Source organism: Pantherophis guttatus, chromosome 8 (genome assembly GCF_059756535.1).
Source record: "Pantherophis guttatus breed Tessera chromosome 8, ASM5975653v1, whole genome shotgun sequence".
NCBI lineage: Eukaryota > Metazoa > Chordata > Lepidosauria > Squamata > Colubridae > Pantherophis > Pantherophis guttatus.
In genome coordinates this window covers 40,774,415-40,846,503 of record NC_142070.1, presented here as the reverse complement: position 1 = coordinate 40,846,503, position 72,089 = coordinate 40,774,415, and positions in this window count along the sequence as shown.

Sequence of the window (72,089 nt, the reverse complement as noted above, 5' to 3'; positions counted from 1 at the left end):
AGTTAAAAATCTATCTGTTGCTTCTGTAATTTTAGGATTTTGATCTGCAAGCAAATTTTTAACATAAGTATTTCTTTCTGGTTTTGATTTTAAACTAGGCCAAGCAGCATCAGGCTAAAGATTTATAAAATTCTTAATACAATAAAATATGATCCACCGTTTCAAGATCAATAGCATTATAGGGTCAAAATCTTAGAGAGATGGGGATTTTTTAAAAAATGTACCCTGTAGCATATTGGATAGCATTTAATCTGCTGCTTGAAAAGGCTATTCTGTATTTACTTCAAATGATTAAAATATTTAATTTTTGTCAAGACCACATCAAACCCAAAATTACTGTAGATAATCTGTACAATATAGGCAGATTTTCCATATACATGGAAAATATCAAAGTTTCTAAGATTGCTAACTGCCTAAGAATCTGAAAGTGATGACAATTGCAAGAAATGTTGTGACTCTGAGCTGGCATGAAAATGAATAAGAAAGGCATTATTTGGTCAGCTTATCACATTATATAGAAATGATAGCAGTGAAGCTATTATTATAGACTATTTCTATTTCCTCTACTGGGGAGTGGTAAAATATTTCTTTTCACAACATTGATGGGAAAACTTTGTAGTGGGCAAGGATAAAAGTTGTAATGTAAGAGATATATGTGCTATTGGTTAGGCCGGAAAATGGTCTCTCCAAAGACCCATTCATACAATATCAAAGTTTGCTTATTCTGAAACAAATTATCGTTTACTTTTTCCCTTTCCTATCAATTCAAGGAATAATTGACCTGTTGCAATATTTTCAGGATCAGACTCAATAAGATTAGCAAGAGTTAAAGATTTAACTATATATTCTTTTATTTACAATAGGCATTCTATATTCACTGAATATTCACAGATAGAAGCAAGGGAAAGGGTGTAGGTAGCTCCTTATATATACAATGGGCGGAGCTATATGTGGGAGTGGTGAATTATGAATACATTAAGAAGTGAAGAATAAGTTAACCCCTGATACCCTGTTTGTACACTATTTACACATTAGAGAATAAGGCATTTACATCTGACAAATCCCCCTCTAAATGCCGATTCGTTATACAACACCAGTTACACTCAGATTCAGGACAATACAAAACATACAACTTAGAGGTTAAATATTTGTGCTGCTTAGAAGGTAAAGGCTTTGTCAATATATCGGCTAATTGTTCTGAAGTGTCGCAATGCACTGCTTTAATAAATCCATCCTGAGATAATTGTCTCACATGTTTAAATTTTATATCTATATGTCTGGACCTTTGTCCAATGGCATCAGATCTAGATATTTCAATGGCTGCTTTATTGTCTTCATGCATAACAAAAGGCAAAGCAGGTTTTTTCCAGACATCTGAAATTAAATCATTAAACCATACAAGGTTATTTGCGGCTTTGGATAAACAAACATATTCCGCTTCTGTCGTTGAAGTGGCCACTAGTTCTTGTTTACCAGTGTACCAGTAAACTGGACAGTCATTTAAGAGAAATACATAACCAGATGTACTTTTTCTGCATGAGATGTCTCCAGCCCAATCTGCATCTGCATAACACGTAAGCTTTGGTTCTTTATTATCATTAGGTTCTAACATTAAACAAAAGTCTAGTGTACTTTTTAGATATCTTAAAATTCTTTTAACAGCTTCCCAGTGATACATTGTTGGTTTGCTGACATGCCTGGATAATAAATTGAGTGGTAAAGCGATATCTGGTCTAGTCCAATTAGATATATAAAGGAGTGAACCTATGATTGATCTATAAAATGTGTTGTCCTTGAACTCGGGAGAAGATTCATCAGTATTTCTTAGAAAGTCAGTTTGCATAGGAGTATCACAAGGTTTGGCATTGTTTAAGTTGCATTTATTTAAAAGTTCTATGATCTTATCTCTCTGGGTAAGTTTGAATCCCCTTTTTGTCTTATTAATTTGGACACCAAGGTATTTGTTTACCTTGCCTAAAGATTTCAATGAGAAATGCTCATTTAATTTAGTTACAAAAGTTTCTCTTCTTTCTTTATGTTTTCCTATGTATAAAATGTCATCCACATAAATCAATACAAATTCAATGTAATCATCACCCCTCTTGACAAAGAAACAATTATCAGCAGTGGTAGCGTTGAAGTCCATGGTCTTAAGTACTTTTACTAAACAATCATACCACCGTTTACCAGATTGTTTTAGCCCGTATAAACTCTTGTTTAACAACCAAGTCTCATTTCTGTTTGTGTATTGGCTGTGAGGTGCTCTTACGTATATTTCTTTATCTAGTTTTGCGTGTAGGTACGCAGTCTGTATGTCATATTGGAATACATCAAGATTGAGTGCTGATGCTACCACTAGAGCTGTTTTGACACTCTCTGTTCTTACAGTGGGGGAATACGTGTCAGTATAGTCCTCCGGATATTTCTGTGCATAACCCTGTGCAACTAATCTAGCTTTGTATAGAGTATTTCCTCCCTCTAAATTCTTAATTTTATATATCCATCTGGTACCAATAATTGTCTTATCTTTAGGTGCAATTGTAGGTGTAAATACATTTAATCCTTGTAAACTTTCCATCTCTTTCTTCATTGCTAATTCCCATTTTTCTTTTTCTTCGCGAGGAAGTTTTAACACTTCCTCATATGTATTGGGTGTTTTTGGTTCACCATCCATGTGCATTACATAATCCTTGTATTTATTTGGCATTTGATTTCTGGTGTTTCTAATGATTTTTTCGGGTTTACTATCGTTATCATGCAAATATCTTGCTTCCTTTTTTGTTAGTGTGTCTGTCTTTATTTTGTGTTGGCTATTTGTCCAAGTCTTGGTTTTGTTTTTATATTTGTTGATATTTTGCTTTTCTATAGTCCCTTTCTCATGAGGTTTTGTATCTTCATATTTATTTGGGAATATTTCATTAAGATGTAATTTAGACCAGTTGGCTTGTTCATGGAACACAGCTGTTCTGGAGACTATAAATTTGTTGTTACTATCAATGAATCTGTATCCTTTAGTGCCAGTCTCATATCCCATAAATCTGAGTCTTCTGGACACATTTTCTCCCTTTCTTCTTAATTGTTTAGGTATGTGTACGTCTGCTGTGACTCCAAATATATGCATGTGTGCTAATTTTGGTTTTCTATTATACATCACTTCATATGGTGTCTTATTTACAATGCTGGACCATGTTCTATTTTGTGTGTAATTTGAATAATGTAAGGCTTCTGACCAGAATTGTTTGCTTAAGCCAGCATCTTCCAATGTGCATCTAATCATGGTTTGTAATGTGGAATTTTTTCTCTCTGCAATCCCGTTTTGGAACGCAGAAAATGGACTAGATGTGTAATGTAACATTCCTTTGTCTTTTAACCATTGGGAGAATTCTTTAGACATGAATTCGCATCCTCTGTCTGTCATAATTTGTTTTATTTTGATGTTGTGTTGAGTTTCTATGCGTTTGTAAAATTCTTTAAATTTTTGAAATGTTTCATCTTTGTGTTTTAATGTATAAACAAATCCATAGCGGCTATAATCGTCCACTATTGTCAGGAAGTAACGTTTTCTATAAGTGATTGATGGAGTTAATGGACCAACTAAGTCCATGTGTACTAAATCAAAAATTTTGTTAGTTGATCTAGTAGATTTTCTTGGCCTGGGACTAGTTTTTAGTTTTGTAGATTTACATACTGAGCATTCCAGATAATTTTCACAATTTTTTATTTTAACACCTTCTGCGTGTTCAGTCATTTTTTGTACTACAAGAAAACTGGCATGTCCTAACTTCCTATGTAAGATGTGAGCACACTCATCATGAATTGGTTTACCTATTTTTGGCTTCTTATCGTTGTGTGCATCTGTGTGATCATGAGATATTTTACATTCATCATTGTCACTGTTGCTAACATTCTCATCATCTATTTCAATACAATCTTCCATATTTGAATCAATGTTATGTAACCATTTTTCTTTTGTTATCAGATAAGGTAGGCCTCCTTTAATCACCACAGTGCCTACATTTATTTTATTCTTTTCCAAAGTTGCCTTTCCTTTTGAAAAGACAATGTTAATGTCAGAATCTCTGCTTAGTTTTATGGCACTTAATATGTTATGAGGTATTTCAGGTATTAGTAATACCCCCTCTATTTTTCCTAGACCAGGCAAGGTTACATTTCCTCTACCTAATACTTGAACCTTTTCTTGGTTAGCTACCTTAATTACAAATTTATCTTCTGCAAATGAAGACAATATACTTTTGTTATTGGTGGTGTGATTAGTTGCTCCAGAATCAATAAGCCAATTATTGTTCTCACTTTGCTGTGTGTTAGTGTTGTCTTGTTTATTTAATCCATTCAGTGAACCAGATTTTCTATCCTTTGAATTGTCTCTGCCCCCTCTATTCTCTCTGTGATTTGGTGGGCTCCTATATCTATGCCTTTCTATGGAAGGCTGTCTATAATCGTATTTGTTTCTGTATTCTGATCTATATCTTTCTTTTAAGAATTTTGGGCAATCTCTTCTATTGTGTTCCCTGGATCCACAATTATGACATTTAAATGTTCCACTATATTTTTCTTGGAAAGCTACTTTCCTATATGGTTTGTGTTCTGTGTGATTGTTAGAACGATTCCTTCTTGAATTATCTTCTGTTATCAATTTGTTGGATAGACTTTCTACGGATAAATATCCTAGATTGATTGTGTCTAAATGTGACATAAAATTGTCCCATGATGGATCAAGTGAGTTGATAATAACACTTTTCATTGTTTGGTCTGAAATCACCTCCCCCCTCAAATGCAGTTCAGCTCTTATCTTGTTCAAAGATATTAAATGTTCACTTATGGAAACCCCTGGTTTTACCCTAGACGAAAAGAAATCTTTAGATATCCTTGTGGTGGTAGCTACACTGTCACTGTGAAACAAATTAAACATGCATTGAATAATTTCTGAAACAGTCAAATTTGGCTTAATGCTGTGATACATTGCAGGAGATACACTAGATATTATTAAGAAAAAGGCTCTATGGTGTAAACAATCTATTTTTAGAGTCCAAGGTCTTTTTGGGGGACTAGTGATAAAAAACAGTAAGTTTTCCTTCATAAAGACAACCTGGAGTTGTTGATACCATTCTTGTAAATTAATGCCATCAACCCTTAGTTTTGGGAAGTCACTGGGTAAATTTCCGACATTATTGGGTCCATTACTTACAACCTGAGGTAGTCCGTGGTCTCGTAAATGCAGAAAATTGCAAAACGGCGTGGGGATGCTCGCTACGAGTCTGCATGGTCTTCTCTCCAGTTCATGTCTTCCCGGACCGTCAGCGTAGTTTCGCGCATGCGCGTTGTTCATTTCTTCTTCGGCGTCGTCGTGGAAGGTTCTCCCCATTGCGGCTTGCTCGCTCTGCTCCTCTTCAGACGAGTCGGTCTCTGGTTCGACTTTGGGAGTCCTGACGACGATGGCTGCTCTTCCTCTTCTATTGAGAGCGTTGGTGCTTGCTTCGGTCTGCGGCGTAGGGCGGTATCAGCAGGGCTCTCTGGGTTCGGGCGTCAGCGCTCTTGTAGTCAGGATGGGAGCGGGCAGGTCTTGAGGCATTGGCTTGCTCGCTCATTTCTTCGGTATCTTTTTAGTAATTTTCAGTTTTGGCCCAAATGCAGCAAAGAGCGTTTTCATTGCTGATTTTATTTGGTGTTTTGTTGGATCTTCCTCACTTTCTGGTTCTGATTCTTCTGAGGTGTTTGAATCTTCTTTTTCGTTTTCGTTGTCTGATAACATTTTTCGCGCCAGAAATTTTGAATTGAGTTTGCTGATTGGCTCTGCTTCGCTCATCTTGGAGGTCTGTTGAAACCAAGATGGCTGCCATTCAAATTTTCGCGCGGGATCATCGTTTTTCTTCTTTGTAATGATTTTCTCCGCAATCATATCACTCACTACTTTTGGGTCTTTAGGCTTTTCATTAGTGATGTTTTTCTCTCTCGCTGCTCCGCTGTTCTTCAGCATATCTTGGAGTTTCGCGATGAGGCTTTCATCATTCTTCTGGCTTTTTAATAGTTTTAATATCTCTGACCTGAGTTCGTTATTCTCTATTTCGATTTCCTCCTGGTCATCAATTATTTCTTCGTCTTCAGTGGTGTATTCTTCGGACTCTCTCGAAATTGCGTTTGTGGATTCGTTGATTATTTCTTGTTCCGTTTCCATTTCTTTGCTGTAGGCCCTGGTGTTGGGCCTATCTTTCTTAGACATTTTAAAGTTTTTTATTGAGTCAATTAACCATCCTCTGCTACCAGTTTGTTGCAATATTTTCAGGATCAGACTCAATAAGATTAGCAAGAGTTAAAGATTTAACTATATATTCTTTTATTTACAATAGGCATTCTATATTCACTGAATATTCACAGATAGAAGCAAGGGAAAGGGTGTAGGTAGCTCCTTATATATACAATGGGCGGAGCTATATGTGGGAGTGGTGAATTATGAATACATTAAGAAGTGAAGAATAAGTTAACCCCTGATACCCTGTTTGTACACTATTTACACATTAGAGAATAAGGCATTTACATCTGACATGACCTGTGATAATACCTATCTTCCATGGAAGTACTGTATATTGTCTTACAGGATCAAGGTACTCAGATGCTGCCAAACAACAAAAACAACAATAAGAACAACAACAACCAAAGGGATTTAATTCAGTTTTTCTAACCAGAAATCTTAATATAAGTTTCTACAGAAATTAAACTAGATTATAATTTCAGGAGAGAACCACTAAGAAACTAACAGCAGTGCTCTTAAAACTTTACATTAGACTACAACTATACAGCTTAAGTCACAGTATTGACAAACCTGTGTGCCATATAGCAGATGGCTAATTAATTTAGCTTTGATTTTTATTTTTACTGTGGCAAAAAAACAAGGTCACTGCTATTATCATGGTTGTCAAAGAGACAAGTGCATTGGAAAATAGATGGTCCTCAGCAGAGACATCTCTTTGCTTAGGATTCCATGTTGCTAAAGCTTGGATGGATGTGCCCAAATATTCATGGAGTGGTGTCGAAAGAGGGAATGCTGTGAAGAAATGAGCATCATGGCATCATGATACAATGCTTTCCCTTTTGTATATGCATTTTGTGTGTGCTTATCTAAAGGGTAGAGCTGGCATTGCAATGTCATCTTGTTCATTTCATTTTCCCGACATCACTATGAACACCTCCATAAATCTTTGAATACCTTAATTTGATTAATGCAAAAGCTGAACATTTTCCAGGAATGATTTTTTTTTGGTGGGGGGTGGGGAGGCAGTAAATGTGACTACTTTAGCTTCGTTAAAATGAAGGACAAACTGCTTCTAAATACAATAATTGGTAAAAGCAAGGTGGATCTCAAGCCCTCTTACTTTAGGGAGATGATTGCTGCATTGTCAGAGTATAAAAGAATGGAAACAGCTCAATAGTGTAACACAGAGAGGTGAAACTCAGATGTTTGTCAGAGTTGGAGCCAGCAAATTAATATGAAAATTAAAAGGCACAAAAATCCAACTTCTTTCACCTCTTTATAAGTATGAATTATAAAGTAAATGTTTCTTGGAAGGACAATAACAAAACTGCATTATATTGTTTCTGTGCAGTTTCATAATCAGCAGCAAAAGATGTCAGTCAAGAAAAGAAGTAGCCAATTTCTCCCAAAGTCTGTCTGGGGATCAAATCAAAGACTGCCTTTAAATCGATAAAGGCAACATAGAGAATCCCTTGCAGACTATCAGCATGGCTTTTTCCCTATTGTGGTGAAGAATAAGGCACTCAGCAAATAACCACAGCCCCTTTCCAGCAACTTCTTTAAATTATCCTGCACCATCCAGGCTGCAGGTTTTGCAGGTGATGCTTTACATAGAGCTTGCTTATTTTGTTTCAAAAGTTAGCTAGGGTCTTTCTGTGTCTTGCTTGCATATTTAATGAATCAATACCTAATTTTATAACATATCTATTAATTACATGCCTGCAGAATATTATTCATACTAGCTGGATGACTGTGCTTTGCTACAAAACTATGTGCTCGGGCTTCATAAATTGACACTTACAGCCCAAAACTTAATGTAGAATGTGTAACTCCATAGCATTAGAGTGTGTTAATATAATGAAACTGGCAGTTGGAACAGAAGGTGAGTGAGAGCAGAATGTCCCAGCCTGCAGCATCCATCGGTATTCATCTGGCTAGCATCCTGTCAGTGTGTAAGAGAGTTGAGGGGTGTTTGGAAACTCAAACAGTATTTGCTGTGTGAGCAAGACAGGAAGGAGGCTGGGCATGGCTTAGCTCAACTGTTCTGTAGTAAAGCCGCTTGCTGCTGTGAAAGTAAAACTGAAAGTGAAACTCCTCTCCTCTGCTTGTGTTTTGCATTTGGAACAGATTTCTTTTGAGGTGGGAGTGGGAGTAGAACTCCTTAGCATCAGAGTGTGTTAATAATAATATAGGAAATACTAATGCTTTGATGGTCATTTTAAAAAATCCTTTCTAAGTGAGCACCTACAAACCAAGAGGAACATACATGGCAAATTTCAAATTTGTAGGCTTTACAGTTCTGGAGATTTTGTGATTAATGTGTGAGTGGTTTTCACTTTTATATATATAGATTTATGCGGAATAAATGTAAAAATATATTTTGAGAAGATGGATGTTTTTGATTTTTAAATGGCAGCAATCTTCCAAATCTTCATTTTGACTAGGCAGGAAACATTTGACACTATTTAAGCAATGAAGTCTGGAAAGATACCCAGGAGGGTGAAATCACCATTGAATGTTATTTATAAACAAAAAACAAAACCCTATCCTTCCTGGATATCATTTTAGAAATTCAGATAAATTACAAAAGAAGTAGGCAATGGACTTTTTATCTAACTTACACATTGTTACATTTAAATTAATGATGGTTTTTCTTTAACTTATCTAAAAATAATGTTCCATGATTGATCAAAAAAGTGCTACCAGAAGCAATTCCAGAAATTTGTTTCTGCTATATTCATTCCAATGAATTTTATTTCCAAAATATATTCCAATTCTAAATAGGACATTAGTGCAGGGACACTTTCCTACTCTCCTACCAGCTGGCATGTAGAGATCTTCTACTCTAGAGATAATATACAAGGCTTTGAGTAGCACATCTTCTAGGCATATGTCAAATCTCTTTCAGATCTGTTCAGTTCTTTGACCATTATTTATCTTAGGGCAGTGACTTTCCATTTTGACATTTATTAAGTCTTCTCTTTGATCCATCTTGTATTTAATAGATTTCAGATTCATTTGATGGTTCTTGCTGCTAGAGAAGATAAAAAAATGTTCCCTATCAATTCTCTTTTGGGAACACCAGAGCATCTCCTTATCTTCAGGCAAAATTTGAACATAGAAAAGGAAGCAACAAGAGATACAGAACATAGCATACACCCTTTCTTTAATTATTCAGCCTATACATTGAATATATAGTATATTGAAGGAAGCTGCATTGGGAGAAGACAGGGATTAAAACTGAGGAAAAAAACATTAATACCCTGTACTAGGGTATTAATGTAAATAATCTAGAAGCTGAAGCAGAAGATCATAGTCAAAAATAGGTTGACAAAAAATATAAAGAAGACAACGCCAATGACAACAGATAGAGCAATCAGCCATAGAATGGTGGGTAGTTTCTGCTTTGTCAGCCATCAATAGTAAAAAACCCCCCAGCAATCAGGAAATATGTCACAAACTAGCAATTGGTTAAGTAGGAATAAAAGCTTTGGAAAAGATATTCAGATGTTGTGATGTGTTTTTATCTTCAAAAATCAGAATCATGCAGAAAAAAGTTTGTGTTATGATACCATGTGAAAGCAAAAATTGAACTTTGAAGCAGCAGCATAGAAAGAGCATTGATCATTTTGAAGTTTGGTATTAGAAAAGACTCCTAAGAATATAATAGATAATCAAGGAAACAAGCAAATGCATCATTGAACAAATCAACCCATAGCTCTTATTTAAGGCATAAATGATAAGGTTCAAATTAACGTAGAGTATTTGGGACATATTATGTGAAGATTTTCTTGAAAAGTTTATAATGCTGGGAAAGGCAGAAACAAGGCAAGAAGAGGACAACAAGCAGCAAGTTGGATGAATTCAATTATGGTGTGATGGGTGTACCATTGGAAGACCTGAATGACCAGGTTGGAGATGAATCATCCTGAAGAAGGCGCATTTATACTATTGCTATTACTTAAAACTGACTTGATGGTACTTGTACAATCAACCGTTTACCCATCCATTTTCTTGACACCTTGCATAATTTTATAAATATTAGGTTCCTACCTGTGTGCTTGCTTTTCCTAAGCTAAAAAGCTTCAAGCACTTTCCTTCATTTTGAAATGGTTTTTTGGTCATTTTGATAGCCTCTTTCTTTTTCTAATTCTATACCATCCTTCCAGATGCAATATCTAGAAGTCTATGTGATATTACAAATGTATTTTCACCAGCCTTTCAACCTAGGTGTTCTCCAGAATTGAAGACTTTAACACTAAAAGTTTCTCTGTCAGCCTAATGACTGTTGAAAATTCTGGAACTTGATTCACATATTTGAAAGACACTCAGCAGTTGAGGCTTTATCACAGACTTGCAAAAACATTATAGGATTATAGTTTAAATGTGGCTAAAAATCTATAAAATTTACTTTGTGTTTTACCCCACCAGAAACATCATAGTCTGTTTTCTTCAATCTCCCAACATGAACACAAGACCTCTTTCTTGATCTATTACCTCAATTTGGACTCCATCAAGTTACAATTCCTTGCATTCATGCATTACTTTGGGTTTCTTTTTATTGAGCTATCCTTGCTCTTTGAGAATCTATTCCACCAAATTTGCCAAAGTAAGTAGTAGCAGCTGGCTGCTTTGGCTGACGTGAAAAAAACTCTAAGCAGAATTGACATGATTACTATATGGATAGCTGGGAAATTTTAAAAAATTCTAGAATAAAGCAATGACAAACAACTTCCATACTGTTGTCAGGACAAAATAATGAATATTAAGACATCAAGAATGAAGACTTATACAAACTTTGCTTACTTTACGTATATTTTTCCATAATTTGCATATATCCTTTGGTGTGGTGGTGGTAACTTGTCTAAATATTTTATTTCAGCCCATTGCTCATCTCAATCTCCAGATTATATATGAATATGTAAGTATGTAAATACAGGTCTGAGAAATAGACTATATGAAGTAACTATCCCTGGTGGACAATTGGCCCTATAGTATAGTAATTATCAGATCTAGGTCAAAATGGCAAAGCACATCGTCATGAATTAATAAATCAGGAACTCACCATCTGATATCCCAAACAATATATTATATGTAGTGTATAGAAGCCACAGTATAGCTCCAAATGTTCTATTAATTTTTAATAGAAAATGAAAAATGCAGTTTATATGGTAAATTGACATATTAATTGCATTTAATTCAGGAAATAGTAATCCCCTTGAAGCAAACTCAGTTGAATTCCATTTTCACTGTTACCTGATTCTTCTCACTTCTTTAACTTGCCTGAACCCACTTTCTTCAGTGCAGTCCTTGACATGGCATTCAAAAATAGAGTGGTCACCATCTGGGCAAGAGTTGTTCTCTCTTTTGATAAATAATAACCCTGTTCATTGTCAAGGTGAATCTGTAGAAAAACAATTCTGAACGATAACAACAATCCATGACCTTACGGTGCCTAGAAAGTGAAACTAATAGTAGAATGCTGGGCAATCAAAAGTCTGCTTGCAGAAGAAGGCTTATGTATGCATTCCTGAATCAGATGGCAATTACTATATTGTCAATTCTTATAGTGGTAGTGCAGAACATGGAAAGGGAAATGTTCAGTGAAATAATCCACCACGCAGCACTGATTCCCCAATCAGAATGATTCCTTTCTATTTTATTATGTTATGTTATTGAAGGTGTCCCTCCTTTTTTTCTCTTCTAACCTTACATTTTTGGGGGGAGTTGCTTTCTCTGGAGCTAAATGCTAATGTAGCCTTTTGTTCAGTCCTTCAATTGATTTGAATGTGAAGGAATAGGGGAGGTGGGATATATTTTTACAGATATAACATCTCATATATAAAACTGACACATGTGCCCTGTACTAAGGGATGTAAATGTCACTCGAAATAGGTAAAGCTGCCGCAAGACATCCCGACTGTATTGGTGATGACCTAAATTTGTATGCAAACTGTTAACTTGCTTGGGGATTAACTGGATATGGTATACATTATGAATAATGTTTACTTCAATTATACTAATATATATTTAATAATTTTAATAGTTTAGGTAGAAAGAAAATATGAGCAGAGGTGGGTTTCAGCAGGTTCTGACCAGTTCTGGAGAACCAGTAGTGGAAATTTTGAGTAGTTTGGAGAACCGGTAGTAAAAATTCTGACTGGCCCCGCCCCCATCTATTCTCTGCCTCCCAAGTTCCAGCTGATCTGGAGAAAATGGGGATTTTGCAGTAACCTTCCCCTGGATTGGGGATGGAATGGAGATTTTACAGTATCCTTTCCCTGGAGTGGGCTGGGAATGGAGATTTTATAGTATCCTTCCCCTGCCACACTCACCATGCCACGCCCGCCAAGCCACACCCACAGAACCGGTAGTAAAAAGTTTTGAAACCTACCACTGAGCATTTCCAACAGAATGCAGCATTGTCATCGTCACCTATTTGATAGTGTATTTCAAGAGCAGAGTATTCCACATGAAATATCAAGCATTGTACAGTTGGCTTTATTATCTATCTATCTATCTATCTATCTATCTATCTATCTATCTATCTATCTATCTATCTATCTATCTATGAGATATTACCATTCCTAAGGCAGCAGAACTATTGATTTCTGGATAGAAAGTGTGTAAAAGAAAGTGTGTAAAAGAGAGTGTGTGAAATCTTGGTCATCTAATTTGGTCAAGGATTTGGAGATGTTTGAACTAAGATCTGCTCATGCTGTTAGAATTTAATTAGACAATGAAACAGTGAAGTAGGCAATCCTTCACTGTACTGCCAGGCTCTTCCTTCAAATATATAGCAGTTCCAGAAATTTATCAAATATACTTTTTGTCTGAATATGCATGGGGTATAACATGAAAACTTTGCTCTAGTAAAGATGCAGTTTACTCTTTTTAAAGTACTTAATATTTGCATCTAGCAGGACAAGCAATTGTTTATCAGTACAGAAATTTCAGTTCTAAAAGACATGCCCTTCCTCCATACTACAGTCTTAAACATATTCACCACGTTCATGGCTGCTGTGAAATTTTACCTTCACTCACCCCCAGCAAATAGAATGAGGAAACTTAATCATGGAATTCTGCATTGTACATTTAGGACCTGTTCAAATTAAAGATTAAATGAATCTCCTGTTGAGATACTGGAAGAGAATTCTGGGACATGAAGACCAGTACACATGGAAAGCTTTGATTTGTAGAATATCTATCTACCATATTATTACTTCATTAGTATTCTACTATATTCAGGTATTTATAAGTCATAAGTTTTATTTGTCAAGCATATATAAGATAACAGGTAAAAGTATAAACATAATTTGAATACATGAAAAGAGTAATTAAAAAGGAATATTAGGATAGGTAGGCATGCTGTTGCACTTACTCACACTCCTTACAGACCTCTTAGGAATGGGGTGAAGTCAACAGTAGACAGTTTAAGGTTAAAGTTTTGGGGGTTTGGGGAAGAAACTACAGAGTCAGGCAGTGCATTCCAGGCATTGACCACTCTGTTACTGAAATCATATTTTCTGCAATCGAGTTTGGAATGGTTTACCTTGAGTTTGTATCTATTCTTTGCTCATGTATTGTTGTGATTGAAGCTGAAGTAGTCATTGACAGGTAGGACATTGTGGCAGATAATTTTATTTACTTTACTACGCTTAGGTCAGACTGAAGTCGGCGCAGTTCTAAGTTATCTAAGCCCAAAATTTGGAATCTGGTGGCATAAGATACTTTATTGTGGGTAGAGGAATGGAGGACTCTTCTCATAAAATAAAAATAAATAAATAAATAAATAAATAAATAAATAACGAATAATTAAGAAAGTTGCCACTTTAAACACAGTATACAATTATGGATATCTTTTTTTCTCCTAAATTAATAAAACAATCATTGCTCTTGAACTCTATTGGCCTTAGTTGCATTGATAAATTTACAGAAATCTAAGTATGGCTATATATAATTTTGACTAGAGTTGGTTCAGATTTGGACAAGATAGTACAAAATATAATTTGGATTGGAAAAAATCAAAACAAAGATGGGACAGTAAAGCTTAAGGCAATTCCTTCTAAATTTGTCTTCTTCCTTAAGTTTCGGCCTTGATCTTTTGCTTCAAAATCTCAGCATGTTGCAAATGGTGGTACTTCTTTCCTTAGTGAGAAAACAATATCAACATTTATGGCTGATTGAAAACCCCTTATAGACTTTTTGCATAAATGTCAAAATTCACTTATGATTTGCTACTTTTGATTTAAAATGTATAATAGAAAAGAGTGGGCTTTTTTTGTAATCATAGAGTAAGATATAATTTTGTAACTGTACTCAGATTTGCTGCAATGAAATTAAAAGGTTCTTCTTTCTTTTTTTTTCTTCTTTTGAACTTTTGCAATATTTTTCTTTTCTGCTTTTTCTTTTTGTTAGTTCATGTTTTAGTTTTTATATTCTTTGTAAAACTTTAAATAAAATTTATTTTTAAAAATCCATGATGGGAAAGGGTGAAAGTGATTTATTTAGTGATGAAAAAAATGGCCATCAAATCAGAGGCACTCAAAATAATTTAGACAACAAAGCCTTACAGAAATTAAGCCAAGGAAAATTGCCTTTGCGATTCTTCTAATTCTATTTTAGCTCTGTTATTTTCAGCATTTTAAACTAGCTAAGATCTGTGGGACCTCTGGACCCACACTTAACACTGTTGTTTCAGCTCTCCCACAGCATTGCTGGCCAGAATACCACATTGCTGTCTTTCACTCAGCAAGCCCTCTTTCACCGCAAGCCCTCTTTGCCAACCTCCATTCTGGGATGTGGTCCAATTCCTGAAAAAGATCTTGTGCATCTTCTGCCAGTGGGATGAACTTTTGCACCTACTCATGGTGATTAGACTTGAAACCTTGGTTTAGAGACTTCAGATACAGAAATGGAAATATCTCGTGTGAAATTTGCATCCCAAGAAGAAAAATCATCTTGGACAAAAAGCTTATTAATGTATGTGTTAATAATTCCTGTTTCCAGTATGTACTTACTGTAGATATGATACAGTCCATAAATATTCCATTTTAAAATGTTATGGTAAGAAAAAACTAATTGATTGACATTTTTACAATAAGCCTCTATCAGCTATGAAAATCATTTTTTAAAAATATATAGTCTCTAGAAAGGAACATAAAAGATATATAGAAATGTTTTAAAATGTAGTATTATCATTTAATCAATATGCTTCTCTTTTCTGGATAAGTTATAAATCTCTAAAATAAAATGAAATAAACTTCCAAAACAAGTTAAATTCTCTGCCTGTTTTTATGGGCTGCTATCACTCATACAAAGGTCTCAATCTCACATATTATGGGAGGAAAATTAGAATTTATGTCATGAAAAATAAGAAGGAAAAGATTTTCACTGTATGTTTCTCTTATTAAATCCATCCAGAACTGCCTTGCTTTGTATTAAATTAGCTCACACAGCTAAAAACAACTCAAAAGTATAATAGGTCTTTCCTATTTCAATGTATAAAGACTTTTTCTACATCAGAAATGAAAAATCTTCAATGACAGCCTCGGGTTGTTGCTTCACAAGTCACTTAGGACAATCTTCTTCCTGTAGGCCTAGTAATTGTACAAGTGGATATTTTCTCAACTATCTTTAGTAAACATGGGGTCATCTTAACTGTGAACTTCATTTTTGTCTCAAGTATTTTTAATTTGTGAATTTATTATTTTAGTTATGATTTTTATAGTGATATCAGCAAGTACCTTTAATTGATGTATTATCTGGCCCCATTCTGCCTGATACTCAAGATAAAGTGGGTTAATGGCAAACTGGGATATCTGGAATTAGCATCATTGCAGATGTTCTGAGCTCAGACAAATGCCTTCTGTCAACTCAGTACTGCCACAATGGCTGCATGGGAAGATGTAGAAAAGCCATCAATAGCAGAGCCAGGAGATTAAAAAAAAGAAATGGGAAATCAGAGATAAAGAAAGAGAGAACAATTAATGTAGGTGCCATGTGGAATAAGAGGGGCACAAAACCCAGTTCTTTTAGATCTCAAACCGACTGGGGATCTGGGGCAACCTGTTTTAGTCAGGGGTGTTTATTTCTGTGGGCACATCTACAAAAATGACCCAGGCATCACTGAAAGTTATAGCTGGAGTTAAATAAGAAAAGTCTCACAAATTGTTATTTCACTATATCTTCAGAAACCTAGCTTTCTCAAGGGCCTTCTCTCCAGTGTGAATCCTAGTATACAGACAGCTTAGAAAATACAAGTTGCTCCTGGCTTTTGTCCAGGTAGCAAATGAAGAAAAGAAATACCTCTGAAAGGGAGGATATAGCCATAGGCATGTTATCCTTGCTCCTAAATTGAAGGAAAGCAGAATAACATTGATTTAGTAACACTGTATATGGTGATGGACAGGCAGTCTTTTGGCTCTCACATTAATGCGAACTTACACAATCTGAACTTCCCAATCAAATTCTCCGCAGACTGATGTAATTTCTCTTTCTCAACTTAATTCCTTCCATATGTTTTGAGTTATATTTCCAAGAATTCCTAGCCGGAATATCAAGTTGAAAAGACTGTTCAGCATAATTAAAGACACAGGTTTAGGGTTTTTCAGTTATTAAGGATTTAGTGAGTCCTTCCACAATGCACATTTATTTATTCCACAATGTACAAAAATATTGGGGCAGGAATGTTGAACCCCAATGCATCAGAATAAGGTCTGTTCATTCCAAGATCCCATTCACCAATGACAACTGCAGGGAAAGAGTAAAAATAGACAAGTTGACAATGGTGACATCATAATCAAGGTTTGCCCCTTTTGTATGTGTCTGCGGTACAAAGGAGTTCACATTTGATGCCATATCTTTCATCTTGTTTCTCACCACATGGTTGCTGCTGTTGCCCATTCCATGCTGGCACTCCAGCAGCAGAAAGAGCCTATCTACTTGGGAAAAGTGAGAAATGTGTAAAAGGTTTTCTTCATACATGGCGTGGATTCTCCAACTGTTTTCATTACATAGAAAAATGTTTCTCAGCCTCAGCAATTTAAAAAGGTGTGGACTTCAACTCCCAGAATTCCCCAGGCAGTAATATTGAGAAACACTGCTTGAGGAAAGGAGGCTTATTATATACAGTACATCAGACAGGAATCAAGATGGTGGATCTTCCTGTCTCTTTGATATACAGCAAAATTGAGCTGCTTTCTCTGCATCAGCCTGGCTAAGACAGGGACTTCTTGCTTGCCTGCTGCAATTTTTTTCAGGGAAGCCGCACTTCTGAATTGTCTTGCAGGGTTTTTTTAAAAAAAGGTTTATGGATAGGATTAAAATGCTTCTTTCTCTTAACAATCACAATGCGCATTTGGATATTTGCCAAACTGGGAAATAATTATCTGCTCACCCACTTAGACAATAATATTCTTTTCAAAAATAGTAAGGCGATTGTAGAGGGAAATTGGCATAGGAACCCACCTTAGAATGAATCATACCCTTGATGCACCTACTCAGAAGCATCTCCCAAAATACCCAATAGTTCATTATTATTTCTTTTCTCCTTCCAGTAACTTTCTTTTACTATTATGTGTTTTGGAACTATATACTTGAGAGATATAAAGAGGTGTGTGTGTGTGTGTGTGTGTGTGTGTGTGTGTGTGTGTGTATGTGTGAGTGTCTTGTTATAATTGACCTTTGTGGCTAAAAAGCAGAGTATATCACTAATACTTCAAATAAATAAATGATTTCTAGAAATTGTTTAAGATGAGACAGAACCTGGAAGTATTTTCATATAAAGGGACACTATTTCGCAGCTTCATCAAACACAAGAGATTTGTTTCTTGTTAACAATTAATACAGAAGCCCACTGAGTGACCAAAATTATTTGGGCCTCTGTACATTATTCACAACTCCATCAGAAAAAGGACATCTAATAGCTCTCTTTTCTTCCAGAGATAACACTGATTCATTTCATTCTCTCTATTCCAGTACTTAGCTGGAGAAACAATTGGAGAACACTAGAAAATATTACTATATATGACAAAAGCAACAGAAAATACTTCTGGTGAATCTATACAATTGACCTGATGGCTTATCAAGTGGCTTATCAACATAAAATGTTTGAAGATCAATTACTTCTTCCAATGAAAGAATTAATGAATTCTATTCTATGAGGAACAGATTCATGGAACAAATCCTATTTTTCTTTGATACCCAACGAGGTAGAGGAAATAAGTTCCATGAAAAATTACAGACCAATTTTTCTTCTTAATAATGATTATAAATTGTTTACATTCATTTTATCAGAAACAGATTCAACTTTCAAGTTGGGGAAATAATTTTTATTTTATTTTAGCAGGGAAAAAAATCTTCTTTTGATTGAAATTATTCTTTTATTCTCTTTGCTTTTCAAGAGCTATGACTGTTACATCAGTTTTAAAATGATGGCATTGATACACAAATAGGTTTCCTCTGTTAATCTGTATTTATATCTTGTCATGCCAAATTGTTGTATATTAAACAGAAATAATGTACTTTTCAGAAAGGTTCAGTTCTATAACCACAGGAATGACAACAGTTTAAAAGTAAACATCAACATCTGAAATTTTATTTTGAAAAATAAAATGATTAACTAATAATTAAATTACAATTTAGGAATTACTCGCCAAACTACCACATTTTAAGCGTGTACAAACAGAAAAATCTACACACACAATTATGCTGTCCACAATATTTTAACTTATTGTATAATTTTCATATTTTTTCTGTCCATTATCATGATCTTTGATAAAAGAGAATGTGATGTAAGACATTTTTTCAAAGGGAGAAGGAAATGTCAAAAAACTCTAATATCAGGACAGTGGTGGTTTTGGAACTTATTTAGTATAAGGTAGATAGCATTTCATTGTATAATTCATTTCTTCAAACACTCATAGTCTCCCTGACTTTCAACTTTCTGTAACTTTCCACAATTTAGTGGAAAATCTTAAAAAGAACATTTTTACTTGGTTGTAATTATGTGAACATTAAACAAGCAATACGAGCTGAATCTACCTGAAAATTTATATTGTCCTCTGCGGTCTATTTCCATTGAGAAACAGGATATCAAAAAACAATTTTTTTACTGTTTTCATATTCAGTCTTTCCTCTGCTTCAAAGAAGAATGGAATTAATTGCTCTCCCCCCCCTTTTTTTTTTGCTGTGTGGAAAATACACCTTTTGTTTTCTTATAAAGGCTGCATGAAAAATTGCACTCAGCTCATAGTATCATAGAATATATGCATTGGAAGAAACCTTTATGTCATCTAGTCCTATAATTCTTCTCAGTCCCTGAAAAACTCAATTTGAAAACCTCCAGTTAGAACAGGGATGGGCAACTATGGTTCGTTTTTTACCTGTGGACTAAAACAGGTCAAAAATGGGCCATAGTTCTGGACCTGTTCTAACTGGTCAAAAGTTAGAACAGCTCAACTGTTCCCAGAATTCCTAAACAATAAAATTTCTTCTCCACCATTATGATTGTTAAATGTACTTGTGTATACACAGTGCTTTCAAATTTGTCATGCCCCCAGCATATAATTTGTGTATATACTGTTGTTTTTCTCTGGCCCCATCTACTGGCCAGGGCCAAATAACGATCTGTATTGTTTGGTAGCTGACCCAGCCCTTTAAGGGGCATCGACCCATTAACCCTCACTCCAAAAACAAGTGCATCCTGGGAAGCCATGTTCCATTTCCTTTAACATTCAGAGGAAAGAGAAGCATCAGGAAGAATCCAACCTAATTGGTGGCACGCATTCACCTAAGGACAAAAATCCATATCCCATACATATAGCAGAGTTGATGAGATTTAGGTTTACAGATATTTATATTTGTTAATTGTTATGCTCACCAGCAATTCAACGCTACTTATTTTGTATTTGGGTTCTTATTGTATGTATTTCTATTTTTCCCAGTTTCACCAATCCTGTTTCTTTAATAAAAACATCCAGATCTACACACAAGGTCTGTTTTATTTGAGGATAGGTGGCTTTAGCTGCATGTCAAGCTGCACACAGTGTAATGTGTAGCAAGGACAGAACAAAATCAATTGTTGTTTTTACTGCCGGCAACTCCCTAGACTAGTTCCTGCAGTTTTCTTGACAATGTATTAAGAATGAGTTTGCCACTGCCTCCCTCCTAAGGCTGAATGAGAATTGCTGACCCAAGGTCACACAGCTGGCTTTGGGACTACATTGGCACTAGAACTCACAGTCTCAGTTTCTAGCCTGGTGCTTTAACCATTACACCAAACTGCACATGACTTTCCAGATAAAAGATATGGAACCTTATGAATGTGCACATCTGGAGAATGGCCTTCCTTTATACATTGTTAAGAATGGCCTGAGTTCTGATCCAGGGTTGATAATGTAATATTTTTTCAAAACTACCAAAAGAAGAATGAAAGTCCTGTTTTGGTAATAACCCTTCTTGTTGATTTTCCTAATTGCCACCAATTTCCCTTGTATCCATGAACTAATGAAACTGAACAGAGAAAATTTCAAATAACAAACATTCTAGTTTATTTCATTCACAAGAGAAATGTTCACATATGTTTTTCAGAAGTAGGCTGTTACAAATGATAATCTATTACCTGCCTCTCATTCAGACTTGTATAAATGTGCAGGAATAACTTTTGAAGAAAGAATTTAGAAGTCAAAAGTATTAAAATTAAACATGGCTGAATGGAATGATGATTGACTATTAAGAGGGGAAACATTGGAGTATCTGGGTGTCACAATCCCTGGTTGGTTAAGAATTAAATCGGTGTTTTGCTGCATGTTAAATTTGTGACTGCGTATTACTTTATTTAAGGAATATGACCCAGAATTTAAAAATGTTCTCCATAGAAATCCCATAGGAAATGTATGTTCATGTGTACATTCAAAAATAAAAGTTCTACCAAGTGCAGTTGTCTAGTTCAGCTTTACTGACTACTGAATGAAAGTATGTATTAATAACATATTTGTATATGTGTACAGGTCTATGAATATGTCTCTCTCTCTCTCCCTCCCTCTCTCTCTCTCTCTCTCTGTTCATAGAGAATTCCTAGTTATGTATCAGAAAAAAAGATTAAAAAATTCACTAATAATGGAAATGAATCCACCCACCAGTTTCTGCAGGGAAGGAGAGTTTTGTCACAGTGGTGGTGTGGTATTGAATCGAAATCCTGTTTCTTTGTATATGTTTGCAATGTCAATGCATGTAAAAAGGAACAGGACTTTGATCAGTAGTGAACTCTAAAATTTGTTACTACCAGTTCTGTGGGCGTGGCTTGGTGGGGGGGTAATGTGACTGGGTGGGCGTGGCCAATTTTTTTTTAACTTTTAAAAGCATTTTTTCTACAACCTCTTTGGCGAAGAGGTTGTAAAAAAATGCTTTCAAAAGGCTCTGACGATCCCAGCTGAGTTGCCTGATCGGCAGAGGCTTTTTTTCTTTTAAATGCCTCTGACAATCAGGCAACTCAGCTGGGATCTTTGATGATCCCAGCTGAGCCGCGCGATCATCAGAGGCTTTTTTTTTAAAAGCATTTTTTTCGGCCGAAGAGGTTGTAGAAAAAATGCTTTTAAAAGTAAAAAAAAGAGTCTCTGATGTTTGTGCGGCTCAGCTGGGCACGGGGGTGGGGGCAGGGATTTTTGCTACCAGTTCTCCGAACCACCCGCCTCTATCGCTACCGGATCAGGAATCCGGTCCAAACTGGGAACATTTCACCCCTGACTTTGATCATTATACTGCAACCACCATCTTGCCTATTTTGACCCCCAACCCCTAGGCAAGTCTACTTTTCTCAAGTCACTGCTCAAATTAATTTTCCAGAGGTCCTTGGTGGCTACACTCATGGCCATTTGAACCTTCTTTTAGAAAGCATTTTCTATTTTCAGCTTATGAAATTGTTCTTTCACTGGCAATTATTTGAGGAAACAACAACACCTTTTTATGAGATTTCTGTTTGCAGTGGTTAAGATTGTTATTGATTTTGTGGCAATTGAAGTTATTCTAAGTTTGCACAAGTATAATGACCACTGAATACTTCCTTCCTTAAAAAGTCAATGTTCCTTACCGCCTTTACCTTTGAGAAACACTTGCAATGGACCACTTGCAAAGCTGAGTGAGTTAGATTCTGAAAACCACTTCCACAAACTTGCTTCAGTTCCTGTCTTAATCTTCTTCACCTACAGCCAGCAAAGACTAATTAAAATGAACAGGCAACTCAGATACAGAAATGTTTCCCCTTACAGAACCCTAGACAATTTTGTGATAGTTATATGAATCAGCCAGGACCTGATTTGAAATTGTGATTGTCAGAGTTAATCTGACTCAAAACATCAGTTTGAATCATCATCCTGATTTAGTTAGAAGTATCAGTTTGATCGAAGTGTGTGAGTCTACATGCACAAATGTCCATCATGTATCCCATTCAATTTACCATTCAGTCTGACACATCAAATCAATTAAATGATTGGATGACTCAGCTCAAAAGGATACTTCAAATGAATAGTCTACATTGTGCCAGTATTCAAAGTATATTTTGTATTATAATCCGTCTTTGAAAGATGCTAATTTCCAAGGGGGAGATTTGATTATAAACTATTCCACAAAATCAGGAATCTGATAGAACCTTTTCCAACTAACAGATGTTATAAATAGGCATAACATTTGATGCCAACAGATTGCTGATGTTTTACCACCACAGACTAATGCAGATCTCTTCCTACAAAATATTTCTGATTTACATTATAATACTGCAAACCTACATGTGACTTACAGTATGTCTGGTTAATACAGTAAGTTGGTGTTTTATTAATCACAATTGCTTAAATACATTGCAATTTTACTTCATAAAATTCCAAGCCTTCAATTCCAAGCATCTTGGGACTGCAATATAATGCTCCTAACCAAGATAAATCCCTTGGATAGATATTTGCGATAGATATTATACTGTATTGGCAATACATATTTTAATTATGTTTAACAGAGTTCATATCTGAATTCATATCTGAATATTAAAATTCATATTTGAAGGGTGATTTAAGATTGGACTATTTAGCAATGTTTTCTAAATATGTATCTGTCTAAATAGACAAAGTCCAGTTGTTGCATGATATCCTATTCACTTGGTATCAACAAAATTTGATAAATTTTCATATATTCTCTATTCTTAAACATCCACTCTGAGTTCATTTCCTCAACCCATTTTAAAATAAGTTTATCCTTAACATTTCAGATGGTTTGGAAGTCATATATCAAGGAGCACTTCAGAATTTAGATGAACTCTTTACTATGTTCAATGAAATTACTTTCTTCCAGGAGAGAAGCTATTTCTTGTAGAGCCTATGGGAAAAACCCATTCCCAGAGCTACAGTACTAAAAAAAAAAAAAGGTCAAAACAGGAGCCAAAAAACAGGATCAAAGAATGAATCAGGATTAGGCAAATCAGAGAGGGAAGAGCAAGCTGGAAGAATTGAATGTAGGACAATCAAATAATACAGGAAAGCTCCAAGTTCAAAAAATCTTTACATTTTCTATGTGATTTGTAAAGGCATTAGATACTATATTAGCTCCCTAACACTGTATGTTGTGATTTCTGAAGGATCTTTCTGAACAGGAAATCATCCCACCAGAATTACATTTTCTTTCACCACAAGCAATGGATTTAAATGAGGCCAAGAATTAGAAAAGGAAAGCTTATATCAACTGATACTATTATATGGTTGGTTGTACTGTCAACCAGAATTGGATTTGGCATTTTTGTCCATCTTCTAAGTTCTTCCTAAGTACATGGTATAGGCAGATGTTATTGTTTAATAATATTAAAAGTATTGTTGCAGGGCATATGCTTTTGCAATTGATGGTGATTTTGGCAATGGCAATGGTGTTCAAGTCATGCTCTACACGTTTTCAAGTTGCACCCAAGGAACCTATTGCTACCCGATTAGTTTTGCTTTCTTTGGCCCCAATTGTTCTTCTTCTATTTGCAGGGCTTTGTATTTTGTGATTTTTTTTAAATCATTCTTTTCAATTCTGGTGTTTCCAAGTATTGTCATGTTCACTATCCATATTTGTTTGTCTTTCTTATCTTAAGTCTGAAATGTTATGTGGCAGGCACTAATCTGTTTAAATTCTAAAATCCCAGACCACTTTAATAATCTTCATTTTATTATTTGTCTATGTTGTGGCCCCCCAAGTGTACTATTGTACCATTGTTGCTACTCTATCATGGCATTGTTTGTAGTCAGTCTGTGTTATCTTCTTGCAGCAACTACTGTAAGTAGGTGGTTCACTGTTTCTTCTGCTTCTTTGCAGAGGCAGCTATCTATTGCTAACTTCTCAATTCTGGTTTTATTTGTTGTTAAGGCTTGGTCTTGTGCTGCCAGAATTGGCCCCTCTGTCTGTTTCTTCAACTCTCCACTCTAGCCATTGCCACATCTGTACAGTGTATGGGCTAGACCCTCCCAAGTCCAAAAGGCAAATTTCATAGAAGGTCATGGAGAATAACAGAGGTGAGATTCTCTGGGAGTTCCATATCTAGAAAGTCATACAGATATTGGGAAATCAAGCAGACATTGTGGTAGTAGACATGGACAAGAAGATAGCCGTGGTGATAGATGTAGTGGTTTCAAGTGACAGCAACGTCAGGAAGAAGGATTATGAATAGTTGGAGATGTACCAGGGCCTGCAGGAAGAACAAGAAAGGATATGGAGAGTAAAGGTCAAAATGGTCCCAGTGCTGGTATGAGTTCTCAGAGCTGTGACTCCTAAGCTGGAAGAGTGGCTCCAACAGAGCCAGGAAGAATATCAAGCTCTCTGTCCAGTAGAGAACAGTGCTAGGAATAACTAAGATACTGTGAGGTAGAGGACCCCAGACTGAAGAGGACCAAAGATTGAGGAAGACATAGATTATCCATGGGATGGGAAAGTATTTTTTAAAAATTAATTTATTACTTCTAGTCCTACCTTAGTCATGAAGCTAGCTGGGTGACTTCACGCTCTGCACCCTCTCTCAGCCCTAGGAAGGAGGCAATAGCAAACAATTTCCAAAAACGTTGCCAAGAAAACTGCCCGAACATCTTTCTTCCAAAACTGACTTTATTAAACATTTTTAGGGAGAGTGAATTATTCAAGATATAGTAAAATAACACACCACTCTGAAGCAATAACTTGACTAGATAGTGAAAAATAGTCATTGGCACTGATATGTATGCAAATCAAAATTATTTCATGGCATATTGGAAGTGGGAAAAATTAAATGAATGACTGTCATGTTGTCATCAACTGTGAGTATTTTCAGGGCAGCATGTAAATCCTTTCAAGAAAGGTGCACTTGAGTTATTTCTTCTTCCATATAATCTATATGACTATTTTAAATCGTAGTATTTTATCAGTCAAATACCTAGTTTGCTTTTAGCCAACAATATTTTTTGTTAGCTCTGTCAGAAAAGCAACTGTATTTCATAGCTATATTCTATAGGACAATTCTGGAAACATGTGGCAATTGTCATTGACCATAATATCACTCTATGGATTTCTGATGCCAAATCCAAGGCAAGTTCTTTTCCTCCACCCCATCCCCATCCCCTGCCAACTTAATTAAAAGTACACTCTTGAGACACTGGTCAACATAAGTCTATGAATAAAATTAAGAAAACCAAACCCCATAAATAAACATATTTGATCCAACCAAATAAATTTGTTGTTTGGGCATCTTGGAAAATAGACCATTTTCTTCTATCAGATTGCTGTTTGGTATGCTGTATGGAATGTTGTAATGATATTGATTTCCTTTCTTGTTTCTTTCATTAACACCGGCGTTATGGACCTTTTAATAGTTGCTTTGGGGAATGCTACACAGGATGAGATGCTCCAAGGAAAAGGCAATCTTTAATTTGCACTACAAAGTCCAATAAGTTTGGAATGGTGAAGAATAGTGACTGAAAGGATAGTTCTGATAGTTTAATCACTTTTGAAATAGGCACAACTGTGGGGCAGAAGATCAAGGTCCAGCTCATCTAAATTTAACTGAAATCTACATTAAAATTTATGAGGTCCTATCTCCTCCTATTTCTTGCTCAGTGTTAGTTTCCATGTGGAATTCACAATATCATGGTTTTTAACTGATGAACAAAAGAATGAAGTCAAGTACAGGAACTGAGTAGGCAAAAATTCTTGTCCCTCTTGATATGCAAGAAAAAAAGATCAAGGTGTAATTATGTTAAAAGTCTTTTTAAAAACTGTTCCTTACTTCACACCCAGTGTATCAAGATATTAATATTAATTTGTCAAAACTCCTTTTGCATACAATCATAAAATATTACTTTTGATTAATGGGCATAATTGTACTAATTACATGTAATTTAAATATTACATTTTTATTAGAGACTGGAAGAAAGAGAGAGAGGTAGGATATACTAAAAGTCAGGTCCCTTAGACCTATGAATTAAAAGACGCAATCACATTAGAATCTATAAACATCAGAGGAAACGTTACCGTATTTAGGAATTTAAAGCTTATGAGTGAAACAAGTAGTAAAAAAATATAAAATAGAATCATAGGGCTGGAAGGGACCTTGGGGGCCTTTTAGTCCAACCTACTACCCAAATCAGGAAACTTTATATCATCCCAAACAAATGGTTGTCTAGTTTGTCTTGAAAATGTCCAGCGATGGAGCACCTAGAACTCTGGGAAGTAAACTATTCGATTGATTAATTCTTCTCACTGTCAGGAAATTTCTCCTTAGTACCAAGCTGGATCTCTCTTTGACAAGCTTCATACCCATTGCTTCTTGTCTGGCCTCAGCTGCTCTCTAAGAGCCCTTAAATACCAGAAGACAGCTATCATGTCACCCCTAATCCTAATCTTTGTCAGGCTAGACATATCTAGTTCCCTTAACCATTCTAGTTCCCTTAACCATTTAGCCTCCAGCTCTCTTATCATCTTTGTTGCTGTTCTCTTCACCTTTCTAGGGCAGGGGTGTCAAACTCAATTTCATTGAGGGCTACATCAGGGTTGTGTTTGACCTTGGGGTGTGTGTGTGTGGCCCAGGTGGGTGTGGCCATCTCAGTATCACTCATATTGGGGTGGGGTGAAACCAAAACCGACAAAGGCTTTCGACTCTCTCAAAAAGAAAAAATCACAGAACTGCTATACAAATGCAACATGTCGGATGCCAAACCCAGCGAGACAGCCATGCAGGCAGACTTCCTAAAGCACATGTACAACGAGGCAGAGCCATTCACAGGAAACCAATTGTACAGATCCACCACAGGCTCATTGCTATACATAGCAAACTGGACTAGGCCCGATATCGCACTGTCAGTCAACCCAACTATCCAGACATGTCAGCCAACCCACCAAGTACCATTGGGACACCATCAAGAAGCTACTCAAGTACTTAAAATATAGTTCTGATGCGTACCTATGTCTCGAACCCTCCAAAGGACCTACCCTATCATGCTACATGGACGCAGACTAGGCAGGGCACATCAAAAGCAGAAAAAGCACATCAGGATACATTTTTTTCCTTAACAACAGCCCCATACATTGGTACACAGGCAAACAAAAGTTAGTGGCCACCTCCACCACAGAGGCCGAGTTCGTGTGCATTTCCAAAGCCGCAAACAACCTGACCTGGTTCGATGACCTACTCCAAGACATCTGGGCAGAACCATCATACCCCATCATCATCCACGAAGACAACAAAGCAGCCATTGAAATATCCAATGCTGACGCTGTTGGGCAGAGATCACGACACATAGACATTAAATACAAACATGTCAGACAACTTGCAGAAATTGATTTCATCAAAGCCATCCATTGCAAAACGAAAGAACAAACAGCCGACACACTCACCAAACCATTGCAACCCAAACAACATACTTACTTAATGACAAAATTGTGCGTGCGCATGTGAGCATCCAAGGACCACATCCATTAGACATTTAGAGGGGGTTTTGTCAGTTAAAATGTCTAACTCCCGTATAGTTCCACATAACAGTCTAGTAAGAGTTAAACCACCCAAGACTATCACCCCTTAACCTCACCTCACCTCTGACTCCTCCCCCTTACCCAAAGTAAGAGGAACAAATAGGATGAACTTGAACTTCCCTACTACATGAGGGAAGGTACAATATTGTTGCCATTACTGAAATTTGATGGGATGGAATGCATGATTGGACCATACTGCTAGAAAGATATAAATTGTTCAAAAGAAACAGATTCAACAAAAGACGAGAGGAATTGCACTATATGTAAGGAATCATTACAACTCTACAACTCTACATGATACTAAGAATGAAAATATTCTTGAATCCATTTGGGTGAATATTAGAGGAGAAAGAAATAATATTGCTATAGGTTCAACTAAGTGAAGAAAATAGATGAACCTTTTGCTAATCAGCTAAATAGGGTTTGAAGAAAAAACACTACTGTAATAATGGGGGTCTTTAACTACCCTGACATCAACTGGGAGACAAAATCTGAAGCAAGTGGGAGATCAAACAGATTCCTGACCTGCCTAGCTGACAACATTGTTATCCAAAAGGTGGAGGAAGGAATTAGAGGGTCAGCTGTACTGAATTTAATTCTTACTAATAGGGATGATATGATTGAAGATATGGAAGTGGGAACTTTGGAGGAAAGTGATCATGTCACACTAGAATTTAACATAATGCAGGTACAGGTACCTGAACAAAGGCAAAGTAATGTTTTAGACTTTAAGAATCTTGGCTAAAACAAACTAAGAAAAAATAGGATTCTCTGGATAGAAATCCTAGAGGGATTCAGTTCAGGATGCTTGGGAAAATCTGAAAAACAAGATAATAAAGGCCCAAACAAAAACAATATTACAGAGAAAGAAAAACAAGAGACCCTAGATGAAACCAGTGTGGTTGCATAAAGAACTCATTGAGAATCTGAGGGATAAAAAAGTCAAATATAAAAAAAGGAAAGCAGGGCAAATAACTAGAATACCAGCAAATCTGCAAGGACAGGGTCAGGAAATCTATAGCTCAGAACCAACTTGCAACAAATGCCAAAAATAACCCTCCCCAAAAAGGAATTATTATGTAATAATAATTATGTAAGGAATAAGGTCAAGGAAATGACCACTAATGGTCCACTAATGGGAAAAGATGGTAAAAAAGTGACAGGCAACAGGAGAAAATAGAATTGCTTAACTCCTTCTTTGCATCTGTCTTTATGCAAAAGGAAAACATAGCCCACCATAGGACACAGAGCAGGAATGGAGGTCAATATATGCAAGCAATTGCTAAGAGAACACCCAACAACTCCAGATGAGTTCAGATCAGATGGTCTGTATCCCAGGATTCTGAAAGAGCTGGCAGTTGTGATTTGAAACCACTGAACAAAATCTTCCAGAGCTTCTGGAGCATGGAGGAATTGCCAGAGGATTGGAAAAGAGCTGATATGGTTCCAGTCTTCAAAAGGGGAGTGGGGTGGTGAGGTGGATCCATGAAACTACAGATCAATAAGTTCTGGAAAAGATAATCAAATAGCAGAATTGTAATCACCAAGAAATGAAGAAGGCAATTACTAGAAGCCAGTATGGATTTGTTAAAAACAGATCATACTGGACAAATCTTATTCCCTTCTTTGATAAAGTGATTAAATTAGTGGATCAGAGAAATGCTGTGGATATAGTATACGTGGTCTTCAGTAAGATATTTGATAAAGTAGACTACAGTCTAGATCTTGTAAGATAGAACAATGTGGGATAGACAGTACCACCAACAGATGGATTCTCATGTGGCTCTTCAACTGCAGTCTGCAAGTAATCCTCAATGGAATTACATATATATGAACAGAGTGGGGTACCTCAAGCTTCTGTAATGTACTGAGGCCAGTACTCTTCAACTTCTTCATAAATTATCTAGATGAGGGAATAGAAGGGGAGCTCATCAAATTTGCAGATAACACCAAGCTGGGAGACTTGCTAACACTTTGGAAGATAGACTCTAGATTTAGAAGAATGTTAACAGACTTGATTATTGGGTCCTACTGAACAAGAAGTAGTTCAGTGGTGAAAAAAGTAAGGTCAGCCACTTAGGCAAGAAAAATGAAATGCACACATACAGAATAGATGATAGTTGGTTTAGCAGCAATAACTGTAAGAGGGATTTAGGTTTCCTAATGGACAACCACTTAGATATGAACCTCAGTGTGCTGCAGCTGCCAAAAAAGCCAATGCAGTCCTAGGCTGCATCAACAAAAGATAACATCAAAATATGAGAAGTTATAATAATATCACTTTACTGCATTAGTGAGGCCACACTTGGAATACTATGTCTAGTTTGGGTCACCAAGATGCTGTGATCCTAGAGCAGGGGTGTCAAACTCAAGGCCCACAGTCCAGAGCCGGCCAGCGGGGTGCTTAGATCAGGCCCATGGGGCTTCCCTGGAAACAGCGAAGGACCGGCCCACAGTGCCTCTGCCAGAAAAAATGGAGCTCGGGAGGGCCGCACTGCAACAGCCTCCTGCAACCTCTGCCAGTGAAAATGGCAGAAAATTCTGTTTTTGCTGGCAGAGTGCTTGGGCCACCACAGATGCCCCAACACAAGGGTGAAATGCTTCCGGTTCGGACCGGATCGCCCGATCCAGTAGCGATGGTGGCGGGTGGTTCGGAAAACCGGTAGCAAAAATCCCTGCACCTCCCACCCCACCATGCCCAGCTGAGCCGCTGAGGCTTTTGAAAAAACTTTTAAAAGCATTTTTTTCTACAACTTCTTCCACCGAAAAAATGCTTATTTGGCAGGAACACGGCTATCCATTTGTGCAGGGATCCATTAAACCATTTCTAAGAGGTCAGTAAAGGGGGCATGCATAAGCGCACCAGCGTGCCTACTGTCCCTGTCCTACTGTTCCCATTTATTTATATTCATTTCCTTCATTCATGTCATGTTCATATTCATACCTGCTATCTTGTACATGTTTGACAAACAAACAAACAAATCAATCAATCAATCTACAAGCAGGTAAAATAATATTGCCAAAGTAAAAGATGCTCTTGTATTATCTTACAGACAGCTTCTAGAAGAACCTTCAACCATGTGCACATAGAACAGCCCCAATATCCACTTTATAGCTTTTTGAGCACCTAGAATTCCTACAGAGAGTACAGGATCCCATTTTCTTTTTTGGGGGGAAGGGCAGGAGTTGTTAATTTCAATAATCAACATCTTGAAGAAATGTATCCATTTCACTCCTCAACCTTCTCCTTTCCTCCTCTCTATAGAGCAGGCCCTTGAGCCAGATGCATCACGCGCTGGCCATGGCCACGGCTGGTTTAGCAAAGGGTGGGGAGGAGTCATGATATGTCACATGACATCACCTTGATGATGTGAGTTTGACACTCCTGTTATAGAGGCTTGATTAATTACATGCCATTAAGTCATTGTTGGCTATATAGATAGATTTTCTCCATGATAATCTATCCCTAACTTGATTCTTCAGGTCTTCCAACAATACATTCATTGCCACTGTAATCAATAAAGTCCATTCACTTTGCTGTTGATCATCCTCTTCTTCTCCCTCCTTCTACCTTTCCCCAAAATTAGTCTTCTCCAGGAAGCAAGTCTTTGCATTGTTTGTCAGAACCCCATAGAATTAGGCTTATGATTTTCTTTCTAAATTACCTGAAAGTTAAATTATGTTAAACTGCTTCCAACCCCCAAAAGTCTTTAAAATGTTTAACAGTTTGGACTCTGCAATGTACAGCCCTCATTTCTCTCATTTAAGCAATTATGTCACATCCATGAAGCAAAATTGGGCCTAATGTTTCATTGGCGGAGATTGAAATGGTGTGACATGATGCTGGTTACAGCCAGAGCTCATGAGGAACACCACATCAGCTGCTCTGGAATGAAAGCTAAAGGAAGGCCTTTGCATCAGAAGAACAAAGTAGTCTCCAAGTACTGTCAGTATAAAACAGAGGTCTTCAAACTTGGCAGCTTTACGACTTATGGACTTCAACTCCCAGAATTTTGGGAGTTGAAGTCCACAAGTCTTAAAGCTGCCAAGTTTGGACCCCTGGTATAAATAGTACTGGGATGGGTCACTTCTTCATCATTGGAAATAAAGTGGTTTGATCTTGACAGGCCTGGATATAGGGCTGTTTATAAAAAAGAAAGGGGGGGGGGACTGGAAAGACAGGCAGTTTGATTCAGAGCAGATGCCAGAAGCAATTTGCAACAATAAGAAGATTCACCTCCAAGTAAACAACTAGCTAGAAGGGAGGTATTATTTTAAAAGCACTGTTCTGTGGGACTATCTTCCAAATAGATAAACAAGACAGCAGGCATCCACCCACACAGCCAGCAGGCACACGGGGCGGCAGGAGGCGATTACCACTTGCTGCAACATTTGAGATTAATGACACCTGCTTCATCAAAGAAAATACTCCACACCAGAAGAATCTTGAAAGTCCTTTTTGATATTTACACTGCAAGATGTTCCAATGAATAGGTGATTCGTTAATGTGACAGCATATAAATGCATTCTTCCAGCTTCTTTGTTCTCTGCATATGGGATGGATAAGGAGGTCTTGAACTCCAGCCACTCTCCAGCTTCGTAAGATGCTGCTGCCTGGAACAATCTATTTCTAAAAATGTAAGGGACCCCCTTTTTTTTTGTCCCTAAAATGTTCCTAATAAAGCCAGGAAGAAAAATATTTTTGTGCACTGCGGGGGAACTCTAAGTTACATGATACAGGGACTTTGCCTTATAGATGCTGTCCACAAGATGAAGAACGGTGCCTTGCAGGCACACCTGTGCAAATGCCCAGGAGAAATCCCAAAAGAAATGCCTGAAGTAGCATTACTTGTTGCATCCCATAGAATAGCATTATTCCAATTGGTAGCAAACAGCATATAACCAAATGTCTTTGATTGTACCTCTATTGTTTAAGAAAAGCAAAGAGAGCAAATGCTTTTCCTGCTGCTTCAACAGCATCCGCAGTGCACCCTGCTTTCTTTTCCTGGGGTTTGAGTGGGCCTGCAAAAAGAGCAGAAATGCCTTTGACCCAATTTGGCAAAACTCAGATTAGCAAGTAAATCATTGGCTTTTTGCCAATGTCAGTCTGACTGACTCAATTTACTGGGGGGGGAGGGAAAGAAGTTTCATGATGGCGGAATGAGACAATAAAATTAGGAGTCTCACTCAATAGCCTATCAGAGAGCCATTTAAAGAACATTTAAATACAGCTCACACTTGAAACACTTGTTACCTGTTGCATGTGTTCACCTGTCGAAACTTCCAATAAATTGTAGCCTAATGCAAATCTTCTTTCTTCCCTATTAATAGGGCTCCATTATGCAGGCATCTGTTATAACAGATGGAAAAATGACAGCACCTTTGTCTCTTTATGTATTTTGAGGGCATCAATAATCTCTAGTGAATACAACCATTTTCAGTAAATTTCAGGATACAAAATGAGCATCTTTGTCAGCTATGGTTCTATGATTTCTTTATGGCAAAACATGGAACAGGATGAACAGTATTCTTGTTATAGTCCATCCAGAATGAAAACAGTCGTCTAACGGGAAACAAGGAGACATTTTAATTTTATAGAGGTTTACTAGAAATACAACTTATCTTCCTATACGAAATGTGAACAGAATTTTAGAGGTACAATCCCATTAACTTGACTAAAGTGAAGCCCACCTTAACATACATACATGCATACATTCACACATGATATACAAGAGAGGACTGTAAAGCACTGTGAAATGGTATAAGTCTAAGTGCTATTGCTGCTGCTAAGTAAAATATATTGCTTTCCGATCTAACATACAAATGTTTATTTGTATCTTAGATTTACAATCCGTGTTTAGCACAGAGGGGTATGTAGTGCTTCCTATTTTTGAATATGATACATTTTTCTTAGATGGACTGGTGATAGAGGTAGTCTTTCTTTTCTTTTTCTGCCTTACTCTTCAAAAGTTTTAAAGGCAAAATGATATGCAATGGATTATATATAAATATGTTGTGTTAAGTTTCTTCATAATTGCTTTGGGAACTACTACTTAGGAAACATCAAATGAATTCTGCTTTGCATTTTGTAATTGAATGCATTCCCATTCCTTCTTTATAAGCAAGTGGAAAAAATATCTGCCATTATTGGATGGCAGTTGTAAACTACATCTTCAGTTCTGACTCACGGTGTGACCTTGCTTGTTTTTCCTGCATACTGGGAAATTTTAAAAAATGGCATTTCCTCCTAAAGATTTTAATCCTGCTTGAGTTATCTCTGAAATGGCTGAGGAGATATTTTTTTTCAGGTGCTTCTAACTGGCTTTAATAAGTATTCAACCACAAAACTGCTATTCTTCCTTCAAGAAATTGTGATTATTGCCCCAGTGCCTTTCACACCCACTGCTATCACTGAGTACTTGAAAAATGTTGACATATTTCTTATAAATCTTTTGGCTTTCTTTTCCATGCCCCTGATAATATGCACTGAATTTGACCTCAGGCAAAGTTTCATTGACAGGCCTCTTGGAATGAATACTAATTTAACCTTCTATTTCCTGAAAGTTTGCTTTCAGTAATGATGTTGCTAATTTTTATCTAACCTTCCCTGTCATGGTACTTCTGGAACACCATTCCATCCTCTACCTTCTGAGATTCAAACAGGCCTCATCCTTCCTGACCCTATTTAAATGACCTTTTAAAATTTAACTCTCATCAGCCCCAAGATTAGTGCTGGTGATAAATCCCTTGTATGGTGTCTTGTTTTAAATGATTGTTGTTTCTGGACTTCCATTCCCCCCCCCCCCGGCATTTGTAGTATTACGCATTGGCAATAAAAATCAGAACACCAAACACAAGCTGGGTAGATATGACCTCATAGATGACCCCCACTCTGTCACGGACCTAGGAGTACTCATCTCAAATGATCTACGCCCCAGAGCTCACTGTAACAGCATTGCCAAAAAGGCATTAAGAGTTGTTAACTTAATTTTGTGAAGCTTCTTCTCTGGTAACATTGTACTGCTAACTAGGGCAAACAAAACTTTTGCCAGACCAATTCTTGAATACAGCTCTTCTGCCTGGAATCCACACTGTATATCGGACATTAATACGATTGAGCGGGCCCAGAAGTATTTCACGAGAAGAGTATTCCACTCCTCTGCTCACAATAGAATCCCTTATGCCACCAGGCTCAAAATTTTGGGCCTGGACAACCTGGAACTATGCCACCTATGGTCGGATCTAAGCATAGTAGACAAAATTGTCTACTATAATGTCCTACCTGTCAACGACTATTTCAGCTTCAACCTCAACAATACTAGGGCAAACAATAAATACAAACTCAAGGTAAACTGCTCTAAACTTGATTGCAGAAAATACAATTTCAGCAACAGAGTGGTCAACGCCTGGAATGCTCTACCTGACTCCGTTGTTACATCCTCAAACCCCCACAGCTTCAACCTTAAATTGCCTACCATGGACCTCACCCCATTCCTAAGAGGTCAGTAAAGGGGGCGTGCATAAGCGCACCAGCATGCCTACCATCCCTGTCCTACTGTCCCCATTTATTTGTATTCATTTCCTATGTTCATGTCCATGTTTATACTTATACCTGTTATCTTATACATATTTGACAAAATAAATAAATAAAATAAAATAAATAAATAAAATTGTCTTGTACTGTATTATGTTTCTTGTTAGGTAAGAGCCACAACTTTAAAGGCTGAAGCTGAGGTTTCCTTTCTTGTTTCTTTTCCTTTTGTATTATGCCACTTAGATATCAAAAGATCTCAAAAGACCTGAGGAAGAGTGTCTGTGTCACTTTGGAAACTACTCTACAGGGATTTAGACTGAAAAACAGAGAATGTTTGAAATAATTAATCCATTTGTAGATGAGAGTGTATTTCATATTGTTAAGGGGAACAAAAGTCAAAAAGTGCTGAACATGACAATTGTTTATAGTAATTTATAAAATGATCAAAAAAGTCAAATGGGGAAAAAATGACTTACCCAGAATGGTAAGAGATAGCATAGTGGAAAAGGAAGCGGGAAAAGGGAGGAAAACCCATCTTGGCTTATTGAATTAGCAACCACTCAAAGCCATTTAAAAGAAAAACCTGAATTTTCCCCACTCTTCTCCATCTTGTATTATTTAACTTAGGTACAGCTTGTAATATTTTTCTCTGTCTTAAATGAATGAAAAATTAGCCATGGGAGAGCAAATAAAAGAGAATGGTAGAGAAGTGCAAGAAAATAGAAATTGATAAATGCCTTCAGCCAAGCTTAGCTAAAAGGCCTATTCTTACGGGAAAAAAAACATTCTTATACATACAAATCTCAACATATTTCAAATAAAATCATTCTCAGGGTTAACAGAATCAATATTATTTTTCTTCAGGAAGAGCTCTGTTAGGGAACTTCTTTTTAGAAAACTTTCTGCCCACAAACTCACTTTCTAGTGATGCTTACACACAAACTCTTGGTGGAGATGTTGTAGAAAAGTTACTTGTTTAAATCAAAGTCCATACGGTGATGAGCATAGCATTTTAGTAACAACAAACATGCAGTAACCCTAACACTGCATGTCGCTATCCCACCTCTGGTTTCTTAAAAATCATCTCTGTGCCCAGCTTCAAAGGGCTCTTTTGATTTGAAGATTCTATGAGTGAAGGACCAATTCAAAGTTATTTTGTGAAGCAGCATAATCCTTTTATAGAGTGGAAGAAAACTATTGTGTTGCTTCACTTACCATATTTTTCGGAGTATAAGGCACACTTTTTTCCCTCCTAAAAGAAGCTGAAAATTTGGGTGCATCTGAGTGTAACTCCGCACGGTGCCCAAAATGGCTACCCAGAACAGCTGCTGCCTTCTTTTACCCCTTCCGCGCTTTGCCTGCTTTAGTCATTGGAGCTTCCTCCGAGGATCAGCTGTGCTTTTGAAGCTGTTTTTCAGCCCTAACATGAGCAAAGCAATCTTCTCCTGGTTTTCTAATTGCTGTTCTCTCTGACAATCAGCTGTGCTTTAGAAGCATAGCCCCAACCAGCCCCAGCCTCAAGACCAGCGAGAGAACTAATGTGCTGAAGCTGACCATGCTAAGAACTAGCCAGATGAATACTGGTAGGCATATTTTTCCTCCCTATTTTCTTCCCCAAAAACTAAGGTGTGTCTTATACTCCAAAAAATATGGTTATTTTTGTTTTCCTTTGATGGTCTTCTAGGTGCTTCTGCTACTGAAACTGTCAGAAGACAAACTGCATCATCACAATTAATGTTGAATTTTGATTTCTTTCAACAAGCTACTAATCCTTTCTTTGAAAATATCTCATCTGAAAAGCCTACACAACAGGGGAGGCCAAGCACCAAAAACCATCTTCAGATGAAAGCTAGAATCACAGGATTTATCCCTAAAAGTCTTTCCCAATTCAATTATTTTTCAGATTATTTGTAACGACTCCTGGTTTAACCAGCACCTAACTATACATGTGTTAAGACACCAAGGGAAGGAGGAAACCACAAAGATTTCCCCCCATCTAATTGCCATCCTCTTAATTGTTTCACTGCCACACTTGATTTTAGCCAGTTTTTTTTTTTAATTGTCCTCATCTGCTGTGTTCGATTTTATTTGGCATAGTTTTTAAAGATGTCATCTTTGGCATATTGAGTGACTAAAATTTAGAAGTTTGATTTGAAGGTGTCAGTACGTATCACATTTAATTCTATCTCATGAAGTGGAAGTTTCACTTCCATCAAAATTCATCACAGTTCAACTGTGGTTAGTGGGCCTTAATAAAGAAATAAATAAAATTGGAACAACCTGATCTTGCAATGCTTCTTCTGAACAATTATATTAGCCTGATTCACACTTTAACTTTTTTTTTAAAATTATAGTAAGTAAGAATACTTGTGAACTCCTCTGATATTTAAATCATCAGCCAGGAAAATGGACACAATGCATACTGAGACAGAAATCATACAGATATCTAATATGATATAGTTATAAGATAGTGAATTTGGACAGAGATTCAGGTTCACTCAGTGATTTTGAGAGTGTTATGCTCTTATCCTAACTCCTGGGGTTATTTTTATTGGGATAAAACAAAGGAATTGTCTTGATTGGGGATTGGGTACCATGGAATGATTCTTTTAATGCACCAAATTTCATAAACCTTATAAGATATCAACTATTCTTTAAGGAATAACTTCATTCTGTGAGACCCTGGACACACAATTTCTGCAGTGCCAACTATGTTGTTATCCCCAGAGATATAAATACATGGCTTACTCATCCTAGTGGTAATTTTATATTTGCCCAAAATGACCAGGATGTTATAATGTATGGAGGTCATTTTCATTTTGCCTAAACTTCTACCTACATTTTTTTTTTTAAAAAAAAAATCCTTTTCCTTAGAGGTGGTCTGTGTTTTCCTCCATCTCTGGTTCTGTACTAGAGCCTGGGAGTTTGAGGGTTTTACACAGGATCTTGGCTGTTCCCAGTACTGCACTTTTTGGGATTGAGACCAGTGGTGAAATGTAAAATTTGTTACTACAGGTTCTATGGGTGTGGCTTGGTGGCGGTGGGGTAATGTGATTGGATGGGCATGGCCACCTTTTTTTTTTTACTTTTAAAAGCATTTTTTCTACAACCTTAAGAGGTTGCATAAAAAAATGCTTTTAAAAGCCTCTGACGATCAGGCAATTCAGCTGGGATCATCAGAAGCTTTTAAAGGCATTTCCTCTACAATCTCTTCAGCTGAAGAGGTTGCAGAAAAAAATGCTTTTAAAAGTTAAAAAAAAAAAGCCTCTGATGATCATGCGGCTCAGCTAGGCATGGGGGGGGGGAGTAGGGATTTTTGCTACCGGTTCTCCGAACCACCCGCCACCATCGCTACTGGATCAGGTGATCCGGTCCAAACCGGGAGCATTTCACCCCTGACTGAGACTCTGATATTCTTCCTGTTGGAGCCACTCTCCCAGTTTAGGAGTCAAAGGCCCACCTTCTTCTACCACCACTAGGTCCACTTAGGCTTTTACTTTCCATTTGCTCCATATACAGGAAGTCTTCGAGTCATGACCACAATTGAGCCCAACATTTATGTTGCTAAGTGAAATATTTATTAAGTAAACTTTGCCCCAATTGTATGACCTTTCTTGCCATGGTTGTTAAGTGAAAGACTGCAGTTGTTCAGTTGGTAACATGGTTGTTAAGTGAATCTGGCTTCCCCATTGACTTTGCTTGTCAGAAGCTTGCAAAAGCTGATCACATGACTTCAGGACATTGCAACCATCATAAATATGAACCAGTTGCCAAGCATCTGAATTTTGATCATGTGACCATAGGCATGCTGCAAATGGTTGTAAGTGTGAAAAATGGTTATAAGCCACTTTTTACAGCAACTTTCTAACTTTGAATGGTCACTAAATGAACTGTTGTAAGTCAAGAGCCTTGGTAGTACAGTGGTTTAATGCACCCTGTAATTAACACAGCTGCCTGCAATTTCTGCAGGTTCGAATCTTACCAGGCTCAAGGTTGACTCAGCCTTCCATCCTTTCTAAGGTAGGTTAAATGAGGACCCAGTTTGTGGGGGCAATAAGCTGACTTTGTATAAATATACAAAAGAATGAAGGCTATTGCTTAACGCATTGTAAGCCGCCCTGAGTCTCCGGAGAAGGGCGGCATATAAATCAAATTAAAAAAAAAAAAAAGGACTACCTGTATGCACATAAGATAAGATAACCTTTGTTGTCATAATTTACTGGCCCACATTAAAAATGAAATTCTGTTGCCTGCTCTCAAAAGAAAGTATATATCTACCCATACACATACATAAAATATATATACACATGCCACATATAGCAAAAAGAGGAAATGTGAGAGTTCACAAGGTTGATGCTATATGGATCAAAACTGTGACTGAATCTAGATGTTTTACTTCAAATACTACAAAGCTGTCTCCCAGAAGGTAACAAGGAAAACAGGTCATGAAGAGGATGTATAGTGTCCCAGACAATACTGCAGACTGTGCTCAAGCATTGCTTATATGCTATGTCCTGGATAGAAGAACGTGAACTACCAATAATTTTTCCTGCCATCCTCACCACTCTCTGCACCACCTTCCTGTCCGAAGTGGTAATGCTTCCAAACCAGACAGTAATGCAATATGACAGGATGGTCTTGATTGTCCCTCTATAGAAAGTGGTAAGGACAGGGGAAGGAAGATGAACTTTTCTCATGCAACGCAGAAAATGCAGGCACTGCTGCACCTGCTTTACCAATGTCTCACTCTTGAGTGACCAAGCTAGCCTACTCGTTAGCTGCACACCGGAAACTTAATGCTGCTAACACCGCCATAGGTGAATCAGAGGTGTGTGGCTGTGGCTGCCTTTTCTGAAATCGACAATGATGTCTTTAGTTTTTCCTGTTTAAAATGAGACCCTTTTTGTTTTACACCAAACCCTCTACCTCCTTGCAATAAGCACCCTCATTGTCATCTTGAATAAGGGCATTACTGTTGTATCCTCTGCATACTTCACAATATGTTTGGTGGCAAACCTAGCACAACAGTCATGGGTCAACAGAATGAACAACAGCAAACGTAGGACACAGCCCTGAGGAGAACCTGTGCTCCAAAAAATGGTGTTAGAAGCATTAGTCCCAACTCACACATACTAGGCCTATCAATAAGAAAATCAAGACTCCAGTTGCACAAAATGGAGTATTAAAGCCTTAAAGCCCCAGTTAGTCTACTAGATGCTGAGGAATGATTGCATTAAATGCCGAACTGAAGTTGACAAACAGCATTCACACATGAATGTTTTTTTCCTCTAAGTGCATCAAGCTCAGATAGAACAGAAGAAATAGCATCCTCTGTAGAGCGATTTGGATGATAATGCATAGTTTCTATAAAATAAGAGCTGCATTTCTGCTATCTCCATTCTGCTTATTCCGTTCCCTTGAATGAGCTAATTATTCCTTGTGTGTGGAAAAAAGACTGGATCAGAGTGCAAAAATATACTTGCACAAAAAGCAAGAGATCTCTACCTTAGCACAAATGAATGGAGAATATACATGGCCTATTAGTCATTGGAAGATGGATGTGTTAAGTCATCTTTCCTTTGCCCAAGTGTTACAAGTGAAATGAAGAAAAACATTTCTAAGATATATTTCAAAAGTGATACTTATTTTAACAGAGTGAATTACAGTTCACTCATTGCAAATTTTAACAGTTAATATATTTCCCGTTTGGCAATATCATTATCTAACTGGCAACAGATCCTGGTGTAAACTATTTGCAAAAGTTCTTGAAGTGTAGAATGCATAACCAGAAAAATGACCCTTTTTTGCTAATACTGACAAAATGTGAAGTATTCAAATGCATTAAGCATGAAGCTAGTTTACTCACCCTTACTGCAGCATAAGAGAAAACCCTGGGAAAATTTTGTAGAATTTTTAACAGGTTCATTCCTTATAGAATATGATCTTGTACGTGAAAAAAACACATGTCTCTAGTTCGTAGAATAGATGCTGTGGAAGTTAATTTTGTTTCTCCGAGGCAGAGAATAAATGCAGTAGAATATAAACCAAGATATAGTACCTGAAAACTAGAATGTTACTAAACAAAGGTGGGCACAATCTTTTGGATACAAATTTATTTTAATTATGGTCTATGAATTAAACTGAAGAAATTATTTACAACTTGATTTATAACTTTATGAAAAATAATTTTACTTACCAAGGTTGATTCATAAATATTTTGTTGGGTTATTTATTGGAACTAGACATTTTGATTCAAATGAGAAAATAATGAAGCCCTTCATAGCACTAAAGTTGGTTATCTGAGCAGGCATTTTTCTTCCTAGTTTCTACCTATCCCACACAATCCAATAAAATCAGCATGTTTTTGGTCCCATTAATTAATTAAAGAGAGATGGGACCCAAGAAGGAACTGTGTAGTTCCTGAAATTATATCCTTCCTGCCATTTACTCATCCCCTACCCTGATTTTATTTAATAAGCCTTTAAAACTTGGCTCTTTCCCAGAGCCTTGGGCTAGTAGGGATGGCTAACTGTTTATGCGATGTTTGGATTATTCGAATTTGTGTTATTTATTTTTCTAGACATTAGATGTTTGTATTGCATTGTTTTGAACTTTTTTTTAATTGCACTCTGCTAAAGTTGTAATGGAGTTCAATAGCCTATACATTTAATACCATAAATAAATAAAGTTAAGCAAGTAAGCAAGCAAGCTATAGGAACAGAGTACCAAAGGTTTTGTTGTACTCTACAAGAAGTATGTCAGTGCAATAGCTTCCAAATTTCCAATTGCTTTTATGGTCCTCAGGTTTATAAATCAATAGAAGAAACACTAAGACAATCATTAGCTGATATCCCAGGATTACTTAATTGCTTTTTTAAAAACATAAAAGCTTGTACCTATATTAACTTCCCTAACATATGTCTATTAGAAATATTTCAGTTCTTGTGTACTCTGAAATTGTCAGGCCAATTGTGCTACTATTGAGGGCACTAGGCCAAAGAAAGCAGATCTCTAGATTCACAACAGACTGATCAAATCGAGATAGCTGTAGGATATACAGTGTGAAAAGTTGAAGCCTACCAGAACATCAAGAGCTAAAGGAGGATCTTGCAAGAGATAGGTTGAGAGTATATAAAATTGTATAGGCTGAGAAACAGGTACATTCAAAGATACTTAGTGACCTTGAGAAATATTGAATTGGATTTTTTAAAAGGATTTGTTTTTAAAGGTTCTTCAAGGTAAAGCACACACATATACCTAACTGGTTATTCACCTTGGTAGACATAACCTTAAATAAATGCGCAAAGAAGTTAGTTTTAGCTTCACTTTATAATTCTTTATAATGACTTTTCCTTAATTCAACTGCTGCTAAAATCATATTTTATTCCCTCCTTATTATTTTTCTGTTATTACTTGTTTCAGTTTACACTTGGAATATCTATTTACATGCTGTAGAGGTTTGCTTAAAAGTAAGCCATTCTGCTCCCTGGAATTTATTTCTTACTGTACATGCATTTTAGTTTTTAATAATTCTTAGTAAATTTGGTTAAAGTCTTATGTGGAACGTGTCAGTGATTTTACAAAATATCTTGGCATGCTGAGAAAGTAAAAGAATGCAAGGATGATTTTCCATTCCCTTAGATTTTAATGCTTAGGAAAGAACATATTCAGCATGCAGACATTTTCATTATTTAGTGCTTATTAATTATGATAATGATACCTGATCTGCTAGGTTGATGAGTTTCAGTGTTGATTACTTGCAGTAAAACAATAAAAGAGCAATAAAGCAAAAAGGAATAGTTTTTAAAAAAAAACACCTTTGCTGTTTTCTTAAAAGTTACAAATATAAGGGTTGCCATACACGTGGGGAATTGTGGGGAATTGTCTAAAACACTGGAACAATTATAAAAGATGCCAATTTCCTGTCAAGGGAAAGAATCTGCAGGGTTCAGCCCTGGGTTGATTGCATAGGATAGCAAGACTCTAATCTGTAGAAGGAGATCCTAAAGATAACATTGCTTTTTAGGCAGTATACCAGCTTTCTGAATTGTTCTTGCACATATAATAGGTAGCTCTTCTATTACATTCACAACACTGGTAATACCCTAACGTGTCTGTCACCCATTAGCTATCATATGCCCTGTCTGAAATGTCTCTAAAGGCAGTAAAGCACAGTTTAAAATCCCGTTTGGAGGTGGTGAGGCTATGGGGTTGCAAAGGTCCTCTACCCTAGAATAGTACCAACTAGGTACACGAGGCAAAGCTGAGCCATGGGCTTTACCTTCTGCTCCAGAAGATACCATGTACCCAAGAGAATTTCATTCACAATTACAGACTGTGTTGTTAATAAATTGCAGTTTTACAGTCTTGTGAGCCATCCTGATTACTGATAAGTGTCCAGTACATGTTTATCATGAGATCATGCAAATAACACAAATCACATAATTTGTATAATTTGGATGCTATGCAGATAGATCCTATGCTATGGGATAGAATAGAATAGAATAGAATAGAATAGAATAGAATAGAATAGAATAGAATAGAATAGAATAGAATAGAATAGAATAGAATTATTTATTGGCCAAGTGTGATTGGACACACAAAGAATTTGTCTTGGTGCATACGCTCTCGGAGTATATAAAAGAAAAGATACATTCGTCAAGAATCATAAGGTACAACACTTAATGATAGTTATAGGGAAACATTCAATATAAATCTTAAGGATACCAGCAATAAGGTTACAATCATACAGTCATAAGTGGGAAGAGATGGGAGGTGTGGGAGTGGGAGAAGATATAATGCATCTATCTATCTATCTATCTATCTATCTATCTATCTATCTATCTATCTATCTATCATCTATCTATCTATCTATCTATCTATCTATCTATCTATCTATCATCTATCTATCTATCATCTACCTATCATCTACCTATCATCTATCTACCATGTTTCACCGAAAATAAGACTGTGTCTTATATTTTTTGAACCCTGAAATAAGTGCTTGGCCTTATTTTTGGGGAGGTCTTATTATTTTGGGGTGCGTGGAGTGAGATGGTGATCCTCTTGCCATCTAACCTGATTTCCAGCTCTGTCTCTCTAACCCTAACCAAAGGAAATGGCGGGGACTGGCTGTGCATGCATTTAAATATTTTCAGGGAGGTCTTATTTTCAGGGAAACAGGGCATCTTAGTATTCAAATGTTATCTTACTAGGATATAAACTAGTTAAGCCAGAATTTTTAGTTGCATGATATATGTAGTTTAGAACATATGGATATTACAGGCTGAGAAGATGGTTATTAACAGTATTACATCATTTCCAATTTTCATAATCCCTCTTCATTGTTGTTTGTTCAGTGCCTCTCTGCACTTTTACTTAAGAATTTAATCAGCTACCATTTTCAACTAAAAATGCTAGAAACCAGAATGTTGTATTATTAAAGATCTGCTAGGGGGCAAAACTATGCACTAGTGATTTCAGATGGCCCCTAGTAAACTAACTTGCCATTTAATAAAAAACCACACATATTCTGGATGATTCCGGCCAACATATATTCTAAAATATATTTTAAAAATCTGTTACATTAATCTGATTTGAAAGAAATGTGACCCAGCACAAAAAACATAACATTATGCACTAAAGAACATCAGACAAAGATATTCCTGCTAGCTTATTATAATGTATTATTTGTTTGCCATACTGACAAGCCAAGGTTAGTGATAAACAAGAGTGCCTCCAGGGGGCAAAGTTCAAAAATTCAAGATGGTGACCACATCCTGCCCTTTCTTAATGTGGTTGCCACCTGATTTTTTCACGCCTCATGAATATCCTGCTGACTGGAGTTGCAGTAGAAGCAGCTGAATTGGGATTTTAACTTAACTATCTCAGTTTTAAGGTCTTAAGTTTCATTCAACAAACTAATTGCATTTATGGTGACTATTGGCAAAGCTGCTTTAAAAGGCCGAGTAGGTCTAAAATGCTAAATCATATTTCATTGACTTTTTTAAAAAAAAACATTAAAATGATAATAATGCAAAATACAAATGATTTTATATGTGAATGTGAATAAACCATGATTTAGGATAGCAAATTATGGTTTGTAACTATACCTTGGGTTTGGCTTACTGATGACAACTAATGCAACCTGCACACAGAGATAGGACAATGGGAAATTTCTTTAACATTCCTTTGTTTTATATTTCATACAAGCCTCTATCAGTTCACAGGAATACAAGGCAAGAGTATGAAAGAGTAGATCGAACTTTGTTTCGTTCAACCAGCTCTAGTTTTAGAGAATCGTGACAATGTAATATGTAAATTTGGCCATAAAGTTTGGCTCTTGGTGTTTTCTGAGTTTGCTTTTCTTTATACAGGGACCATGATTGCATTGATGATATTACCTAGCCAGTTAGTGAAATGTTTGCAAGATGAAAAACACACTCAGAGAATACCAAGAATTCAACCTCAGCTGTGTATATTCTTCACTAGAAGAGCAATGGAGCCATAGTGTGTCTAAACCAGAGTGACTTTTGAAAAAGTCAAGCCACTGATGGGTATTCTATGACACAATGTTTGCTAATAATAACTTGGGAGCTAAGTCAAAGAAATTAAAGAAATAAATCAGACTGAACTGCTTACCAATTTTTTTTTAGCAGAACATTATGCTGGCAATCCAAGCAAAAGAAAAAGCATGAAAGAAATCCTTAATGGGTTAATAGACTCTCCTGTGATAAGATCTTTCCTTCTCAATAATGTTTGCCACTTCCAAGGGTTTTATGAAGCCCATTGTTTTCTGCCTGCATCCTATATTACGTGAGCTTCAGAGCCTTCTGATTATTGCTATTTCTGTAATCTTCTGATAGGAAAACAGGCACAATGGATAGAGAAACAAAGTGACAGCAGATCAATCAGCTTTCTCAGTAGTGTAAATAACTCTGTATGCAGTGTCCCTTAGAAACGCTGTATGTATTCTCTGATTTAACTCAGATGTCTATGCTCTACAGAAAGTGGCTCCCAAGTAAACTAGCTACATGTCCATATTTTCTGATATTCCCCTAAATATCTAGTATTTCTGATAGATGTACTGTCCTACTTATAATTCTGGTAACACCACAAAAATGCTGTTAAGATTAATGATCAACCGACTAATACTAGGAAGGCATTTGCAATCCAATAGTCTTTATCAATGAAGCACATAGAGAACATTTTGCACGTGAGTTCAATGGTTCAAGGAGCAACACCATTCTTGGAATAAAAACTGCCAGTAATGCACCTATTAAACACTTGTGTGGTGTTTCAGAAAACATTGATCCAATAAAGCAATACTTCTGGCGCCTTTAAAATAAGTGTCTTTTAAAAAAGAGATGGGGGGGGGGCTGGCACCACCACACTGGCACCCAGCCTCAACAGGATTTGCTTATCAAAAGCAGAGAAATGCCCTCTGAAACCAAATAAAGGAAAAGAAGATATAAATGTCTGTAGATATCTTGCCCATTATTGAGATACGGACAAGGATGCAAAAAAATCAACATCAGCCTTTGTCTTGGAGAGGAAAGCCAGTTTCATCAGCCCTTCATGCTACCTAATTCCATATTAATTCCTAAATCCATCTAATGGAACTAACAAACTGATGCCTTCCTGATGTGTCTGAGATCCTATCTACTTTAGCCAATCCAAGGGAGTTGCACAATTGTGGCTTTAAAAAATTAGATTGCTGTTTCTTTTTCTTTTTTTGTATGCACAGGGCAAGAATTTCTTATTGTCTACAATTCCGATAAAAACTATTTCTACTCTGCCCTAGAAATGCTAGGGACTGAATAATCTATTTGCAAATACCTGTCTCCTTTATAATTTTGCTACAAAGGGGCCAGACATGCTGAAGTTTTAATCAGACTTTTAATTGTAAAAGGGAAATAGAGAAGGCTGATAGCTTAATTCCAATCATTCTCTTAATATTATCATCCCCATCCATTTATAGATCAGCATTTAGCACTTTCATTTTCCTGTGAATTTTGCAGTTCCATTCATGAAGTGATTAAATGGGCCTATTAAAGGCAGAGATTAATTAGCAGGTAACTTATTCTATTGTAACTTCTATTATAATTCAAGACGAAGAAGCAGTTTAAACACTGCTTGAGGTGCAGCAGCATTTTAGTGGCATTTCTCTTCATATTTTAAGAGGTTACCAGACTAAGGGTAAATAGCTTGTAAACAGAGTGCAAATCCTGGAGTGATCAACATCATCAGTCACTTGTTTAAAGGTTGCATTAAGTTCAGAAACAGTATTGAAAGGTTTAGGAAGAGTGTGACATGGTGCAAAGCTTCTGTGACTCATGTTTAAGTACAAATTAATGTGCCTGGGGAGCAATATATCAGAACTCGGGGTTAGGCATCCAGAACTTTACTCAGCTGGAGGAGAATAAAAAGCAAAGATTCCCACTGTTTGGACTCAACTTCTGCTGAGTGTAGTAGTGTTGTAGTGATCTTGGCAATGTTATGGAGTTAGCTTAAATGAAGAAGAAAAGGATGTTTTTTCAGCTTCCCAAAATAGTCTATAGGCCTCAAATTCTTCAGGGATTTCCCCCATCCATTCCAAATACTATGGAAAACTGACTGTTTTCCAACTGAGACCAGCTAAGGTCCACCAAAAGTTGACATCTTCTTGAGAAAGATAAGAATAAAGACTTGAAAACCAGTGGTGGGATTCTGGGGGTTCTAGGGGGTTCGGCCAAACCCTTTGTTAAATTGCTGACTCACCCCGCCCCGTGCCCCGCCCCTGCGCACTACTATTTATTCCCAATAAATGGGGCGAGCGAGCCAGCAATTTAATAAACGGTTCTGTGTTTTTTTGTAATTTATTGGCCCCGCAGCACACCAAACCATTTGTTAAATTGCTGGCTTGCCCGCCCCTCACCCTGCCCCGCCTCCCATCCACGCGGCGCCAGCCTACCGTAGCCAGGGGTAGGCAATTGTGGCTCTTTTACAACCTGTGGCCTTCAACTCCCAGAATTCCTAATTCTGGGAGTTGAAGGCCACAGGTTGTAAAAGAGCCACAATTGCCCACCCCTTCCCTAGCCTGAGTTCCGCTGCCTGGGATCCACGTGGGCTGCCACATGGTTCCCCACCGGCTCCGGACGCAAGAGAGCAGGATGGAGAAAGCAGCTTCCATACCTTCACTCACCCTCACTCTCTGCTCTGTTGGATCGCCGGCCATTTGCTTATCCCGCCCACTCCCAATCTATTGCTGCCTCCAGAGTCCCAGCTGATGGCTAGAGGAAAAAAAACTTCAAATTCTTGCCGCGGGGCTTCAAAGGGCCGCCCTATAGCCAGTGGTGCAGCCGAACCGTTTGTTAGATTGCTGGCTTGCCCCGCCCCTCCGCACCACTATTTATTGTAATTTTATTGGCCCACGGAGCTTCAGCATAGGCTAATTAGCCCCTTGATTCTATCGGCCTCCCGGCTCTCAGCTGATTTGTCTCAGCTGTTTTGCTCAGGGCTCTTCTGCTTCCTTGCAAAGAGTCCTGGAGCAATTTTTTTCCCCTAGCTATGCTGAGAAACGAAACTGAAACTGCTTTGCTGTTGCTGCAAGGTTGGAAAATTAGGCAGGCAGAATTCTGTTCTTTTTCCTCACCAAAAAAGGTAGGTGCAAAAAATGGTAAATTTAGGGAAAAAGAGGAGAGTTCAGGATTTTAAAACACAAAAGAAAAAAAGCTCTATTTAACTAGGGAATTGTAATAATTGAGATACTATTAATTGTATATTTCTGAAAGCAGAAATGGTTAAGTTGTGGTTTGGAGGAATATATGGGGGAAATTATTTGGTTTATTATTATTGGTAAATATAATTAATTGATTTGTAAAAAATTGGATTGCATGGAAATAATTGGAATATTCATGTTCATATTGATTAATATACAAAAACGGTAGTTATATAACTAATTGATTTATATTAAAATGTTGAATTTATATTAAACAACTAATATTACATAATTAACAAATGTGAGGATGGATATAAAAATAGATGACAATGGGAAGGGGTATAATATAGAATAGAAGGGAAAAATTGAATTTGATTAAGATTAGAGATGAGGATGAAGGGTAATATTGGTTTTTTACAAAAATAGATGAGGAATAAATATGGCAAAAAGGAAATATAGAAATTGTAAATTTAATTGAAATGACTAAACACTGTTTAAATTTGTGAACCGGCCAAATACTCTGTTCAAAGAAAATACATTGTATGTTTGTATGTGTGTTTCTAATTATTGTTATTTATTCATATTTGTTCTCTTTTATTCTTTAAAGTTTAACAATTCATTCTTTATCTTAATATCTTTATATTTGTTCTTTCCTTCTTACTTTCTCTTCCCCCCTCTTCTTCTCCTCCCTACTTCCTTTTCCTTTTTCCTTCTCCTCCTCTCTTCCTCCCTCTCTTACCCTCCCTCCTACTCTAATTTCCCTTCCCTTCCTTCATCCCTCTCTATTGCTGTATCCTTTTATGCATATGGACTACTCAGAGGGCTGGAAAAGTTATTTTTGACTGGTCCTCGCACTTTTGACCAGTCCTCGAACTTACGACTGTCCTCCTAATTTACGTTTTTGCCCTATCTTGTCACCATGGTGAAGAGAAGCAGTTGAGAAATGAGTGACATGGTTGTTAAGAATGCTACAATGGGCATAAATGATGACCAGTCATAAGTGCGAAGACCGGTCAAAAGTGCAAGGACCTGTCAGAAATCACTTTTTTCAGCCCTCTGGGTAGTCCTTTTGTGCATATGGACTACTCAGAGGGCTGAAAAAGTTATTTTTGACTGGTCCTCGCACTTTTGACCAGTCCTCGAACTTATGACTGTCCTCACATTTTACGTTTTTGCCCTATCTTGTCACCATGGTGAAGAGAAGCAGTTGTGAAATGAGTGACATGGTTGTTAAGAAAGCTGCACGGGCATAAATGTGAGGATGGTCATAAGTGTGAGGACCAGTCAAAAGTGCGAGGCCCAGTCAGAAATGACTTTTTTCAGCCCTCTGAGTAGTCCCTATGCACATAGCCACGCCCACCCGGTCACATGATGAGCTAGCCACGCCTACACAGTCACGTGAACAGCTAGCCACGCCCACCCAGTCACATGATTGTCAAGCCACACCCCCAACTAAGCCATGCCCACAGAACCTGTTGTTAAAAAAATTGAATCCCACCACTGTTGAAAACATAGCTAGTGGCCCACCTGCAGGAGCAAATAAAGTCTCTTCAGAATCTAAGATTACCTAATTTTTCAAGGTGGAGGGTGACATTCTCAAATATGCCCAACGTCATAATGCAGATTAGAAAAATTACTTTCCATACATTGTAAAACTAAAGACTAAAACATTGAGGTTCAGCATTCCCCATCTATTTTCCTCAGTGGTTATTTTCCAAACAAGGGCATTAGGGATAAACAAATTGTTGTCATGAAAGGCAGGGTCTCCAAATTTGGCAACCTTAAGACTTGTGAACTTCAATAATGGCTGGCAGAGAAATTCTGGGAGTTGAAGTCTACAAATCTGGCCAAGTTAGGAGACCCTTGATGTAAGCGAAGGCTCACCTCTTTTTTCTTTCTTTTTTTTACATGCATTGCTCATCTCTGTTCTCAATCTGATGATGTTCTATTCCAATCCAAGCTGGAGATGTTGGGTGGTGTAATCCAATATATGTGGAAGATCTCAAATGGGAGCAGGCTTCAGTGTACAAGGACTAGATGCTTCTGAAAATAAGAGTCATCCCAGCCTGCTATTATAGCTGCCAACTGCTATTTAGCAAGGAAAATTTAAGACTAAGAAGAATTTGTTTTCTTAGCAGCAGTGTCCTAGTTCTAGACTAATTTATCTAAAAGACATTTACATTGATTAATGTCCCTTTAATAATTGACAGCTGCACTCATTTTCTGTCTTCTAGATTTCCAAAGCATTTTAATAGATTTTTGTTGTTGTTTTTGTTGCAAGATATGGGCACTTCGATCTTGCAGAATATTATTCTATGCAACACAAATGATGGTAGTCTGGAGGACCCAAAACAGGGCAAGCTGATGAGCTTAGCAGAGGAATACTCCAGGAAGGTGAGCTAACAGAAAGTTTGGAGTTCAGTCAAAAGCTACTTGATCTGAGATCCCAAGCCAGAGTTAGACATTTTAAAGGGCCAACTTGTTCTTCATTGGTTCTCCAGGTTATCTGCTCCTTGATAGGTTTGCATTGATTTCTGCAAGCAGTGGAATTGTGAGGGAAGACAGATTGTAGTGCAAACCCTGCCTTTTTTCAAAATGCAGCACAACATTGCACCCAAAGAGGCAAAACATACAGTGTGATGCTAGAAAACTACTTTCTTCATTCTCATTATAACAGCAAAAATGTGTGGAATCTAAAGAGATGCTTAATATTAAGGTCCTCTAACTCAGTGACCCCGAACCTTTTGGGCACCAGGGACCAGTTCTGTGGAAAGGAGTTTTTCTGCGGACCAGAGAGGATGTGGTTTTGCATTCTACCTTTATCCCGCGGATGGGTCTTCACTTGTTTGCGTGGCCCAGTTTCTGGAATGCTGTGGACTGGTGCCGGTCCATGGACAGCGGGTTCTAACCATTTCAGATAATGATGCCTAAGTACCAATTCTTCTTCAAGGTTTCCAGAGCAAACAGTAAGTAAAATATTTCTAGAGATAATTAGCAATAATTGTGGAAGGACATTTTCTTTAGGATTTTGAATATGTATGGAATTGGTATACGCATGTTAATATATGTACAATTCTTTTTAGTTCTCGACCTATACTTATCTTCAAGCCACACATTTCAAATAGACCTTGATTCAAAGTTTATCCTAATGAGTGATTGACACAGACTGAAACAGTTTCTTGCCAGTTTTTAAGAGTGAGAATGGAGAGAGAGAAGTTAGAGGTGCATCTCTTTCTACTCCCAGGGGTTTCAAAATAAGTGCACTTTATCTTCAGACAAATCAGCTAACTCATGGAACTATGACAGTGACTTTAGTTCCACTTGCTCAATGCCAGGAGAAAAAAATGTCTCAGCAAAGCTCTTGATGACAATAAGTGGAGAGTTCATTTGGAGAACCAAACCATTGGTCTTTCTGAGAACAGCCTAATGAAAATGGCTTGCCTTGATTATGTTTCAGTGAAGGGTGAAATGCTTTGAGGATCAATGAGGCACGCTAGTTGAAGGACTGAGTCATGACCCTGTCTCTATTTTCATTTTAGCCATTGACATCCCCAGGTAGCTTGCAGAACCCTCTTTCCCTGAATCTTAGCCCCATTCATCCCCTTAGTTCTGAGCGGGATTTAATGTTTATATAAATAAGATAAGAATTGGATAATAAGGTTTTTCTCTGAGAATCATTTTTATGTGTGACTACTCAAAAGTCCCAGAGAGTACTATAGATTTAATTCCAAGAAAGCATTAGACAATGGCCTTATAGGGGAAATGAGCAGCATATTTATTGAATAAATAAATAACAATAAAATGGCAAACCGAAATGCTAGGCAAGTGCAAAGTATTCATGTTATTAAAGTGTGAATAAAAATCAAACTCTTGAATTAGGACTTTTTTTGAATTAGGCTATTGTAGTAAAGCATATCAAGCTGTTGTGGCTCCATCCTCCGAGCCTATCTTATCGGAGGAAGAAGGCTCCGAACATGAAGGATAGGAGATGGCCAGGCCTCCCTCTCCAGGACCCTCCTCTCTGGCAATGCCTCAGGTGTCTCCCGAAGGAGAAGAGATTGGCCAGGAGCCAGGTGTTTCTGAGCCGTCGGATAGTTACGAAGAAACATTGTGGTTGGACCCACGCCAGCGTTGGAGAGACAAGCGGGCGCAGCAGAAAAGGAGGGGTGCCAGAGATTAAGCTGAGTCACTGGACCATACCCCACAGGCTTTAAAAGAGAGTGTGGTGGCCATTCGGACTCTGTGACGGACAAAGCTAATCTCTGGCGAGGCACTTTGCACCTTCGGACACAACACCTATTTGCTGTGGATTTAATTACAAACTGGACTATTCAAACTGTGTGTATTTTTGTCTGTGTTATCGGAGTAAAAGTTCTTGGCAGGCAGCCACGGAGTTGCTGCCAAGTTCCTTATCACTGACGTTGAGTGTTTGAAGAGTTTATTTAATCCTCGGCTGGCTGGTTGGGTGTGTGTGTGGTATGGGGACAGAACACAAGCAAAGCATAGCTTCAGCTTTTTTAACAGCAGTGGCTATGTTTGCTTGTGTTTACCTACACATGGGTCACATGACTTGAAGAGAGGGTTTGGCTCAGAATGCATAAATCACCAATATTCTGGATCGGTCTGCCATGAGGGTAAATTGGAAAACTTTTCAGGCCTTTTCCCTATTACATCTCCCAATCGGATAAAATTCATTTTTAACCATGATCTTTCTTTTGTAAAGTGTCCCCCCCACCACCAAATTTGGTCCTGGTTTTTTTGGGAGGGGGACAGGTATAAAACTGATGGACAGATTGGCCCCATCCAACCTACATATCTAATGTTTGTTCAATGGACTTCTCACAAGATAGTTTAACCCAATTTGAAATCCAACCCCACAGATTTACAGAATTATTTTATATACAAAAATGAAAGCAAGTGCACATTGATGTAGTTTTCTTGGCAGCATTGCAGAAAGGATTTGGGGTTGCCCTCTTACAGGATTTTTTCCCCCAATTTTCCAGTTTAGCCTACAGCCTGAAACTCTCCAGAAGTATCCATTCATGTAATAACTGTAAGCCTTCCCTTGCTTGTTTTCTAGGTCCAGGTTGACCTAGAAAACTTGACAGAAAGAAACTCAACTTGGTTCTACCATTCAATTCTTCATAATACAAATGTTGAATCTTTTGATATTTCACAATCATTATGGTTTTATTATATATTTGAAATATATTTATTATATGTTTGAAGACCATGTTATTGTACCTTTGTTATAAAATGTGCATTTGTCATAGGTGTGTTTATTTTGATGTGATGTAAAAATAGATCAAGTAATTTTAACTTCATACTAGAATGTTCTGTCCCACAAAGATGATTAATACAATGGTTCTGGGGAAATTCTCATTCTTAACCATCACATAAAAGTGCTATGCAGATGAGACTGAATACAGATAGATTAGCAATGATTATACCTTCTACATTGCAGAGCCAGAAATATAAGCACTGAATCAACACATTTGTCAACACATTTCAGAGATATAAAAATTATATGTACAACTCTGAAGCACATTCCGACTAATGAATGATTATTTGCAGAAAAACAAGGGTCAGATCAATACATAATCATACTTATTTTTGTCTCCTTTTAGATATGAAGGAGAATGCAATCAAAAATAATGGAATTATTCTAGAATTCTTTAAAGGTCACAAGCAACTAGTGCAAAAAGTTTGCCATTGAAACAATCAAATCCTTTTCTCATATAGAGTTCCTGTGCTGCAGACATCAATCTCTCAAACCTTAACCCTAGATTGTCCATTAATCCATGGTGTAAAGTTTGGGTCCATCTACTCATGCTACCTCACATAGAGAAATTAGCAGTGAGTAGATGTTCTTCCCTAATTTCAATAAACAGTAAACAAAGTGAGACCTAGTTAATATTTGGATGAGAAACAACCAGGAAATCTTAAGTAAGATTCAGTAAGTTAGTTTGAAAAAGTTAAGAAAACAATTCAGAATAAGGAAACAACAAACTATGGTGGCAAAAGAAGTTTAATGGTGTTGACACTAGGAGCTGAATTCAGCTTGATGGCTTCTTTACTTTACTGAAGGCAACTTACACTGGAAATAGAGAACTGTTCCTATTCTATCCAGTTTTCAATTAAAAAAAGGAGAAAATAAAAATAAAATTCAAGGGTTTTTCAAGAGATGAGAGACATTGGGCAATGAATTTATGTTCCGGAGTTGTCAAGTTCAGTTTTATTTCATGCTTCAGAATTTGGAAATGCAGTTGAGATATTGAGCTGGTTAATATCCCAGTTCAGGAGTCAACGACTTTGTATTTTGGTTATACAGATAAAATATTCTCTAATCATTACGTCATTGCACCAAACCTTAACAAACGGTATACCTGTGAACACAAACAGTAACAACAGTCAGGCTCTGTGCTTGTCATATGAGAAGAGCATAGAGTAGGTGAATTAACTGGACCATTGGTAGTGAGAAATTAGTAATCCTATCATATAGAGGTATCAATGTATCCTTGTTGGGAAAACCCAAGACCATTATCTTCCAGAATATGATAGTTATTACTGATTATTTAAAAAAATATATTTAGCTTTTAGTTAACAGATGGAGTTATATTCTATTGTTCATTTTCTTTAATTAAACTGCTTACAATCAGACCAACCTGATATCTTGTATCCCTTTAACTATTTTCATTACAAATTATTTGCTATATATAATGTATTCATTTCTTCCTTATTTAGTTCATCTTTGAATTGAATATGTCTTTCATGTTTCCCACATTTTAAGTTTTCCTTTTTAATTAAAAATCTAGGATTCTTACGAAGATTACTTTTGTCTTTGTTAATTCTTGTTCTAGTTAAAAATTAAACAGCTGCAGAATCTCTGAATAAAATAATTAAGCAACAACAAATGCCCAGAATAAAGAAATTGTTATATTTAACTAGGTAGTCACCAGGATACCTGACTCTATCATCCTTATCTTGACTCTCATTTTTTCCTTTATTTTTCTGAAGTGACTATCTTTTCACAATATGTATTGCTTATCATGTCACACAAATCAATATGGTAATCTATTTGTTATTTCAGAGTTAGTCTTAGCTATGCTCCCTACAAAAATTGAGATGATATTTATTTTACTTGGTTAATTAGAAGATTTATATAGCAGCCCATCTTATAGAACATGACTCTGGAACAGACGTGTCAAACTCACGTTGTCATGGCAGTGTTACATGACTATCGGGACTCCTCCCCCCTTCGTTAAACTGGGTGTGGGCATCCGGGCCAGGAATTTGAGAGCCCTGCTCTAGAACATGAATAACCATAGTGCCAATTGAAACAGTATAATAATCATTAAAACACTTAAATACATTTTAAAAAAAAGAATAACCAAGATTGCAGAAGCTCTCCTTGGGATCTCTAAGGTTACTGGGGAAAAAATGCATTTTAAGGACTTTTCAGAAGGCTAATAAGGATGTGGCTAACCTCACCTCACCAGTATTAAGTTCTGTTACTAGGATATAATATGTTGCTGCTTTGCCACTCAAAATATTAATTTACTTCATTATCTAATTCTACCCTTCATTTTTTTTATTTGATTTCAAAGGCAGCTTAAATCAGCAAATCATACTTCAAGATTACTGCTCTTGAGAGGCCAGCATTCGCAGTGTTCTAAGATTGGGAATGCCATAGTTTTAATATAAATATACTTGTTTTTGGTAGGAACAATGAGTAAAAGCTGCATTTTAAAAGTAGGACAAAAACAACATTCCTTTAATATTGACAATACTTCTCTTTCCTACAAATACTCTTGTAAAAATTAAATAGTTTTACATATTGGATAATGTTCAGGGTCTGAAAAAAGGATTTAAATCTTTCCTTTGCACCACAACCTCCATCTGACTATTTTTTTTATTAAAAAGTTTTAGCAAGTATTACAATAATTTTCCCATCCCTCCTCCCCCCCTTCCCTGCTCCCTCCACCTCCCATCCCCCCCTCTCCCTCCAACCCCCCTCCCCCCACCCTCCCCACCCGGACTTCCCAGAGCAAAAACATAGCATAACAAACATAAGCTAAAATAAGCTAACTTTCTGTAGTCTCCAAACTCCCTCTTGCTCTTTAACTCCCCTTTCAACTAACAAAACATAATTCAAGAAGAAAATATTGGTTTCATTCGTAAGCTATTTGAAACTTTTTAGTCCAATATTTGTTTTGAATATAGTCAATCCATCTTCTCCATTCCAATATATATCTTTCATTTGAATGGTCCTTCAAATACGCTGAAATTTTAGCCATCTCTGCTAAGTTCACTACTTTTAGTGTCCATTCTTCAATAGTAGGCAAGTCTTCCTTCTTCCAATACTGCGCCACCAAGAGTCTGGCTGCCGTTATTAAATTTAAAATCAACTTAGTCTCTATAACAAGTCTCTATAATTACAATCTGTAATTATACCTAACAAAAAGAACTGTGGAGTAAATTTTATCTTCTTTTTGAGAATATTTTGGATAATCCACCATATTTTTATCCAAAATGCCTTAATTTTTTTACATGTCCACCATATATGATAATACGTGGCATCATCACATTCGCATCTCCAACACTTAGGTTGCACACTTGGATACATACAGGCTAGCTTTTTAGGATCTAGATGCCATCTATAAAACATTTTATAAAAATTTTCTCTTAGGTTTTGGGCTTGCGTAAACTTTACATTTCTAACCCATATTTTTCCCACGTTTCCATCATTATTGGCTCTTCAATATTTTGTGCCCACTTTATCATACAGTCCTTAACTAACTCCGTTTCTGAATCTATTTCTACCAATGCATTATACAACCTTTTTATATGCATTTGACTTTGATCTCTAATCTATTTTACCAAATTCTCCTCATTCTGCAAAATCCCAATTTTCTGATCTTCTCTCCATCTACCTTGCAACTGTACATATTGAAACCATGTTTGAATTATCTTTCTTCTCGTAGTTGATTCAAAGATTTTAATTGTAGTATACCTCCTTCCTTATTAAGAAGCTCTTTATAAGTAATCACATCTTGTTTTTGCTCCACACTTATATTCTCTATCGCGTGTCTGGGTATTGCCCACATTGGTAACTTATAGTTTAATTTATACTGATACTTTTTCCAGACACGCAATAAAGCATTCCTTAATATGTGACTTTTAAAAGCCTTATCCACTTTCTTATCATATAATAAATAAGCATGCCAACCGTAACTTCTGCCATATCTTCAAATTCTCATCTTTTTAAAGTATTGGTATCATTTGAAAAAGAAACAAAAACTTAGGCAAAATATTCATTTTCACTGCTGCTATTCTTCCTAACAAGGATAATTGTAATTTTTTCCAGTTTTCCATCTCTCTCTGTATTTTTTGCCACAAAGGATCATAATTATGCTTAAATAATTTTGCATTTGATGTCATAATATAGACCCCTAAATACTTAACTTTTTTAATAATTTCAAATCCTGTTAGTCTTTCTAATTCATCTTTTTGATTTATAGTCATATTTTTAGTTATTATCTTCGTTTTCCCTTCGTTCTCCATCTGACTATTTAGTCAGACTCCAACTGGCACAATTTCTTTAAAGCAGATTTGTTTTTTTTTAATATAAAGAAATGTAAAAAAAATAATATAATTATTAATTAATTAATATCCTGTCTCATTTGTCTCTAGTTCTGGAAAGTAATTCTTAAATATTAATAAATAATTCAGATAAACCAAACTGATACCCAGACATTCTGTTGAAAGTTAATATAGACAAGTTCAAATCTCTGGGACCGGATGGTTTATATCTCAGGGTACTGAAGGAGCAGGCAGTACAACCACTGAACGAAATCTTTCAGAGTTCCTGGAGCATAAGGGAACTACCAGAAGACTGGACAAGCACTGATGTAGTTCCAATGTACAAAAAGGGGAAAAAACTGGATCCAGAAAATTATAGACCATCAATAACTGGGAAAATCTTGGAAAAGATAATCAAAAAGTCTATTTGTGAGCATCTACAGTAGAAATCAACAAGGTGATTAGTAGAAACCTGCATGGACTTGTTAAAAACAGATCTTGCCAGATGGCTCTTACTGCCTTCTTTGATAAAGTAACTAAATTATGAAATATGAAGCCGCTGGGTGAGATAATTTGTGGTTTCGGGGTGAGGTATCATCAATATGCTGATGATACTCAGTTATACATCTCCACCCCGGACCATCCTGGGGATGCCCTTTCCATGATGTCCTGCTGCCTGGAGGTGGTACGGGCCTGGATGGGTAGGAACAGTCTCAGACTCAAACCCTCCAAGACTGAGTGGCTGTGGATGCCGCCACCTCATGTTCTAGAGGTCCCATCACTTTTGATGGGGGGGAGGTACTTGCTCCCATTGAAAGGGCCCGCAACTTGGATGTCCTCCTGGATTCCCAGCTGTCTTTGGAAGACCATCTGATGGCCATGACCAGGGGGCCGTGCAGGTTCGCCTGGTGCGCCAGTTGCGCTCTTTCCTAGACCAAGATGCCCTTCTTATGGTCACTCATGCCCTGGTTACTTTTCGCTTGGATTAATGCAACTCCCTCTACATGGGGCTGCCCTTGAGGTGCACCCGGAGACTCCAGCTGGTCCAGAATGTGGCCACACAGGTTGTATTGGGAGCTCCCCGTTATTCCAGGGTAACACCTCTCCTACGCGAGCTGCACTGGTTACCAGTGGTCCTCCGGATCTGCTTCAAGGTTCTGGTACTTACCTATAAAGCCCTTCATGGCTTAGGTCTGGGGTACTTGCAGGACCATCTCCTGCTCGTCTCCCACCGTCCTGTCCGCTCACACAGGGCTGCCCTCCTCAGGGTACCGTCGACCAGACAATGTCGGCTGGTGACGTCCAGGGGTAGAGCATTCTCTGTGGGCGCTCCTGCCCTCTGGAATGAGTTACCCACCGAGCTCCGGACAGCGCCTGATCTCCGCTCCTTCCGTTGAGGCCTAAAGACTTGGCTGTTTTAACAAATGGGCTGATTCTGATTCTTGGGTTTTATTATCTATTTGTCCTTGTTTTAACTGGTTTTAATTGGGATTTTCCTTCATTATTGTATGTTTTTAACTTGTGTTCACTACCCTGAGTCCTTTGGGAGAAGGGAGGCATATAAATATTTGTAAATAAATAAATAAATAAATAAAATAAATTAGTGGATCAGAGAAATGCTCAGTACTACCACCAGATATACAGTATTTGCTGTTGGCTGACTAACCACGCTCAGCATGTAGTCCTTAATGGAATTACATCTACAGTACATGGAGAAAAGCATGCAGTGGAGTACCTCAAGGTTCTGTTTTGGGGCCTATGCTCTTCAGCATCTTCATAAATAAAGCCAAATGTACAGGTAAAGAATAGGCAGTACTTGGTCAACAATACTGCATGTGAGTGGGATCTATGTATGAATTAGTAGTTCCACATGAGCCACTGCAGTTCTAGGCTGCATCAACAGAGGAATAGCATCAACATCATGGGAAGTGATAGCACCGCTCTATACTAAACTAATGAGGCCACATTTGGAATATTGCACCCAGTTCTGATCACTATGATACAAAAAACATGCTGAGGTCCTAAAAAGAGTTTGGAAAAGAGAAACAAATATGATAGGAGATCTGGAGGTTAAATCATACAACAAATGGGTAAGGGAATGAGATATGTTTAACTTAACAAAGAGAAGGGTTAAGGGTGACATGATAGCAATCATGTCACCCCAAACAATGTGACAGTTTTCATTCCAGAGTTGTGGGTGCTCCACCACTGCAGGTGTTCAAGAAAATATTGGATAACTGCTTGTCTGGGATAGTATAAGGACTCCTGCTTGGGCAGAAGTTGGATTAGAAGATTTCCAAGATTCCTTTCAGCCCTCTGAATCTATGGTTCAGGAACAATATCATAACTCTCTGTCCAGAAGTTTACAGTGCTGGGAACAGCTAAGCTATGATATTGCGTAGAACCATCAAACTCCCAGAAGTAGAGAACCTGGGACTGAGCAAGACACATACCAACCATAAGAGATTTTTTTAAAAAAAATCAGCGTGTCTTCTGTAAAAGCACTTCTCTTTCATGTGTCTTCTAACATGTGTTTACTGCAAGAAACCTGCAGTTTCCCTGGAAACAAAATTGCATACCGTTTGAGACATAAAAGTTAAAATAGATTCTTATTCTGTCTGGAACCTGATTGAAGGAGTTCACAATCCAGCAAACTTAAAGCGACAGTTTGATGGAAATAAAGCGTGCTACACATCTTTACAAGATCTCTTCAGACAAGAAGAATGTTTCTATTGATACGAAATCTTTTAAAGATACATACTAAAGGTGAAGATCAACTTCTCATGTACCTCATAACCACCTATCAGGTAAATGGCCACCATCTGATTTGGTCAAACAAGGAAGAATTCCTAACCCTATGAAAAAAAATGGCAATTGAATGTAACTGTTTCCACATTTTCTTATTTTAGATATTTACAGATCAATTTTCTTCTGCTGAAATGTCATACACTAAATAAAAGAATCAGTGACCAAACTTAATTTAAATTGCATGCAACAGTTCTCAAAAAGGAAAACATAATTGATCTTGCTGTGCTTAGAGTAAAAAACTTTGCCAGACATAAAGCCATGGTATCTCTCCCTCTCTCCTTCTCTCCCTCCCTCTCTCTCCCTCCCTCCCTCTCTCTCTCTCTCTCTCTCTCTCTCATATTACATCTACATAGTAAGTCTGAGTAAAGTTTCGACAAGCTGCAGTGGTGTCTGGAGGACATGCAAAATAACCAAATGATGGTCCTTGCAGGACAATTGAAGCCTTGCTGTTTCTGAACATGCATTATCCTCAACACATAACCTATAAAATGGACAGATCTTTAATGGTATTGCTTCAACTTACATCTGGATATTTTTAACCCCTTCATCTTTGAGGATACTCTTAGGCAGGAGTGCACAAGATCTGGGCAACAAGGCATTCTGTCTTTGTCTTTAGTGCAACACTCTAGAAATAGAATTGAACATGTGAGTATTTCTCCACTTCTAAGCAGCAAAGTGGGATGTACCTATTTGCTTCATTCATAGAGATCTGCACAGTGGCTATTGAGGCAGAAATGTGCGTAAGAGGGATCAACAAGATTAAGATGGTTGTTACAACTTCCATCCCATTTATTTTAACTTGCATCTCATGTGACATGTGTCAAAGGAGCGGACCTGTGATTGCATGTCCTGGGCCAACATTTTAAACTTTTTAACACTCCACCATCACTACCACAAAGGTGCCCAAGTTATGATACTTTATGAAATATTTTAATCATTTATGAAATAAAGTAAATTGCCTCTGCCTCATGAAGTAACAGTAACAATAACAGAGTTGGAAGGGACCTTGGAGGTCATATAGTCCAACCCCCTGCTCATGCAGGAGACCTATACTAGGGATTCGAACCGCCAAACTTCCGACCTTTCTGATCGACAAGCTCAGTGTCTTAGCTACTGAGCCACCTAGCCAGTTGTGAATGTTGAAGGAATGTGCACTGCCAAGCTGAAAAATGTCTGCTAGTATACTTCTACTTACTTTCTAAGGACATGAAAAAAATTAGATTTACATGCCCGTTTTTAGTTCAGAACTGCTTAAGACTGTTAGTAAACAATGAACCTGTTAGGTTCATTGAAAACATTAATTCATCCACTGCTTCTTGTCATATAAGAAAACCTGAGGTGAGTCAATATTTTGACACAACATTATAATGTATCTTTTTATCAATTTTCTTTCCTTCTTCTTTTCTCCCCCTCCCCAACCCCACCTTGATGGTCATAATAGACTGTAGCTTAATCTTTTGAAATCTTTTGATATTCCTTTTAGAATATCCCACACCCAGAAAGCCAATTCAAAACATAAAATTGTGCAGGGGCTTTCTCTTCTCATGTATGTGAGGCAAAAATCTTAAGATGAATATTTCTCTTTTGTTTCTCAAAGTAACACAGCAGCTTCAGATTCCATCTGGATAAGAGATCTGGGTTTCCCTTAGGGCAGCGGTTCTCAACCTGGGGGTCGCGACCCCTTTGGGGGTCGAACAGCCATTTCACAGGGGTCGCCAAAGCCCTCTCTCGCGCTCCCCCCACACCTTCACTCACCCTCACCCTCTGCCTCTGTTGGATCGCCCGGTCGCCGTTCGCTTACCCCGCCGACTCCCAATCTATTGCTGCTTCCGGAGTCCCAGCTGATGGCTAGAGGAAAAAAAACTTTAAATTCTTGCCGCGGGGCTTCAAAGAGCTAGCTGCAAAGAGGTAAATTCCTGGAGCAATTTTTTCCCCCCTAGCTATGCTGAAAAAGCGAAATTGAAAGTAAGGAAGCAGGGTCTTTGCTGCAACATGACAAAATGAGGCAGAGAGATATCTTTTTCTTTTTCGTCACCAAAAAAGGTAGGTGCAAAACTGCAAACAATGGGAAATTTAGGGCAAAAGAGGAGGTTCAAGATTTTAAAACACAAAAGCAAAAAAGCTCTATTTAACTAGGGAATTGTAATAATTGAGATACTATTAATTGTATATTGTGTTGAAAGCAGAAATGGTTAAGTTGTGGTTTGGAGGAATATATGGGGGAAATTATTTGGTTTATTATTATTGGTAAATAGAATTAATTGATTTGTAAGAAATTGGATTGCATGGAAATAATTAGAATATTCATGTTCATATTGATTAATATACAAAAAAGATAGTTATATAACTAATTGATTTATATTAAAATGTTGAATTTGTATTAAACAACTGTATTACATAATTACATAATTAACAATGTGAGGATGGATATAAAAATAGATGACAATACAAAGGGGTATAATATAGAATAGAAGGGAAAAATTGAATTTGATTAAGATTAGAGATGAGGATGAAGGGTAATATTGGTTTTTTAAAAAATAGATGAGGAATAAATATGGTAAAAAGGAAATATAGAAATTGTAAATTTAATTGAAATGACTAAACACTGTGTTGGAAGAAATATCCTTCTGGGTTCTGCTCCAAGTGGGGAAAAAGACACTGGAAACATGGAGACTGCTTGGAAAGATGATTTAATGGTGGACAGGATCACATGGCTTGAGTTCCTGAACAGAAAAGGGGCAGATACAGTAAATCCTTGGGTTTTTATGCTCTCTCTGGTTTTGCATTTCTTGGGGCCCTGAAAGAGTATCCTGATTGGTTGTCAGACTCCCAGGGGGTGGGGATCTTAGCTACCTTTGCTGGCTGATGGTCACATGTGCTTCCCAGGTCACATGCTTCCCAGGTCACGTGTGGTGAGTTTCGGTTGCTAGATGGGGCCCATTGTGTTAGTTTCTGTTGCTATTGTGTTGCAAATGTCCTTTGACAAAGGATTGACTTTCTGCCTCTGGCCCATTAACAAAGGGTGGGAGGCAGGAAGGTGGGAGCTGCTTTGTCTGTAAAATATGCTTCTCCATTTCTCATCCAGGGAAATATAATATTCTGCCTTTTTAATATTTCCCAAAATATTTCATTCTTCTAGGAAAGGGGTAGGTGCTAACCTCCTACAACTGTTTAAATTTATGAACCGGCCAAATACCTGTTCAAAGAAAATAAGTTGTATGTTTGTATGTGTGTTTCTAATTATTGCTATTTATTGCTATTTGTTCTCTTTTATTCTTTAAAGTTTAACAATTCATTCTTTATCTTAATATCTTTATATTTGTTTGGGATTGGCTTTCTTCCCTTTCATCTTTTTTATTGTACAGCAATCTTTCTCCTCAAACCTACCACCTCTCTCTTTTCTTTCCTTCTTACTTTCTCTTCCCCCCCTCTTCTTCTTCTCTCTACTTCCTCTTCCTTTCTCCTTCTCCTCCTCTCTTCCTCCCTCTCTTACCCTCACTCCTACTCTAATTTCCCTTCCCTTCCTTCATCCCTCTCTATTGCTGTATCCTTTTATGCATATGGACTACTCAGAGGGCTGAAAAAGTTATTTTTGACTGGTCCTTGCACTTTTGACCAGTCCTCGAACTTACGACTGTCCTCACAATTTACGTTTTTGCCCTGTCTTGTCACCATGGTGAAGAGAAGCAGTTGTGAAATGAGTAACACGGTTGTTAAGAATGCTACAATGGGCATAAAAGATGACCAGTCATAACTGCGAAGACCGGTCAAAAGTGCGAGGACCTGTCAGAAATCACATTTTTCAGCCCTCTGGGTAGTCCTTTTGTGCACAGGGACTACTCAGAGGGCTGAAAAAGTTATTTTTGACTGGTCCTCGCACTTTTGACCAGTCCTCGAATTTACGACTGTCCTCACATTTTACGTTTTTTGCCCTATTTTATACCATGTTGAAGAGAAGCAGTTGTGAAATGAGTGACATGGTTGTTAAGAATGCTGCACAGGCATAAATGTGAGGATGGTCATAAGTGTGAGGACCAGTCAAAAGTGTGAGGACCTGTCAGAAATGACTTTTTTCAGCCCTTTGAGTAGTCCCTATACACATAGCCATGGCCACCCGGTCACATGACCAGCTAGCCACGCCCACCCAGTCACATGACCTCTAAGCCACGCCCACAAAATAAGCCACGCCCACAGAACCGGTAGCAAAAAAATTTAGAACCCACCCCTGGTTGAGGAACTGTATTAAAGGGTCGTGGCATTAGGAAGGCTGAGAACCACTGCCTTAGGGGAACCAGGCTGAAAACAACAAGTTACGAAAAAAATCGATTTACCTTAGTTCCCATAAAAGGAAGCTGATTTTATTACCAGTTCTTTTATCTCATGTTTTGATTTCGATAGCTGTGTATTAATGTTTTCTCATTTCAAATTAGAGCGCCTCAGATTTCAGAATAATTAGTCATCTGAGATCTATTCCTTCTTACAGATCTGTTAGCACCCTAGGCTTAAACCTACCAAAGGAATGGCATGGCGTTGAACCAGGGTGAAATCCAGTAGGCTCTGACAGGTTCTAGAGAACCGGTAGTGGAAATTTTGAGCAGTTTGGAGAACCAGCAAATACCACCATGTAGATTTTGCAATTTCCTTCCCCCAGGAGTGGGGAGGGAATGGGGATTTTGCAGTATCCTTCCCCTGGAGTGGGGAGGGAATGGAGATTTTGCGGTATCCTTCCCCTGGAGTGGGTAGGGAATGGAGATTTTGCAATATCTTTACCCTGGAGTGGGGTGGGAATGAAAATTTTGCAATATCCTTCCCCCAGGAGTGGGGAGAGAATGGAGATTTTGCAATATCCTTCCCCTGTCACGCCCACCAAGCCACGCCCATCAGAACCGGTAGTAGAAAATTTTAATTTTCACTGCATTGAACCCATTATCTTTTTCTGTTATAGGAAAGTCAGCAAAATTAGGTAAACCTGCTTTTGAAATGGTCTTCCAGGTAAAGTAAGATATCTTAGCAGTACAGGAAATCTTATCCAAATGTGCTTGGATGGAGTAATAAGATATACCGAGGAAATTCTAAAACAGTGTTCCTTGGCCTTGGCAACTTTAAAATATGTGAACTCCAACTCCCAGAATTCCCCAGCCAGCATATATCTAATTCATAACTCATTTGATGAGACAAGTGCTTCTTTCCTATATTACAGCTTTTGTTTCCTCCTGTATTTCAGTGTATGACAATTTAGAGATAGCTCCACTAATATCAGTTGAAAAACCATCATCCAGTTGTTTATAGTACATTGGCAAACTTTAGAAGGAAAATACTTGGAAAAGTTAAGATACTCTAAGAAACAGAAGGATCAAAGAGATTTATAGAACCTGCTAGCTCATTTTGAAGTTCAGTCATTTCTCAGATAGAATCATAGATAGATTACTACATTATTGAGGGGAAAAGTCAGGAGATTTTTTTTTTTCTAATGAACAGTGCAAGGAACTTCCATTCAACTCCTTTTTAACAGCACATAACTGGTACAATATGTGATAGAATGGTATATTTAAAAGAAAAAAAGTGTAACACTTGAGGAGTTAAAGGAAAAAGCTCATTTACCATTAACATTTTTTTACTCAATGTATAATTTTGCATACTTAAATAAAGAATCATTTGGTGTTTTTTTTCTTTCAAATATAATCCCTTTTAGTAATCTGGCTAAAGCAAGCAGGCTTCAGAACAGTAAGGTTCAGGCCTCATACCAGGCACAATTGCAAAATGGCAAGTTTTCCATATACTTTACTAGGTCTCCTAGACTGGCTCAGTCTTCAGGGCTCAAAGACATGGCAAGACTATATTGTTCTGATTATTAAAGGCAAGATTGAAGTTATACTGTAGACACCCAAAATTTTGCCTATTGCAGTACATAGGATTCAACGCCTATATACATGGCTACAATTTAACTTCTGTTCCAGTTACAAAATACCCTAGGCAATGGCCGTGTAATTTTATCTCACAGGGGATTTACAGATGATTATATAATTTTAAAAAATCTGATGAAAGTGAACAACCAGTTAAGATGCAGACTTATTAAGACTTATCATTAGTTCCAATACAACATTGTAAATCAGAGAAAAGCTTTACTTTGATTAAGCAGAGCTTAATACAATGGCAGGTTTGCGACTTTGAACCTTCTTGCTGATGTTTGATATAAATCAGTCTCAACAAAATGTGATTAAGAGAAAATAACTGTTTAATTTCACAATTTAAATTAGTAGGCATATCTGTAATAAAACTTCAGATGTCAAGAACAGCCAATGGAAACTTAACCATATCAATAGTAAATAAAACAGACCTGGGCCAAGTGAATTGAATCGGCTTTCTACTGTACCCACTCTCATAGCATAATAGGAAACTCTATGGAAGAGATAATCTATATTAATATCTATTTCTCCAGTAGAAAAATAACTAGAAATTATTTATGGACTAGACTAATGGAGATATCTGCAAGATTGCTACAACAATGTTGTAGGAATAATTCAAAGGTATTAACACACATATGGATGGAAATGATAGGAAAGGCAGAAAAGTAATTTTGGGCACTCTTATACAAATGAGCATACATTGCAAGATATGTTTGTTAAGATTACAAGATTTGCTTTATGTTTGTTTTGTTTTGTTTTGTTTTTTCTAGAGAAAACTAATAAATACCAGTAAAAGATTCAGTATAGGAGGTTATGTTTCAGCAACAAATCTTTTCCAGGTTATTGTTATTTCTGAAAGTGTAAGCAATGATCACTTTACTCACGTCATTCAGACCAAGGATATATAAACTGTGAAGATTTTCAGTGACAGAAAGCACTTGGGTATCCTAAAGCAGACTTGGAAAAAGCAGGATGTGATTTCATTGATTAAAATATATTTTTTCCTTTAATACTTCAGATTCAATTAATAAAGTTCTATCCATTTACAGTACCTAGTCTTACAAAAACTTTAAAGAAAATAAAATGTAATTTTTAGGCAGGCACAACAGATGAGAAATGGAAGAACAATGAGAGCATTCTGCTGGAGTCAACTGCAGAAAAGTAGAGATATTTGTTTGTAACACAAAAGAGATTAATACTAGTATTAATGACTAGTATTTGTTATTAAAGATAACCTGAAATTTTAAGAGGTTGTTATGACTGTGAAGGTCTTCCCAATTTTGAGGTCAAAATTCTGTATTTGCAGAACATTTCTTACTTAGAAATCAGATCAGACTCACTCCGACTTTGCTCTCTTATCACAAAGATGTGAAGACCTGGTTTTGCCATGAAGGCTAAAGTCCTGGTACTCTGGGTGAACATCACTTTTTGGCTAAACTCACAGCGGACATTTGTTTTGTATTGTTCAGCTGCTAGTTAAGATTATTTATAGTTTTATATTATTATAATTTTAATAGTTAGCCAGCCAAAGTCAAAAATTGATATGGATTGCCATCAAATTTCATAAATACAAAATAAAATAAAAATCAACATATTTCAAAAAGAATATGTTTTCCACATGACTACTTCTTTGTCCAACTTATATTCATGATTTATCCGCATCCATTAAATACCAAAGAATGGATATGCTTTTACCAGAAATATATACAACAGCTCCATCATGATGGACTTGAAAGCTTTAAACCCTTGACATATAGAATGCTGGCAACATTCCTTCAGGATGAAAACAATTACAACTCCCATTAATTTAACTTAAAAATAAGTAAAATTTACCCTTAAAAAAGCAGCCCACATCAAGCTATAGGTTGTTGCACTAAATTATGCAAGTATTTTCTCCATAAATTGGCCCACTGGTCAGAACATAGAATTGATTGACTGAAAAAGATCTGATTTCACATAAAAGAAAGCTACAATTGTTCAATGTGGTGTTTTTCATCTTTTAATTATGAAATTCACAAGTAGGACAACTTTTATGGATTAGCATTTAACATGGTGTGTAGGTCAAAACACTATGGGAAAAATAAGTAGACACACCTGGGTAGAAAATTGTGATCTTCCTCTGTTCTCTAGAATACGGGTGTCAAGCTTGTGGCATCATGTTGCTGTCACGTGATGTATTGTGACGTTTTCCTCCTTTGCAAAGCTGGGGTGGGTGTGGCCTGCACATGATGCATCCGGCCCTAGAACATGTATCATAATAATAATATGGTGATGAAGTTAGGACCATTTAAATATCTCAAAGACAACAAAAGTGAACAGAGAAATTAAATAGGGGTTTTTCAGTTACTCCGTTTCTTTTCAGTTTATATTTCAATAATGTCATGTCAGAACTTCCAATTTCTTCAATTTCCTAGTTCTCATGTTTTCAGATGATGTGGTCCTTTTGTCTCTCATCAGATTAGACCAGATAAGGTTTATTAAGTATTCCCTTCAAAAGTAATTAATTACTCAAATAAAATAATGCTGTGAAAAAAAATCAAAAACTTTTAAGTGATTTATAGATAGTCATGAGATAGAACAAAACCATTCCATTACGTGCAGTTTAATGAATGATTTTCATCAATTTATCACAAAACAACATAACATTCTTAGGTAGATCAGATATCCATTTTTGTATAGCCTGCAATTCAAATTTATGCAGAAAAGGCAATTATTCAAATGCTGCATGGAGAAAAGATATGAAAAATAGGAAATAGCAAGGAATTAGAGACAGTGCAGGACAAAAAATCACAAGAGGGCTTCTCCAGCTTCTCTGGTCCTATCTCCAGAGATCCTACCTGCAATAGCAGCTGCATAGATAAGTTTGTCTTCTATAATGATGATAAACAACTCAGGTCTGCCTATCATAGCAGGCTGATTCAGATATCAAGCCATCATCACCCTGACATATATTACCTGGAACAATTCAAGGTTGGGAGCCAGGCACACATTTGTCCAACAAGGTGTTATAAAAACTATTCCCTATCAATGATCATTTCCTTTGTGGATCCAAAATGTTTATTTTAAAAAAATCATATTCACAATTGCAATTTCAATAATTGAGTCAGAAATTATTGAATACTCACTAAAATTTGAATATATTGCTTCAAAAAAACCTGCAGAAAGAGACATTTTAAGATCTATTTTTCTCAACCTGTGGAAACCATTACTAAATGAAAGCTTCAAACGATGTCTTCAATGTTATGGAAGGAGGTCCACTCCAGTTCTTTGGTTTATTGTCTATGTTTTTGTGGAAGATGTTGCAGAGCAGATGGTTGTCATGCTTTTGAAAGACAGAAATCCTTTGGTTATGTACTAAATGACAAAGTTTCACTTGCTGTAACAAAGGTATGTACAGTACTTTTATCTGAGCAAAACACAATCATGTTTAGAATTGTTGATAAAGTAGCTTCTCTTCAACTGATTTTTTAACAATCCTGTCAGTACTTTATTGAATGTATTATAAATTGAATTGGTCTGTTGCATTATTGTTTTACTTGTTGTTTTATTATGCAGGCTTTACTCCATGTGTTTGCAACAGGCCATGCCTTTAGGCTACAAAATTCTACTTCTCTGTCTCTGTCTTTATTATTGATGAACATTTGGACATTATCAACAAGAAATCTGTCTCTAAAAACTCACAGTTATTCTGGCTTCCATCCTTCAATTAAATCCAAGGAACTTTATAGACTTTTTCAGATGGTGGACCATAAGGATAACTAGTTAAGAGGGATGGAACAATAACAACAACACATTGCTACCTATTTCTATAAGTATTGTAACCTCAAAATACTAAAACAAAGTCCTCATATATTCCACTCAAAGTTGAAAACCAGAGTCCTGCTTCGAAGGGTATTTTTTAATTATTAATTTGTTTTTTGAAAAATCAGAAGCCATATTTTGGCATGGCACAAGTTCAAATATCCAGAGTATAATACTATTAAGTTGTGAGACTGTCTGCCTGTAAAATATGAGTAAAATTACTGCCCAAATGAAATCTTCAGTAAGTTGAACTTGCAACTGACAGTTCAGATATGACAATTTCTTTTCCTATTGTTGAAACTCTTTTGGACCTTGATTTACAAAGTGACAGCAAGCAGATGATGGAAAAGCTAATGAGCTTTTATGAGCAATGCTTATTCAGGAAGAATAAGATAGTTCTACTACTACTACTACTAACTACTTCTATTCCAAGGAGCCATTGCCCATTACCCTGTCTAATTCAAGTCCTTAACTACAAAG